General features: G+C 45.2%; 1 protein-coding gene across 1 annotated transcript; it reads left to right on the top strand.

Moving 5' to 3' along the window:
* Positions 1–35,614: 35,614 nt before the first annotated feature.
* Positions 35,615–38,066, top strand: LOC134206056 (uncharacterized). The gene is made up of 3 exons (XM_062681735.1): positions 35,615–36,157; positions 36,223–37,167; positions 37,287–38,066. Exons 1-3 carry the CDS (start codon positions 35,615–35,617, stop codon positions 38,064–38,066), a joined length of 2,268 nt encoding a protein of 755 aa, XP_062537719.1.
* Positions 38,067–58,706: the final 20,640 nt, after the last annotated feature.

Here is a 58,706-nt window from a genome sequence, read left to right as displayed (position 1 = left end):
GCAGGCCTCCGGTAACGCTCAAAACCTGTCACCTATACCAGTGGGTAGTAGGTTCAGATGCACCATTCCTGATTTACGCCGATCCGGCTCTAAACACGGTGTTATAAGGCACCGGAGTCAACCCTTGCATGGACCTCACTGTTTACAAAGGCACCCATGGGATCATAAGAGGCGACTATCTACAACAGGTAGAGATAACGGCCCGGAGGGGGGACCCTTTTAACATGGAAACAAATTCTACAAACAATGAAGGAGCAGGCGGGGCGAATGTTTTCGCAAAGAGTGGGAAGCTGCAGCGATCTCCAGTGATGTCGCAGGCAGCAGTAGCGAGTACCAGTAGTACGGCCAAGACTGCTGAGTACCAGGCAGGCCAACAGGAGCTAGGATCCGGGAATAGGGTGTCCACCCAACAATCGGAAAGTAGTGCTACTCAGGAGGAGCTACAATTCGGGAGGTCCAACCTGATGGAGGTGCGGAAGCGAGTCAACGAGCTTTATGACTTCGTGAAGGACAAGCACAATGTTCACACGAAGATCAAGCTTTTAGTGACAAGCATTAAGTCCGCCGTAAAAGCAGCCGAACACGAACAGATCGCGCTGAAAAAGAAAGCCGAAGCAGCTGAAAAGGTGCTGAAAGATGCGGCGGAGCATACAGCAGTTGAGACGCAGCAGGCACCCAAAAGTCCCCGAACCACTCGCACTGAAAAGCGAGGAAGGGATTCGCCTGGAGAGCAGGAAGGCACGAAAAAGCAACGGAACGTGCAAGACTTTGCCAGCGTGCTGAAGGAACGTGTCAAGGATGGTGAGTGGCAGACCGTGGAAAACCAGCGGGAGAAGAGGAAGCAGCAGAAGGAGAATGTAGAAAGAGGAAGGAACAGAAGAAACAAGAAAACGTCGTTCTCCTCGGGAGAGAGTTAAAGGTGATGCCCTGATCGTAGAAGCGAGCGATAAAACGTCGTACGCAGCGATCCTGAAGAAAGTGAGAGAGGACCCGGAGCTAAAAGACTTGGGTGAGAAAGTGGTGAGAACTAGGAGTACCCAGAAGGGGGAGTTGCTGTTCGAGCTGAAGAAGGATCCCACGATCAAGAGCTCGGCCTTCCGGGAGCTCATTGCCAATTCATTGGGCAGTGACGGTAACGTAAGAGCTCTAACGCAGGAAGCAGTGGAAGAGTGCAGAGACCTGAACGAGATCACGACGGAAGACGAACTGAGAGATGCACTGATCTCACAATGCAAGCTGGGGGAAGTGCAAATGACAGTTCGACTGAGGAGAGCGTACGGTTGCACACAAGTAGCAGCGATACGACTACCAGCAGAGGCTGCCAACCAAATGGTGGAGGCGGGCAAGGTAAAAGTAGGATGGTCGGTGTGCCCGTTGAGATTCGCCCCACGAGTCACCAAGCAGATGGAGCGATGCTTCAAATGCATGGCGTTTGGCCACCAGGCGCGAAACTGCAAAGGCCCGGATAGATCCGGTCTATGTAGGAAATGTGGTGAAGAAGGACACGTTGCTAGGGACTGCACGAAGCAACCAAGATGCCTGCTCTGCAAACCGGAGGACGGAAACGACCATACGACGGGTGGCTTTCAATGCCCTGCATACAAGAAGGCGATGGCGGGCCGGGATTAATGGAGATCATCCAGTTGAATCTCAATCATTGCGACACCGCACAGCAAATGTTGTGGCAGTCGACAACAGAAGCAATGTGTGACGTGGCAATTATTGCTGAGCCGTACCGGATTCCTTCTGACAACGGCAACTGGGTGGCGGATGCTACGGGGATTGCGGCTATCCAAGTGATGGGCAGATTTCCTATCCAAGAGGTGGTAGACAGTTCAAGCGAGGGTTTCGTAATCGCCAAAATTAACGGGATCTTTGTGTGTAGCTGTTACGCACCCCAAGGTGGACTTTGGAGCAGTATAACCGGATGCTGGACTCACTCACGGAGAAGCTGATCGGCCGAAATCCAGTGATCATCGGAGGCGATTTCAATGCTTGGGCAGTGGATTGGGGAAGCAGACTGACTAACGCCAGAGGTTACAGTTTGCTGGAGGCGCTGGCTAAGCTGGAAGTAAGATTGTGCAACGAAGGTATCGTTAGTACATTCCGCAGAGATGGCAGGAGTCCATCATCGATGTCACGTTCTGCAGTCCGTCGATGGCGAGGAACATGAACTGGAGAGTTTGTGAAGAATATACCCATAGCGATCACCAGGCGATCCGATATAGTGTTGGAACGCGAACGCCGACGGTACGACGGGAGACAAGGTCTAGTTGGCGAAGATGGAAGACGAAGGACTTCGATAAGGATCTTTTTATCGAAGCACTTCGAGTGAACAGCGACGCTACAAACCTTGACGCAGACCAACTAGCGACGGAAACGCTAGCGAGGGCTTGCGATGCGACGATGCCGAGGAAATTGGAGCCAAGGAATAGCCGACGGCCAAGTTACTGGTGGAAAGAAAATCTTGCTAACCTTCGCGCTGCCTGTCTCAGAGCTAGGAGACGCGTTCAGAGGGCACGGTCTGAAATGGTCAGAGAGGAGCGAAAGATAGTTTTCCGTGAAGCTAGAGCGGCATTCAAACGGGCGATCCAAATCAGCAAGTCTAACTGCTTCAAGGAGTTGTGCCAGGAAGCTGACGCTGATCCTTGGGGTAACGCTTATCGAGTTGTGACAAAGAAGATCAGGGGTCCAGCGACGCCAGCCGAAATGTGTCCAGACAAGCTGAAGATCATCGTGGACGGTCTTTTCCCGCAGCATGGTTCTACGACGTGGCCGCGTACGCCGTACGAAGATGAAGACCGAGTAATCGCTGCAGGTATGCAAGTCACCAATGACGAGCTATTATCAGTGGCGAAAGGTTTGAAGTTGAAAAAAGCTCCGGGTCCGGATGGAATTCCAAATGTGGCTCTAAAATCCGCGATTTTGGCGTTCCCGGATCTGTTCAGGATACAATGGGGAAATCCGATTTCAAAGGTGGAAAAAATTGATAACTTTCTTCACGAACAACTTACAGAAGAGATCAAGAGCTTATTCGAAAGGGAATTTTGCAAAGAATTCAGTGAGTGCTGTTTCATGGACGTGGAACGCTTCGGTATGTAGTTATTGAGCTCGTTTTGCCCTAATTCCCCGTATATCGCGAGTTTTCAAACTATTAGTCATTTTATCTTTAAGACATTGTTCTAAAATTGTGTTTATCTCTGCACTGTGGATCCATAGAAGGGCACTAAATATATTTTGTTGGTAAAAGTTGGTGATTTAAGGGATTTTGGGGTCAAATAAGCATCAAAATGCGTTTTATGTGCAATTTTCATGTATTCTGTAAAAAATAGTAATATTTACAGATAAGTGTTGATATTATTGTCCCAAAGTGTTGAACAGATATTGACAAATGTTTGCTGAACGAAAATTTATGAAATAAATCGTTTCACAAATGTTTTATTTGGTTATTTGTTGAGTAAAAAACGATTTTTAAAAACTTTTGAATATCACCGATGCCAAACATTTCCAAACCATACCCGATAGCACTACTAGACAAGAATAGTCATCTGTTATGAGTCTTGATGTGATCATAGATAGGAGATGATGGGAGATACTCTTTTTTCTTACCTTTTTGCCCAAATTCCCCTATAAAATAATATAGCTCAATGATTTCGAGCAAGGAAATGATGTAGTAATGTTAATTTAGTCGATATTTTCCAATGATATAATGAAAATAACAAATAATCATATAATTCATTAAAAATATTGAATTATAGGGGACTTAGGGGTCATACAGCTCATTTAATGTAATTTTTTATTCAAAATAGGATAACATTTTTCACAGACGATGCACATATTTGATTAAGGGCTTATTCGAAAGGGAGTTTTCCAAAAAATTCAGTTTGAGGTGTTCTTTAGACGTGAGACACTGTAGTATGTAGTTATTAAGCTCGTTTTGCCCCAATGTCGCATACATCAAAGTTTATCATATTTTTCGTGCTTTTATCTTCCAAGTATTATACTAAAGATGTGTTATCTTCTTCATTATAGCTTCATACATAGCACTATTCATATTTTGTTGGAAAAAGTTGGAAATTTAAGAGATTTTGGGGTCAAATAATCATCAAAGTGCATCTATGTGAATTTTTCATGTATTCTGTAAAAAATAATAATACCCAAGAAATCATTTGCACTATATTACGTCAAATAAACATTTAGGGTTAATATACGGTGGTTTAAAAACATGTAAGTATTGAAGTAGCTCCAAAAATGGTCAATTTTGGCAAAATCTACAGCATCAACGTTACTCCATCATTTCTTAACCCAGAATCATTGAGCTATATTATTTTTTAAGGGGAATTTGGGTGAAACGTCATGAGAATAGAATATTTCCTATTTACTCCTATCTATTGTCACATCGACTAATATATTTACTCTTATCTAGTTGTGCAAACGGGTATGGTTTGTTAATGATTGGCATCGGCGCTTTTCAGAAGCATTTAAAAAATCGTGTTTTACCCAATAAATCTCAAAACAAAACACTTGCGACACTAACTTCATTAGTTATTGTTTCGCAAACATTTAACAATGTCTGTAGAACATTTTGGGAGAATAATAATAATTTTATTATTTTTACAGAATACATGGAAGGTTCACGTAAAGTGCAATTTAGTACTTATTTGACCCCAAAATCCCTTAAATTTCCAACTTTTTCCAACAAAATATGTATAGTGCTATGTATGGATCTATAATAAAGAGGAGAACACATCTTTAGTACAATACTTGGAAGATAAAAGCACGAAAAATATGATAAACTGTGATGTATGCGACATTGGGGCAAAACGAGCTTAATAACTACATACAGAAGTGTATCACGTCTATAAAACATTTCTCACTGAATTTCTTGGAAAACTCCCTTTCGAATAAGCCCTTAATCTTCTATGTGTGTCATCTGTGAAAAATGTTATGCTATTTTGAATAAAAAATTACATTAAATGAGCTGTATGACCCCTAAATCCCCTATAATTCAATATTTTTAATGAATTATATGATTATTTGTTATTTTCATTATATCACTGGAAAATATCGACTAAATTAACATTACTACATCATTTCTTTGCTCGAAATCATTGAGCTATATTATTTCATAGGGGAATTTGGGCGAAAAGGTAAGAAAAATGAGTATCTCCCATCATCTCCTATCTATGATCACATCAAGACTCATAACATATGACTATTCTTGTCTAGTAGTGCTATCGGGTATGGTTTGGAAATGTTTGGCATCGGTGCTATTCAAAAGTTTTAAAAAATCGTTTTTTACTCAACAAATAACTAAATAAAACATTTGTGAAACGATTTATTTCATAAATTTTCCTTCAGCAAACATTTGTCAATATCTGTTCAACACTTTGGGACAATCATATCAACACTTATCTGTAAATATTACAATTTTTTTAGAATACATGAAAATTGCTCATAAAATGCACTTTGATGCTTATTTGACCCCAAAATCCCTTAAATTTCCAACTTTTACCAACAAAATATATTTAGTGCCCTTCTATAGATCCACAGTGAAAAGATAAACACAATTTTAGAACAATGTCTTAAAGATAAAATGACTAATAGTTTGGAAACTCGCGATATATGGGGCATTAGGGCAAAACGAGCTCAATAACTACATACAGAAGCGTTACACGTCCATGAAACAGCACTCACTGAATTCTTTGCAAAATTCCCTTTCGAATAAGCTCTTGATCTCTTCTGTAAGTTGTTCGTGAAGAAAGTTATCAATTTTTTCCACCTTTGAAATCGGATTTCCCCATTGTGGGATGGTGCTGCAGAAGTGTTTAGTAGACGGTAATTTTCCGGACACGTGGAAGATCCAGAAACTGGTGCTGCTGCCGAAACCAGGAAAACCGCCGGGGAACCCAGCATCGTATAGGCCCATATGTCTGCTGGATACACTGGGGAAGCTTCTGGAAAGGGTTATCCTTAATAGGCTTACACAGTTCACGGAGGGTGAGACTGGCTTATCGGAAAACCAGTTCGGATTCCGCAAAGGCAGATCGACTGTGGATGCAATCAGGACAGTCATTGAAGATGCAGAGAGGGCGTCCAAGAAGAAGAGGAGCGGCAATCGGTTCTGCGCGGTAGTGACGATTGACGTCAAAAACGCGTTCAATAGTGCCAGCTGGGAGGCCAACGCCACAGCGCTTCATGGAATGCGAATCCCCGACTTCCTGTGTAAGATCCTTAGGAGCTACTTCCTGAACCGGATTCTGGTTTACGACACGAACCCGGGGCAGAAGTCGATCCGGGTTAGGGCGGGCGTTCCACAACGGTCCATTCTAGGCCCGACGTTATGGAATCTGATGTACAACGGTGTGCCGATGCCGAAGGTGCCCATAGGTGTAAAGACTTACGGATTCGCGGATGATGTCGTCCTAACGATAACCGGTAAGTCACTGGAGGAGGTGGATATGCTGGTGGCGGAAGCGACCGACGCAGTAGAAACCTGGATGAATGGAGTCAAGCTGCAGCTGGCTCATCACAAAACGGAAGTGATGCTGGTCAGCAACTGCAAAGTAATCCAGCGGATGCAGATTACCATCGAAGGGCACGACATCCCGTCGGTGCGGACTCTGAGACATCTAGGTGTGATGATCAGGCTTGTAAAATGTCATCTGCATGTCATTTGACTAATTTGTTCATAACTTACTTCGGAAGCCAAATTTACTTCAAAATTTTAGATGCACGCATAACGCTTGAGAAGTGCTATATTTTTGTCCAAAGGTACATTGCTCTAAATATAACATCTGAGGCTAGAGAGTGAATTCTCTCCAAAATGTCACGTGTCATTTGACATAATGTCATTTGAATGACATTTTGCCTCCCACGCCCCAGATTACATATTTACAGCAATGTCTTGTAAGGCAAAGTTGTAGCCACATTTAAGCGCTATAAGTTTGCCATACTTGATAGTTGATAGCAAACTACTGAAAAAAGTTCTGGGAAAATTATGAAAAAGAATGCAAATGACATTTTACAACACTGGTGATGATTGATGACCGGTTGAACTTCAACACCCACGTGGACTATTCCTGTGAAAAGGCGGCTCAAATGATCAGTGCGTTAGCAAGGATCATGCCGAACGTCGGCGGTCCGAAAGGCAGCAGTAGGCGTCTTCTTGCGTCAGTATCATCCTCGATACTAAGGTACGGAGTTCCAGCCTGGGGAGCTGCGCTCAAGACGAAACGTAACCGGAGGAAGCTGAATAGCGTGTTTCGTCTAATGGCCATTCGAGTCGCGAGTGCGTACCGAACTATTTCGTCGGAGGCAGTTTGCGTTATCGCAGGGATGATTCCAGTCTGCATAACCCTAGCAGAGGACATCGAGTGCTACCAACGGAGAGATACCAGAAATGTGAGGAAGGCGGTGAGACTGGACTCTATGGTAAAGTGGCAGCAGGAGTGGGACAATGCGGATAATGGAAGGTGGACCCATCGGCTCATCCCCAATTTGTCGACGTGGGTGAACAGGGAGCATGGTGAGGTGAACTTTTACCTCACACAGTTCCTGTCCGGACACGGTTGTTTCCGCCAATATTTGCACCGGTGTGGCCATGCGTCATCGCCATTCTGCCCGGCGTGTATCAACGTAGAGGAGACTCCAGAGCACGTGATATTCGACTGCCCGAGGTTTGCGGAGGCACGTAGGAGAATGCCTGCCATAAGGGCGGACAACATCGCAGAGCGAATGTGTCGCGATGAAGGTACGTGGCATGCGGTAACCAGAGTCGTGACACAAATAATGTCAGAGCTGCAGCGTCGATGGAGAAGGGACCAGCAAGCAAGCGTCGCCTATGAGCCAAATCCCGCCCAGTGAGCAGCGTTGGGCCTCGAGTCGTCGGGGGGCCTGCGGACGGGAAGTCGTCTGCGTACCGGAATCGTCGGACCGACCTCGGCACTCGAACCGTCAACCTGCTGAAGAAAGAAGAAAGAAGAAGTAAGTGCTTCGGGTATGTAGGGCACCGCCAGTGCGGACGTTATCCACCACCGGAACTGTCGGACCACCTCTACAACCCGAAGACGAAGTCGGCGCAATGCGCGAAAGCGTCCCCTGCGATAGCCGCCGGTAGTCGGGGCACCATCAGTGCGGAAGTTTCCTTCACCGGAACTGGTGGACCACCCTCGACGCCGGGGGAAGTCAGGAGGATTCGAGTGAGGAAGTTTGCGGCACAACCGCCGAGGGATCGAGACGTAGCAGTGGATCTCAGCAAACCAGTCGGCGAACTAGCCTAAGCTAGGGGCCGGAATTTTAGAAGAAGTGCATAAGCACAGCCCCCCCCCCCCCGAAGTAGTCGCAGCATCCAGTGGTCCCGGGGGGATCGAGGCAAGGAGGATAAGGGACCCGGTTTATCCGGGAGGCACATTTTTAGCAGGAGGAGCCCATCCCTGTTCGCATAGTGTGGATGCTCGAGGTGTCTGTCGCGCAGATTTTTGATGGCCTTAACCCTTGCAAAAAAAAAAAAACACACACACACACACACACACATACATACATGTGCTCAGTTCGTCGAGCTGAGTTGATTGGTATATACGACTTGGGTCTCCGAGCTTCGGATAAAAAGTCGGTTTTCAAGCGATCTTTATACCCTTCTTAGGGTGTAAGAAGGGTAAAAAGGGATATTTCTGAAAATTTAACAATTTTTAAAAAATACAAAAAGGCCGCAGATTTGATTTGCCGCCTTAAATGGCAATATTACAGCTTCTGTTTAAGCCCAAAAGAGTTCAAATCGGGTCATAGACGGCTGAGATATTGGTGTGACAATTTTTCATTAGTAGTCTGAAAATATGTCTCATATTCGTATTTCACAGATATCTCTGAAACCGAATTTCCGATTGCAGAAAAAAATTAATAGGTCCAATGACAAAAACATAGCTTTCGTTTGAAGATAAAATCGCACAAATCGGTCCAAGGACGACTGAGATCTTGATGGGACATATTTCACCAATGTGTGAAGTTGATACGTCTAATGCTTTATGTTCGTATTTCAAAGATATCTCCGGAACCCAATGTCTAATTGCAAAATCAAAATACAATGGGTTCAATGGCAAAGTCATAGCTTTCGTTTAAAGATAAAATCATGCAAATTGGTTTACAGACGGCTGAGATATTTATGTGACATTATTTTGTTAGTTTTCTGAAAATATACTTCATGTTCGTATTTCTCACATATCTCTGGAACCAAATGTTCGATCGCAGAAAAAATTAAACTCGTACAATGACAAAGTCAAAGCTTTCGTTTAGTGTTAAAATCGTGCAAATCGGTCCACGGACGGCTGAGATCTTGATGTGACATTTTTGTAACGCACACACATACGCACACACGAACACACGCACACACGCACACATACACACACACACACACACACACACACACACACACACACACACACACACACACACACACACACACACACACACACACACACACACACACACACACACACACACACACACACACACACACACACACACACACACACACACACACACACAGGTGGGAGCTCGGGACTTGTTCCTGGGCGCCAATGAAAAACCACCAGTTGCCGTTTCCTTCGGAAGACGACCGGGCCCTGGTACCAGTTCACTGGTTTCCAGCCAGCCCAAGCGGATTCTGCCTAGGGGACGTGGCGGAGGTTTGACAGTGGGCTCTGTTGAATCTCTACAAAAAACCACAAGTCTATAAGCAGCTCTGTACAAGCGACCCGTGCCGCTTCCAAAGCACTTCAGCCCATCAACAGGAGTGCCAACCGGCACATTAGGATCGATACCAGTAAGGTCCTAATTACGATATACTGGTTACGGCTTACGACAACGGACAGAATTTGGATAGTGGATTGGAAACGACGACATTGGGCTGACGGTCGTGCTGTTCTACTCCCTGAGTAAGGAAGGGTGACACCGGCTTGAAATGGCGAGTGGGCTAACAGTACGGCCGCCTCCGTCCCGGTAAAAAACTAGCAGTCCTCCGAATACGTTCAATACTCGTCCACCAATTTTATTGGTGAGTACTGGAAACTCGGTTGAGATTCTCCTGATTGCGCGATCGGCTCTGAACACGGCCATATAAGTGCGCCCGTGTCAACCCTAGCATGGACCTCACTGCTTGCAAAGACAATCCATGGATCATAAGCGACTACGTACGACGGGTGGAGATAACGGTTTGGAGGGGGACCCTATAGAATGAGTAATTCGACATACAACACAGAAGCAGATGCAGGAGCGGCGAACCCGTTCGCCAGTAGTGGGTTGGTGAGATCACCGCCACCAGCGACAGTAGTGCTACAGCAACAACAGCAGCAGCGGCCTGGGCAAAGTGAGTTATACAAGCCCTCACAAAAGCCGAAAATAGTGGCAGCGAAGAAATTGGTAGAAGAGCTCCACACTTTCGTGGATGGGAGGAACAACGTCCATAAGGAGATTAAGGACATGGTTCACAAGATCCGGAAGGCGCTAGTATCGGCAGCGATTGAATTCGATGCAGCAGCGCTGAGGGCCGACGAAGCGGAGTGCGCATTAGCGCTGACTAAGGCTCCTGCTGTCTTAGCTCCGCCAGAACAGGGCCATATCGGCACAGTTCCGTTGTACTCCAAAAAGCAAGGGAAAGAGAAACTGGCAGGAGTGGGGAGTACATCAGCCTCCATGACTCCCAAAAGGGCCAGAACCTCGCCTGGAGACGGGAGGCCAGGTGGACTCAAGCGGCAAACGCGGGAGGACGCAGTCGAAGGAACAGACGCTACTTCACAGGGAGAAGGGTGGAGTACCGTAGTAGGCCAGAAGGAGAAAAGAAGTAGACAGTTGAAGCGAAAAGAGGCGAGAAAAATAGAGCAGTACAAGAAAGGAAAGCCTCCGTTGCGTCAGAAACCGTCTAAGGGACAAGCGGTACTCGTCAAGGCCAAAGACGCTACGACGTATGCAGCGCTCCTGAAGAAGGTTAGAGAGGATCCGGAGCTGAGGGACTTAGGCGAGAACGTAGTAAGGACCAGGCGCACTCAAACCGGAGAGATGCTCTTCGAGCTAAAGAAGGACCCTACGGTTGATAGCTCGGTTATGCAAGAGCGTATTGCAAAATCGCTGGGCGCAGAGGCGGAAGTTAAATCCCTGACTCCAGAGATGGTAATAATGTGCAGGGATCTAGATGAGATCACGTCGGAAGAGGAGCTCAAGGATGCACTAAAGTCACAGTGTAATCTGGGTGAGGTGCAAATGACTATCCGAATAAGGAAAGCATACGGAGGCACACAAACAGCGATGATTAATCTGCCAGTAACCGCTGCTAAAAAGTTCTGGAGGTAGGCAAACTGACTGTTGGATGGTCAAAATGCCCATTGAAAGCCGCCCCGGCAGTGAACAAACAAATGGAGAGATGCTTCAAATGTTTGGGCTATGGACACCGGGCAGGAGCTTGCAAAGGTCCGGACAGATCCAACAAGTGTTGGAAATGCGGAGAAGCAGGTCATTTTGCGAAAGACTGCACGCAAAGACCCAAGTGCATGCTTTGCACACCAGAGGACGGAAATGACCATCAGACGGGTGGCTACAAATGCCCTGTATATCAGAAGGCGATCGATTAATCTGAATCACTGCGATACCGCACAGCAACTGTTATGGCAGTCAACAACAGAAACGATGTGTGACGTAGCGATAATTGCAGAGCCGTATCGAGTTCCTCCTGATAACGGAAACTGGGTGGCTGATAGAACGGGAATGGCTGCAATACAAGTTATGGGCAGATTTCCTATCCAAGAAGTGGTAGAGAGTTCATGTGAGGGATTCGTGATCGTCAAAATCAGCGGCGTTTACGTATGCAGTTGCTATGCGCCTCCAAGATGGACAGTGGAGCAGTTTAGCCAGATGCTAGAGCGGTTAACCGACAACCTGATCGGACGAAGGCCGGTAATTATGGGGGGTGATTTCAATGCCTGGGCTGTGGAGTGGGGCAGCAGAGTCACCAATACGAGAGGATATATTCTCCTGGAAGCGCTGGCGAAGCTAGATGTACGACTGTGCAATGAAGGCTCCGTAAGCACATTTCGGAGAGACGGGAGGGAGTCTATTATCGATGTCACGTTCTGCAGTCCTTCGTTGATGGCGAACATGAACTGGAGAGTTAGCGAAGAGTACACCCATAGCGATCACCAGGCGATTCGCTATTGTATTGGGCGACGAAACCATGCGACAACACAGAGAAGAGTGACCGCTGAGCAGAAGTGGAAGACGAAAGCCTTCGACAAGGACCTCTTTATAGAGGCACTTCGACCGGACAACAGTTTCGAGAACGACGATGCGGCCGAACTGATAAGAAGGATGGTAGCGGCTTGTGATGCCGCAATGCCGCGAAAACTGGAGCCTAGGAGCAATCGGCGTCCAGCCTACTGGTGGAACGAGAGGCTCAGTGCACTACGCGCTGCTTGTCTTAGATCCAGAAGGCGGGCACAGAGAGCGAGGACGGAACCAGAGAGAGAGGAGCGCAAGGCGGCGTTCCGGGAAGCTAGAACCGCATTGAAACGGGCAATCAAGATTAGCAAGTCAGATTGCTACAAAGAGCTATGCCGAGAAGCAGACGCCAATCCCTGGGGCGACGCGTACCGCGTTGTAATGGCGAAGATTAAAGGCCCGTCGACGCCAGCTGAAACGTGCCCATACATGCTGAAGGAAATCGTGGAGGGTCTCTTCCCGAAACACAATCCGACTACGTGGCCACCGATACCGTACGGAGAAGAAGAAGCAATTTCCGAGGGTCGGCAAGTGTCCAATGATGAGCTGGCAGATGTTGCGAAGCACCTGAAAATGAAGAAAGCACCCGGTCCAGATGGAATACCAAACGTGGCCGTGAAAGCTGCAATTTTGGCATATCCGGATATGTTCAGAACGGTACTCCAGAAGTGCCTAGACGAGGGTAACTTTCCAGAAATGTGGAAGACCCAGAAGCTGGTACTGCTGCCAAAACCAGGAAAGCCGCCGGGACATACGGCCTCGTACAGGCCTATTTGCCTGATAGACACAGCTGGGAAACTTCTGGAGAGGATCATCCTAAACAGACTGACGAAGTGTATGGAGGGTGAGCGTGGACTGTCAAACATGAAGTTTGATTCCGCAAAGGAGTATCGACAGTGGATGCAATTCGCACTGTGCTCGAGAGTGCTGACAAAGCATCTAAACAGAAGCGAAGAGGAGATCGATACTGCGCAGTGGTTACGATAGACGTAAAGAACGCGTTTAACAGTGCCAGCTTTGAAGCCATTGCCGCTGCGCTGCATAGAATGCGGGTTCCTGAATATCTTTGCCGCATCCTGAAGAGCTACTTTGAGAGCAGAGTCCTGGTGTACGACACGAACGAAGGGAAAAAGTCGATGCGTGTTACAGCGGGTGTTCCTCAGGGCTCCATACGCGGCCCAACCCTCTGGAACGGAATGTATGATGGAGTTCTGACATTGCGGCTGCCCAGGAAAGTGAAAATCGTGGGTTTTGCGGACGACGTATCATTAACAGTGATGGGCGAGACACTCGAAGAAGTGGAGGCGTCTGTGACAGAGGCAATAGCCACGATCGAGAGCTGGATGAATGGAGTTAAGCTACAAATAGCTCACCACAAAACGGAGGTGCTATTAGTCAGCAACTGCAAGGCTATCCAGCGGATGGAAATCGTCGTCGGAGGACATGCGATTGCATCGAAGCGATCACTGAAGCACCTGGGAGTGATGATCGACGACCGGCTAAATTTCAACAGCCACGTTGACTACGCCTGTGAAAAGTCGGCGAAGGCAATGAACGCAATAGCGAAGATCATGCCAAACGTTGGCGGCCCACGAAGCAGCACGAGGCGTCTGCTAGTTAGTGTCTCGTCATCGATACTGCGGTATGGGGTTCCTGCCTGGGGCAAAGCACTGCAAACCAAGCGGAACCGGGAAAAGCTGAAAAGTGTGTTCCGGCTGATGGCCATACGAGTTGCAAGTGCGTATAGAACGATATCGTCGGAGGCAGTATGCGTTATCGCCGGGATGGTACCCATTTGCATCACCCTGGCGGAAGACATCGAGTGCTACCAGTGCAGAGACACCGGAAACATGAGAAAGGTGGCGAAAATTCGCTCGATGGCGATGTGGCAGCAGAAGTGGGACAGTACTGAGAAAGGAAGGTGGACCCACCGGCTCATTCCAAATCTGTCGACGTGGATGAATAGAAAGCATGGCGAAGTAAACTTCTACATGACGCAGTTCCTGTCGGGCCACGGATGCTTTCGGAAGTATTTACATCGGTTCGGACACACCAACTCCCGTTATGTGCAGAATGTGAGAATGTTGAAGAGACGCCGGAGCACGTGGTGTTCTATTGTCCGCGGTTTGCGGAAATTCGTAGAGAAATGCCTGTCTCAAGGGCGGATAATATCGCAGAGCAAATGTGTCACGAGGAAAACACGTGGAATTCGGTAAGCAGAGTCGTGACGCACATACTGTCGGAGCTGCAGCGTAGATGGAGGCGAGATCAGCGAATAAGTGCCAATTCTGGGGAGTATTCAGCGCAGTGAGCAGTGTTTGGCTTCGGGTCGTCGCGGCGCCGGTGAACCGGAAGTTTTCTGCCAACCGGAATCCTCGGACCGACTTCGGCACTCGAACAGCCAACCTGCAGAAGAAGGAAGAAGAAAGCGATTGGGGTACGTAGGGCACCCGAGGACAATGTCGAGAAAATGCGTGAAAGCGTCCCCTGCGATAGCCGCCGGTAGTCGGGGCACCACCAGTGCGGAAGTTTCCTTCACCGGAACTGGTGGACCACCCTCGACGCCGGGGGGAGTCAGGAGGATTCGAGTCAGGAAGTTCGGTGCATGACCGTCGAGGGATCGAGACTACGTTGCAGTGGAGCAGTGGATTAGCCAGCCAGTCGGCGAACTAGCCTAAGCTAGGGGCCGGAATTTTAGAAGAAGTGCATGAGCACAGCCCCCCCGAAGTAGTCGCAGCATCCCGTGGTCCCGGGGGGATCGAGGCAAGGAGGATAAGGGACCCGGTTTATCCGGGAGGCACATTTTTAGCAGGTCGGGAGGAGCCCATCCCTGTTCGCCTTCGAGCATAGTGTGGATGCTCGAGGTGTCTGTTGCGCAGATTTTTGATGGCCTTTAACCCTTGTAAAAAAAAAAAAAACGCACACACACACACACATACATACATGTGCTCAGTTCGTCGAGCTGAGTTGATTGGTATATACGACTTGGGTCTCCGAGCCACGGATAAAAAGTCGGTTTTTCAAGCGATCTTTATACCCTTCTTAGGGTGTAAGAAGGGTAAAGAGGGATATTTCTGGAAATTTAACAATTTTTAAAAAATACAAAAAGACTGCAGCATTCCGTGCCGATAGTTCGAACGAGCCAGACGTGTGTGCTGTGTCGCATCGCGGATTGTGTTCGGTAGTGCGAGTCTATTGTGTGGTGCCTACCTACGGATCCAAGGCGATCGCTTTCGGCGAGTGAAGTAGCTGCTTCTGGCGACGCCAGTGAAGCAGGCTATTGTTACTACTGCTACCTACAGCAGCAGGGGCAGATAAGTAGAAACGTTTTATTGTTCTCCCATCTGCTTTATTCGGAGAGGGATTGATAGAATAAATAAAATTAGTTTTTTTTTTCTGATTGGCTATTAGTCTTAAGTTAACATAAGCAAAATCATCCTCCCACCTTGCGGGGTGAGAATGGAGACAGAGACTGTGGAAGGCAATGGGCCTCCAAAAGATGCAGGGCGCACACGATTGTACCATGCGGCTTCGCCTGGGCCTTGGGTTGTTTACTTTCGGCAGAAAGTGAAGAGCCTAGATTTTCTGGGCATAAAACGAGATTTGACGCGTCGTTTTACGAAGCTTGAATTCAGCCAAATCAACAGGAACAAACTACGCATCACCGCACCTACATACCAGGTGGCGAATGAAATTGCTGGCGACAGGGCGTACAATGTTGAATATTTAGTTTATGTGCCCTCGCGGGAGGTCGAGATAGAAGGCGTAATCAACGCAGCGAGCTTGACTTGCAAGGATGTGCTTGCAGGGAAAGGTCGCCTAAAGAACGCCCTGCAATCTACCGTGGATATTCTGGACTGCAAGGAATTGCATTCAGCAGCCACGGTAGATGGCAAAAGGTTTATTCCAAGTCAGGCTCGCTTCGGGTGACATTCGCCGGTTCGATGCTTCCAAAGTATGTCGATATAGAAAATATGTTGTTTCCGGTGCGTCTTTTTGTGCCAAGGGTATTTAATTGTACCAACTGCAAACAACTTGGTCACACTGCCGAGTTTTGTGACAACAAACCACGTTGTGGCAAATGCTTAGAAAGACATCGGGAGGAGTTCTGCCAGCAACAAGCAACAAAATGTGCTTATTGTGGTTTGAACCCTCTCTATGGTTTGCAAGAATGCCCGGTGTACAAAAAGCGCACCCAAAAAGTGAAGCGCTCGTTGGTACAGCGCTCCAAGCAGTCGTATGCGGAAATGGTTAGGTTGCAAGACACATCCGCCACAGCCACTGCATCGACTGCTATTTCAGCCACCGTTCGTGTAAGTGATTACTATGATTCCATATCAATTGACGAATTGGACTCTGACGCAGCCGACATGGATGATTCTGCGGAGGTACACGTGCCCGAAAGAGGAAGCAACCGTCTTCCCGGATCGCGCCGTAAGAGAACAAAAGTCATCCATAAAAGCTTGCCAAAATCTGAAGGTAATGGGGTTTATTTAAAATCCTGAAGCAATCTGTCCCTACTGCTTCTTTTGATCCTAGTTGCAGTAAGACATTCCCGCCATTGTTTAAATCCGATGTTTCGAAGAAACATCCGGCTAGAGAATCAACGAAAGAAAAAATAAATTCGCACTTCTAGAAAAAGTATTCCGTCCAAGCGAGGATTGATCTCCTTTAAGGACCTTGTGGACCGTTTTGAACTTGTTCAATATTCCGAATTCATTGAGGCCAATCATTGACCTCTTTATTCCAACAGTTGAAAGTTATCTGAAGCAATTGACTGTTTCATGGCACCTTCTTGCAGAAATTGTATCTTTCGATGGATAATACGGCCAACACCGAAGATACAATCACTGTGCTGCAGTGGAACTGTCACAGTCTGAAAAATAAATTAGACGTGTTCAAGTTTTTGATTCGCAATTCCGATTGCGATATATTTGCACTCTGTGAAACATGGCTTTCTTCTGAAGATGAAATCTAAAGACACTATATACAAAGACGCGAAATCTGATTCCTGAGCAAATAATTCGACAGGCAACCCTGAATGCGCAACACTGCTCATATTGCATAAAGTTTTCAAATTGGTGTAAGTGATTTTCCTAATTTCAAAAAAAAAAATGATTAGTAACGCTTATACCCACGCAAATCAGATAGCAAATACAATATAAACAAGTTGAGAGTCATTTTCTACCATTTGTAGGGGTTTATTAGGCTACATTGATCCAAAAACATTACAACAATAATTTAAACATGTTTATTTGCGGAAGTTAAATTAGCCTTTACCAAAAGTTCCGCGAGATTTTTGGAATGACAGGTCTTCTGCTCGATTGGAATAGCACTGACAGTAAATTTGGAATTCCAATTGGAACATTTCCCGTCTTTGTTTATAGTGTCTTTAATGAAATCAACTTCCACGATTTTAACATTATTCGCCAAGATCGGGATGATCATTATGGTGGCGTTCTTTTGGGGATCAAAACATGCTACTCCTTCTACAGAATTCCCATTCCGACTGTTTCCGGCTTAGAAATCGTCGCATGCCAAGTAAATGTGAAGAATAAAGATCTTTGCATAGCTTCAGTGTAGCAGAAAAACAGCACTTGAAGTTCTGATTCCACCGTGATCATAAACTGATTGTCGCCGCCATTCTCACAATCACATTACTCGCTTGACGTTCGCCTTCACCGAAGCAGCTAACGAACTATTTTTCGCTTTGCAACGATCGTCGGCTTTCATCAGCAGCACCTACACCAGTCATCCGGACAATTGAACGACACAACCGTCGTTTCAAATAATATCAGTGCTCTACATCAGAAAGCTGTAGCCGTTCTGTTGTGGTGTATGATATTCTGGATTTTATCTCCCACTGTTTGGACTAAACGCATTAATTAATGATGGACCATTGCGGCAAATGTAATAAGGAATTTTGTCCAGAAGATATCGTTGTATCATGCGATGGTTTCTGTGAAGATCGTCACCAGTTTCACGCAAAATGTGTGGGATTGAATTATGATGAAGGATGCGCTTGCCTGCACTCTAACATTTTCTGGATGTGTGACAGCTGTAGGCACATAATTGAAACCGGCCGCTTTCGCTTTAAACAGCCCTCAACGGTGGAAAGCAATGAATCAACAATGAAAGATGAGGTAGTTCATTTGAGAATGGAAGTGGAACGTATTGGCAAGATAGTTACTACTTTAGTTCCGAATTCGAGTAAAATTGTATCGAATCACACAATGTTTAATCAGCCTTTATCTTCAAACAAGAATGATGGATATCGATAATCCTTCTGAAGTGATAAACAACCAGACTGTCCAACTTTTCATTTCAAATATCGTGAATGATGTAACTGAAGATGAAATTAGGCTCATGGTGTGCGAATCAATAGGAGCCGAACAAGTTTCACACATAAAATGCCTGGTGTCCCCACGGAAAGATCTTTCTTCTCTCGATTATGTGTCTTTCATAGTCGTTGTCGACGCCCGTCATCGTGATTCCGCGCTGAATGCAGCTAGTTTACCACCAGGTGTGCGATGTCGAGAATTCATACATTGCTCGAATCCCGTATGGAGACCTATCAACCGGATAATTCAACCCAATTTTATACGCTGATCTTCAATATCCATGTATTTTCATTGTCTATTTAATAGTTTCCATTTTGTTGTGTTGAATATTACTGTCACTTAATTGTTTATTCAGTTCGAAATAAGTTAAATTTTAATTAGTAGTCTGTGCGACCCAGTCGAAGGCGAATCATTAAATAAATCTGTTCAGCTATTTTCGTCTCTAGGTTAAACATTAGAATATAATCATACAGTCTGTACAGCTTGTCTGAAGGCGGTGTAAATAAATAAATAAATAAAATAAATAAAATAAATAGCTTCAGTGTACACTCCTCCAAATGCCTCTATTAATCGTCGACATTTTTGGAGCGCAGTCTCCCTCCTATCATCTCCAGTATTGATATTGGGTGATATGAACGCACATGGTATTGGATGGGGCGAAACGTATGACGATTATAGAGCGCCTATTTTCTATGATTTGTGTGACGATTTCAATTTGAATATTTTGAACACTGGTGAAGTAACTCGAATAGGACCAAATGGTCAACAAAGCCGTATTGATCTGTCTTTATGTTCAAATTCACTATCATTAGATTGCACGTGGAAGGTAATTCAAGATCCCGATCATATGCCGATAGTTACCACAATTAAAAGTAGCTATCAACAATCTGAGCCAGTTAATGTTCCTTTCGACCTCACGAAAAACATTGACTGGCCAAAATTTGCATCGGCGGTAAAAATTGGTATTGAATCAACTGATACTCTTCCACCTTTGGATGAATATCGATTCCTAACTGAGTTGATTCAAAAAAGCGCACTAGAAGCTCAGAAACGACGCGTTCCAAGTACATCTGTCATAAGAAGACCAGCCACTCCTGGATGGGATGATGAATGTACTAAGTTGTATTCTGAGAAATCTGATGCCTTCACGGCCTTCCGTAAACACGGAAGGTCCGAGCCTTTTGAAGAGTATTTGAGACTTGAAAGAAAGCTCAAAAATCTTCTCAAGGCAAAAAAACGTAGCTACTGGCGACGTTTTGTCGAGGGACTATCACGAGAAACCTCAATGACAACACTTTGGAAAACGGCCCGCAACATGCGGAACCGCATTTCCACCAACGAGAGTGAAGAATACTCCAATCGATGGATATTCAACTTCGCAAAAAAGGTCTGTCCAGATTCCGTACCAGCAGAACCGCTATTTCGAGAATCAGTTACTGATCCCGGTTCTTTGGGTGGACCATTCTCAATGCTGGAACTTTCTATGTCTCTTCTTTCATCGAATAACTCTGCTCCGGGATGCGATAACATCAAATTCAATCTTCTGAAAAACCTCCCAGATATCGCAAAAAGGCGATTACTTGACCTGTACAACTGTTTCATGGAGTACAACATTGTGCCACCTGAATGGCGACAGGTGAAAGTAATAGCTATTCAAAAGCCTGGAAAACCAGCGTCTAATCACAATTCATACCGACCGATTGCCATGCTATCATGCATGAGAAAATTATTGGAGAAAATGATCCTTTCAAGAGTCGACCATTGGGTCGAAGAAAATGCATTGCTTTCAAATACTCAGTTTGGATTTAGAAAAGGGAAAGGGACAAACGATTGTCTAGCGTTGCTTTCTTCAGATATACAACTGGCCTTCGCGCACAAGGAGCAATTGGCTTCAGTATTCTTGGACATTAAGGGCGCTTTTGATTCAGTTTCCATAGAAGTACTGTCAGGCAATCTGCACAGTAGTGGATTACCCGTTATTTTGAATAATTTCTTGTACAATTTGTTGTCAGAAAAACAAATGAACTTCACACTCGGCACTCTGACAACTTCCAGAAATAGCTACATGGGCCCAAGGTTCGTGTTTAAGTCCCTTGCTTTATAATTTCTATGTTAAAGATATTGACAATTGTTTGGTAGGACAATGCACGCTCAGACAACTTGCAGATGATGCCGTGGTCTCTCTAAGAGGTCCATGTGCAGCTGTCTTGCAAGGACCATTGCAAAGTACCCTAGATAATCTGACTGTTTGGGCCAGACATTTAGGGATTGAGTTTTCACCGCAAAAAACTCAGTTGGTTGTGTTTACTAGGAAGCGGTACCTAGCTCAACTGAAACTAAAACTGTTGAATGATGACATCAACCAATCTTTATCTTCTAAATACCTTGGGGTCGTGTTTGATTCCAAATGCACCTGGAAACTCCACATTGAGTATTTGATACAAAAATGCCGGAAAAGGATCCATTTTCTACGTTCTATCTCCGGAACATGGTGGGGTGCTCACCCGGAAGACCTCATCAAACTCTATAGAACGACTATTCTCTCTGTTTTAGAGTATGGCTCCTTCTGCTTCCTCTCAGCAGCTGATTGCCACCTGATCAAATTGGAACGAATTCAGTATCGTTGTTTGCGTATTGCCCTTGGCTGCATGCATTCAACGCATAACATGAGCCTGGAGGTGCTTGCTGGAGTCACTCCTTTAAAGCACCGTTACTGGGAGCTCTCACTTAGAATACTCATCAAATGTGGAACAAGTAACACACTTGTTCTAGATAACTTCGATAATATGCTTGAACTAACTTGTCGTTCAAGATTCCTGAGAGTTTATCTCAACTACATATCGTCAGATCTTTGTCTTCCGTGTTATAATCCCCTCGAGTTCACTTCACCAACGACAGTTCCTCAATTGTATACGATCTGTCCATGAAACATGCTATTCAAGGAATACCAGATCATCTTCGACAAATATCTATTCCCTCACTTTTTTCTGAAAAATATGAACATGTCAATTGCAACAACAGATATTTCACTGATGGTTCTCGCATCAACGGATCCACTGGCTTCGGTGTTTTCAATGTAACTTCAACCACCTTCCAAAAACATCAGGAACCGTGTTCGGTTTATGTTGCTGAGCTGGCAGCAATTAACTTCGCTTTGGGGATAATTTCCTATCAGCCCGTAGACCATTATTTCATCTTCTCGGATAGTCTTAGTTCTATCGAGGCACTCCGGTCGATGAAACCTGTTAAGCACGCATCTTACTTTCTTTCAAACATAAGAGAGCAGATGCGTGTTTGGTCGAAAAGATCATTCAAGATTACCTTTGTTTGGGTCCCATCTCACTGCTCAATCTACGGCAATGAGAAGGCAGACACGCTGGCAAAGGTGGGCGCACAGGAAGGTGAGGTTTATGATAGACAATTCTCGAGCAACGAGTTTTTCCCATTAGTCCGTCAGAGTACTCTCCAAAGTTGGCAAAGGAATTGGACACACAATGAACTTGGACGGTGGCTATTTTCCATAGTTCCAAAAGTTTCTGGGCGAGCGTGGTTCAGAGGTGAGGACTTAAGTCGAGGCTTCATTCGCGTGATGTCGAGACTTATGTCCAATCACTATTCACTAAACGCACATCTGTACAGAATAAACCTTGTCGATAGCAACTTATGTAGGTGCGGAGCCGGTTATGAGGACATCGATCACGTAGTTTGGTCCTGCTCGGAAAATGACGCCTCCAGAGAGCAATTATTGGATACCCTTGTGGCCCGAGGTAAACAACCCTTCAGGGAAGTTCGAGGTGTTTTGGGAGAACGTGATGTTGTCTATATGCAGGCCATTTATAGTTTTCTTTGTGCTTCTGACATCAAAATCTAATATTTTGTTTTTTTTTTCTTTCTTTAAAGTTTTTTTTTGTTCTGTCTCTGTCTTTTTGTTCCGTAAAGCTCCATAGCTTTTGCCATCCGGGAGATGCTCCCAGTCGAACCATTCCTCGAGCATGACGACACGCCACATCGTCACTGACGCCAAATGCCCGGATGAGAAGCTGAAATTTCCTTATCCCAAATCCTAAGCCCCGTCCATCCTTAAACATTGTAAACTAACCTCGAGTCACCACGAGTACGCTGGCTCCTTCCCCTCTCTTATTAACTGTATAATAAAATGATATTGATTGTATATATCACAAAGAACCAAAGTACATGCTTGTGGGTGGAACCGAGCGCGACAGGGTCCGCCTGGGAAGCAGTGTTACGATAGACGGGGATACCTTCGAGGTGGTCGAGGAATTCGTCTACCTCGGATCCTTGCTAACGGCTGACAACAACGTTAGTCGTGAAATACGAAGGCGCATCATCTGTGGAAGTCGGGCCTACTACGGGCTCCAGAAGAAACTGCGGTCGAAAAAGATTCGCCACCGCACCAAATGTGTCATGTACAAGACGTTAATAAGACCGGTAGTCCTCTACGGACATGAAACATGGACAATGCTCGAGGAGGACTTGCAAGCACTCGGAGTATTCGAGAGACGGGTGCTTAGGACCATCTTTGGCGGTGTACAAGAAGACGGTGTGTGGCGGCGAAGAATGAACCATGAGCGCGCCCAGCTCTACGGCGAACCCAGTATCCAGAAGGTAGCTAAAGCCGGAAGGGTACGATGGGCAGGGCATGTTGCAAGAATGCCGGACAGCAACCCTGCAAAGATGGTGTTCGCTTCCGATCCGGCAGGTACGAGACGACGTGGAGCGCAGCGAGCGAGATGGGCAGACCAGGTGCAGAACGACTTGGCGAGCGTGGGGCGTATTCGAGGATGGAGAGATGCGGCCTCGAACCGTGTATTGTGGCGTCAAATTGTTGATTCAGTGTTATCTGTATAGATGTAGACTAAATAAATGAATGAAATGAATCACAAAGAACCATGGCTCCGTAAAGTGTTATACACGCCTGAGCCTACCAAATAAACGAACTTGAAAAAAAAAAAGACTGCAGATTTAATTTGCCTCCTTAAATGGCAATATTACAGCTTCTATTTAAGCCCAAAAAAGTTCAAATCGGGTCATAGACGGCTGAGATATTGGTGTGACATTAGTAGTCTGTAAATATGTCTCATATTCGTATTTCACAGATATCTCTGAAACCGAATTTCCGATTGCAGAAAAAAAATTAATGGGTCCAATGACAAAAACATAGCTTTCGTTTGAAGATAAAATCGCACAAATCGGACGACTGAGATCTTGATGGGACATATTTTACCAATGTGTGAAGTTGATACGTCTAATGCTTTATGTTCGTATTTCAGAGATATCTCCGGAACCCAATGTCTAATTGCGAAAAACAAAATACAATGGGTTCAATGGCAAAGTCATAGCTTTCGTTTAAAGATAAAATCATGCAAATTGGTTTACAGACGGCTGAGATATTTATGTGACATTATTTTGTTAGTTTTCTGAAAATACACTTCATGTTCGTATTTCTCACATATCTCTGGAACCAAATGTCCGATTGCAAATTGAACTTGTACAATGACAAAGTCATAGCTTTCGTTTAGTGTTAAAATCGTGCAAATCGGTCCACGGACGGCTGAGATCTTGATGTGAGATTTTTGTAACGCACACACATACGCACACACGCACACACACATACATACATGTGCTCAGTTCGTCGAGCTGAGTTGATTGGTATATACGACTTGGGTCTCCGAGCCTCGGATAAAAAGTCGGTTTTTCAAGCGATCTTTATTCCCTTCTTAGGGTGTAAGAAGGGTAAAAAGGGATATTTCTGGAAATTTAACAATTTTAAAAATACAAAAGACTGCAGATTTGATTTGCCGCCTTAAATGGCAATATTACAGCTTCTGTTTAAGCCCAAAAGAGTTCAAATCGGGTCATAGACGGCTGAGATATTGGTGTGACAATTCTTCATTAGTAGTCTGAAAATATTTCTCATATTCGTATTTCACAGATAGCTCTGAAACCGAATTTCCGAATGCAGAAAAAAAAATTAATGGGTCCAATGACAAAAACATAGCTTTCGTTTAAAGATAAAATCGCACGAATCGGTCCAAGGACGACTGAGATCTTGATGGGACATATTTTACCAATGTGTGAAATTGATACGTCTAATGCTTTATGTTCGTATTTCAGAGATATCTCCGGAACCCAATGTCTAATTGCAAAAACAAAATACAATGGGTTCAATGGCAAAGTCATAGCTTTCGTTTAAAGATAAAATCATGCAAATTGGTTTACATACGGCTGAGATATTTATGTGACATTATTTTGTTAGTTTTTTGAAAATACACTTCATGTTCGTATTTCTCACATATCTCTGGAACCAAATGTCCGATTGCAAAAAAAATGAACTTGTACAATGACAAAGTCATAGCTTTCGTTTAGTGTTAAAATCGTGCAAATCGGTCCACGGACGGCTGAGATCTTGATGTGAGATTTTTGTAACGCACACACATACGCACACACGCACACACGCACACACACACACACACATACATACACATGCTCAGTTCGTCGAGCTGAGTTGATTGGTATATACGACTTGGGTCTCCGAGCCTCAGATAAAAAGTCGGTTTTTCAAGCGATCTTTATACCCTTCTTAGGATGTAAGAAGGGTAACAAGTTTATTTTTGACATTGTTAATGCTATTTTCATCCATCCACGCAATAAAATTACAATTTTAAAATATCCTTATGTTTTATTATGTCAATTACGATGTCTGCTTATTACATACAGATGAAACCAAGCCTGTTTTGAAGACGCTTGTTTATTTTCATTAATCAATAGGCCATCATCAAATATATATCTGTAATTACCTTTTGAGCTTTTCGGAAAATCTCAATTCAACTATATTTTGAAAATATATAATATTCTCTAGTTGAAATCAGCATGACAATTCTGGTCGAAATAACAATATTCAAGGTAAACTCAAAAATAAATCTATATTTGAAAGTAACAAGCGGTATTTTTGTTTCAATATAAATGAATTTGTTTCCGTGTTAAGCTTTTCAAGCTTCAATAAAAACAACAATATTGGATTGTTGAAACCACAATAATTCTTATTACCGCCAAACAATGCGAAAATCTTTTTAATTAAAGTGAACAATTCAAGACAAAATTTTCAAAACAACTTATCAGCTTTTGTAAACAAAGATTCAAACGTCGATTTGACGATTTTGACAACACCCCCACGCAAACCAACACCACCAACAGGTGACAGAGACCTTCAGCTACCTATTGATGGTGTTGGTTTGCGTGGGAGTGCTTTCAGATTCGTCAAATCTACGTTTGAACCTTTGTTTACAAAAGCAGATAAGTCGTTTTGAAAATTTTGTCTTGAATTGTTGTTTTTAAAAAAGTTTTTTCTGCGTGATTAATGCAATCATAATGCTGCATCTTGAATTTCTAATTCGAGTGTAATGAAAATTTTCTTCAATTATGAACATGTGCGTAACGTCAAAAAGTAATTAATTATTTCAAATTCGCTTTTTGGTTGCATCATGTACATCGAGCAGTGTGTGGTGTCAAACGCGTTCCAAAATGATTTCGAGTCGTTGATTTCATTTACTTGTCACTATTCATATTTTTGTATTATAGCTTTTTTGTACATGTTATGGTACAGTTATCATTTATATTCAGTTTACACTTTATATTTCACCGTTGACACTTGAGAACACTTCAACTTTATCTTTGCTTCAGACCACCTCGATGTATAACGCAACCGCACGACTTGAAATGCTTTACAATATGAGAGAGTGGTTCTCTTGACTGGAACGCGTTCCCTCCGATTAAGATATATATATATATATATATATATAGCAATCATATAGCAAAAAATAAAATCACGAACCTGACATTTTCGACAGACTTCGAACTAGACGGAAGAGCGAAGCTACTACTGCTGCCAGCAGCGTCCAGATCCCTCAAGGGCTGCGGATTACCAATCTTTTTTCCGATTGCAGCACCCGGTTTGATCACTGTTAAGTCCAAGATCTGCAGAATATTGCGATTCAAACTCGAAGTGATGTTATAACGATCAATTTGAATCACAGTGAAATCTGCTAACTGACCGGCTTCGTACAGTCCGTTCAGATTTTTGGCCAAAATAGTTAAACTATACTGGTGCAACTCATCAGAGATCGACAGTTTGACACGTTCGGACTGATTGCTGATTCGTTTCGATCCCAGAATTTGTACGAACGGTTTTTCCAACATATGTCCTCGTATCATATCCTGAATCGAGAAAAAAAATCAACTTATTTACTAGCTTCTTAAAATGAATGATTAAATTACTCACGGCGAGACATCCGATGGTCAACAGTCTGTTGGCGCTCATTCTTTCATGCGACATTTAGCAAATCGTACTGAACGCAAATCATCTTGAACGTATATTTTATCGATATTACTGTTACACTTATTTCCGCTCTAATCTAATCTCATATGTACTAGCGCAGCAAGGAGCTAGACCTAAGGTGACGCAGTTCAGGAAGATGGTGTGCGTGAATTTGACGAACGGTGGAGAAATGTCAAAATAACAATAATATCAGCCATGTTGCCTACGTCACTATTTGTGTTTATATCTAAACGGCAATGGAAAATCGCACTGTCATGAACTTTTTTAAAGTTCTATCGTGTTTCGCGTGTGATTTATTTTTATTGACACCATTACCCGGTCGACTTGAAAGTGATGCCCCAGTGCGCAGTGAGTATTTGAGAAAATATGTCCAGAGAGATGGAAAATAACACTGTTTCAGTCAGCTACTTCTCGTTCCGGAAGGATCCCACGAAGCGAAATTGTTTTTGAACAGGTAGATCCTGGAAGCGCATCTTGCATTTGCTCTAGGCATTTCGGTAATTGGATGAAGGTAATTGGTTGCCATAATGAAATAATTTTACAATTAAACCCGTGCTGATCAATTTCTGGTCGCAATATTTCGGTCAATAATGGTAAGGTACAATACTTCATTTTTCGATAATGTGATTAAAATGAGTGTTGAATTTGTTTAATCTCCGCGGTACGATTGATAACCCAGATGTGGGAAGTACCTCAGATTGGTCAATCACATAAGGATTTGATTGTGAGATAATTTATTACGATACGAGTCGCGCTGAATAGTTCCCTGGTACTAGTTGTGCTTCCACAAATGTTGCTTTCAATTGGCAAGTAGATTCAGACAGTGACAAAATTGATAGGAATGGCAATGGAAGTTGAATTGCATCCTAGTACATATCATTTCACATCATGCATAAGCCCAAGAAATAGCATTCTAATAATTAGTACGTTTAGGATATCATTTACTTCAATTGTATAAATTGTGTTCATTGATTGTTGTACTGAAAGTGTTAGAACATTGACGAAATAGTAACAAAAAGATGGATCAATTTTATTAGTTTCATGGCATGAATGTGCACTAATTCAAAGAAATATCATATTTCATTAAATTCTCCATACAAGCTACTTGCCGAACGCAATTAGTGACGTCACTACATTTTTGATTACCAATACATCTGCATATGCTGGTCTGAGTCACCTTAGTAAGTCTAGCTCATTGCTAGCGCAGCCTATACTTGAAAGCATTCTGGAAAGCTGGTGGTATCTTTTGTTCATCTTTAGTTTATATCTGTATGTATGTACCGTGCTGTGCCCTTATTCCAATCAGCGCCTAATTCCGTTCACGCAAGACAAAATGATAAATAATAAAGCGTTTTTGTCTACAAACAGCAGAAAAATATCCTTATACTTTTCTATGGTTATGTATGCATGAAATGAAATGAAAACCAGCGTCATTTTTAGCGATTAATAGTGAAAATTTAAACAAAATTTGTTGGTCGTCACTACGAGCGCCATTTTGACTGTTTTCATTAACCCACTTGCTAAGAACGTCTGTCATAATATTTCAAGACAAAATTTTCAAAACGACTTATCTGCTTTTGTAAACAAAGATTCAAACGACGATTTGACGAATGTGATAGTTCTCCCACGCAAACCAACACCATCAACAGGTGGCGGGAACCTTCACCTACCTATTGATGGTGTTGGTTTGCGTGGGAGAACTATCACATTCGTCAAATCGTCGTTTGAATCTTTGTTTACAAAAGCAGATAAGTCGTTTTGAAAATTTTGTCTTGATTTAAGCATTTTTAAGTGAAAATTTGTCCTGGATTTCAAACACAGCAGCATAACAAGACAAAACAGGTAACATTATAGTGTATTACCAAATTGTTGCCTGTATTTTCCCGATAGAAAATGCTGAAAAATGAAAAATATCTTGACCGGAATAAGAGTACATCTAAATCTACTCGTTCCTTATTCCGTTCATTGGGTTTGGAGGATGGATTCCGAAAGTTTTGTGTTTGAGAATCTAATCTATGAGCAAGAAAAGGTACATCGTACATGAAGCCATATGAGTGGTGAATGGTGAACATTTGAAATTCTATCCCGCAAGCAGGCAGACCGAAAGGAATTCCGTTAACGACAGGTTATGGGACCTTTTTCAACTCGTGCCGGGAAAATACAGTTTTTTCAGTTAATGATTTAATGATGATTTATAAAGTGAATGCTGGACAATGTTAAGAAAGGTCCAAGGACAAGGACAAATCGGTCCAAGGACGACTGAGATCTTGTTGGGACATATTTTACCAATGTGTGAAGTTGATACGTCTAATGCTTTATGTTCGTATTTCAGAGATATCTCCGGAACCCAATGTCTAATTGCAAAAACAAAATACAATGGGTTCAATGGCAAAGTCATAGCTTTCGTTTAAAGATAACATCATGCAAATTGGTCTACAGATGGCTGAGATATTTATGTGACATTATTTTGTTAGTTTTTTGAAAATACACTCCATGTTCGTATTTCTCACATATCTCTAGAACCAAATGTCTGATTGCAAAAAAAAATTGAACTTGTACAATGACAAAGTCATAGCTTTCGTTTATTGTTAAAATCGTGCAAATCGGTCCACGGACGGCTGAGATCTTGATGTGAGATTTTTGTAACGCACACACACACACACACACACACACACACACACACACACACACACACACACACACACACACACACACACACACACACACACACACACACACACACACACACACACACACACACACACACACACACACACACACAATGGGGCACCCCCCACAGTAATTGTCCCTTATCGCGTCATGCTGGGCTCTGGCGTGGTGGACCTCTTTTCCCGAGCAACTCGTGGGATCAAAATGGAAAACCAAGACAATTCTTCAACTAGTGGTAGTAGTGTAGGCGACAACCCCTTCGCAAGAGGTGGGTTGTTCAGGTCTCCGCCTAGGAGGCCAGAGGCAATAGTCGGCAGCTCAGTGCGCAGCGCCAGCGTGGGTCACTTAACCTTCCTCTCGGCTAAAAAAACGCCGGTAGAGGTTATTGACGGCCCATGGCTTGTGGAGGCGATGAACCGCAAACGCGATGGGCTCTCGGCCTTCGAGGTGGCGACGGAAGAGCTGGACGCCATCATCGACTTTGCGTCATCGAAGCATAACATCAGTAAGGACCTCAAGAGGAGCTTGCAGAAACTTCGAAAGTCGATGTTGGACGCCAAGCTGGAAACGGCGGTCGGGACGGCCAAGTTCGAACCCGTGAAATCCATGGAGTCGAGGTCTACCCAGACTGAAGCCCAAGAATTCGCGGATTTGGGCAAGGTCGAATCGACCGAGGGCGTGCCAGCGAAGACGGTGGTGCCAAAGTCCACCAAGACTGAGGCTCAAGTATTTGCAGGCACGTCGGGGGTGGCTGCTCCAAAGGAGCAGACACAAAAACGGGGGAGACAGTCTCCAGGGGATGAGCTCCCTGGGGGCCGCCCCAAAACGCGGAGGGTTACTACCCCGAACAAGGGTAGTGGGGCTGGGAAGCTGAACCCCGGCCAGGTACCTCCAAAACCCGGGGAGGAAGGACCTGGAAAGGTCCGTCCACCCAGGAAAGACGGTGGTAAGGGGTTACGGCAGGCTGAGAGCTCTCAGCCGCCCCAGACCAGGGAAATAGAGGGGGATGACGCCTCCTGGACCTGGAGAACAAGAGGAAACCGAAGACGTCAAGGGCCGAAAAGAAGGCCCAGGCGAATGAGGGTAGCAATAAGTCTAGGGTAGGCGCCAATCGCTCCAGGGGCGATGCCCTAGTCATCAAAACGGACGAGGCTAAGTACTCGGACGTCTTGAAGGCGATGAGGAGTGACGTCAAGCTCGGTGAACTCGGCGCCGACGTATGTCGAATAAGACGTACTCGGATGGGCGAGATGATCCTCGAGCTAAAGCGGGGCGTCTCGCAAAAGGGCGCCGCCTACAAGAAGTTGGCGGAGGAAGTCCTAGGCGAGACGGTCAAGGTGAGGGCACTCACGACGGAGGTGAATCTAAGGGTTAAAGACCTGGACGAGATCACCGAAGTCGAAGAGCTCGTCACGGCACTGCGGCGACAGTGCGAAGTGGAGGCGTCCACCGCAGCCGTTCGGCTACGGAAAGGTCCGGCAGGGACACAGGTAGCATTGGTTCGGCTACCTGCAGCGGACGCCTCCAAGGTAGTCAAGTTAGGGAGCGTCAAGGTGGGGTGGTCGGTATGCCCTGTGGGCATATATGAGCAACCAGAAGTTTGCTTCAAGTGCCTGGAACCGGGGCACAAGCAATGGGACTGCAAAGGCCCTGACAGAAGCAAGCTCTGTCGACGCTGCGGATTGGAGGGACATAAGGCACAATGTTGCACGAACCCTCCCAACTGTTTGATCTGTTCCAGCAAAGCTGCGAACAGCAAGCACCCCATGGGGGGTTCGAAGTGCCCGGCGTTTAAGCGTGCTGCAAAATCACAGTGCAGGTAACGCAGCTAAACCTGAACCACTGTGATGCAGCCCAGCAACTGCTGTGTCAGACAGTTGCTGAATGGGGACGGATATCGCCATCATAGCAGATCCTTACCGGGTACCCGCCAGGAACGGTAATTGGGTCACCGATGGGTCTAAAATGGCGGCGATATGGACAACGGGGAAATACCCAGTCCAAGAGTTGGTGTCTTCGACACACGAGGGCTTCGTCATTGCCAAAATCAACGGGGTCTTCTTCTGCAGCTGCTATGCGCCTCCTCGATGGTCGATCGAGCAGTTCGGTCGAATGCTAGATTGTTTGACGGCTAACTTGATGGGGCGTAGGCCGGTGGTGATAGCGGGGACTTCAACGCTTGGGCCGTGGAATGGGGAAGCCGATCCACGAATCAACGGGGGCAGATCCTGCTGGAATCACTGGCCATGTTGGATGTGGACTTGGCTAATGTCGGTACCAAAAGTACCTACAGCTGGAACGGTGCCCAGTCAATTATCGACGTTACGTTCTGGAGCCCTGGCCAAATGAGTAGTTCGAACTGGAGGGTAGATGATGGCTACACTCACAGCGACCACCTGGCGGTTCGCTACAGTATCGACTATACGACCAGCATTCAGCGGACGGAAGAAGGGGCGAGGCCTAGTCCTCGTATGTGGAAGACATCATACTTCGACGACGAGGTGTTTAAGGAAGCGCTCCGCCGCGAGCACAATACTCTCGGTCTGAGCGGCGAGCAGCTGGTAACAGTACTCTCGCGTGCATGCGATGCCACCATGCCTAGGAAAGTCCACCCTAGGAATGGGAGGCCACCGGCTTACTGGTGGACTCAAGCAATTGCGAACCTGCGCCGCGCCTGCCTACGGGCAAGGAGGCGGATGCAGCGAGCACGCACAGAAGAGGAGCGTGTTGAACGACGGGTGGCGTTCGTGGCTGCTAGAGCCGCTCTGAAGACTGAGATTAGATCAAGCAAAAAGCCTGCTTCGAGGGCCTGTGTCAAAGTGCCAACGCGAATCCATGGGGTGACGCCTATAGGGTCGTAATGGCCAAGACACGTGGGGCGATGGCCCCTACAGAGCGGTCTCCAGAGATGCTGGAGAGGATCATCGCGGGGCTCTTCCCACGTCACGACCCAAGTCCCTGGCCTCCCTTTGTGGAGCTGCCACGGGCCAGGGTGGCCGACGAGGGAAGAGTAACGGTGGCGGAACTTGCGGGGATTGCACAGTCCCTTAGTGTAGGTAAGGCGCCAGGACCGGATGGTATTCCGAACCTGGCCATCAAAGCGACCATTGCCGAGGCTCCCGAGATGTTCAGATCTGTTATGCAGAGATGCCTGGACGAGGGAGTCTTCCCTGAAGCATGGAAAAGGCAGAGCTTGGTCCTATTGCCAAAAGCGGGAAAACCACCGGGGGATCCGTCGGCATATAGACCAATATGCCTGCTTGACACGGCGGGGAAGGTGCTCGAGAAGATCATCCTCAACAGGTTGTTGATACGCACGGAGGGTGCGGATGGTCTATTGAGTAACCAGTTTGGCTTCCGAAAGGGTAAGTCGACCGTAGACGCTATCTTGTCGGTTACCAAATCCGCGGAGATAGCTATCCAGCGTAAGAGGAGGGGAGTTCGCTATTGTGCAGTAGTGACTCTCGACGTGAGGAATGCTTTCAATAGTGCCAGTTGGGCTGCTATTGCAGATGCGCTCCTGCGTCTTGGAATTCCCGAGTACCTGTACAAGATTCTCGGCAGCTACTTCCAGAATCGAGTACTGGTATACGACACGGAGGCGGGTCGGAAGTGTGTTGACATAACCTCAGGGGTTCCGCAAGGTTCCATACTGGGTCCGGTGTTATGGAACGTCATGTACGACGGTGTCTTGAGGTTGAAGTTCCCGGTGGGCGTGGCAATCGTCGGCTTTGCTGACGATATTACGCTGGAGGTCTACGGCGAATCGATCGAAGAGGTGGAATTGACTGCAGCCCACTCGATCGCAATTGTGGAGGAGTGGATGAGTTCCAGGAAATTAGAACTGGCTCACCACAAGACTGAGGTGGTTGTTGTTAACAACCGAAAGTCGGAGCAACAAGCGGTGATAAGGGCAGGCAACTGCACGGTCACCTCTGAACGCTCCATCAAACTCTTGAGGGTAATGATCGACGATAAGCTCACCTTTGGTAGCCACGTCAATTACGCCTGCAAGCGTGCCTCCACAGCTATAGTGGCATTGTCCCGGATGATGTCCAATAGCTCTGCGGTTTATGCCAGCAAGCGCAAGCTTCTGGCTAGCGTTGCTCTGTCCATACTGAGGTATGGGGGGCCAGCTTGGGGCACGGCCCTGCGTATTAACTGCTACAGAACGAAGTTAGAAAGTACGTATAGGCTCATGTGCCTAAGAGTTGCGAGTGCGTACCGTACCGTGTCGCACGATGCACTTTGCGTCATCACCGGTATGATGCCTATCGACATAGTTATCGGTGAAGACATAGAGTGCTTCGAAATGCGCGGCACGAGAGGCATCCGTAGGACTGTCAGGTTGGCCTCAATGGTCAAATGGCAGCGTGCGTGGGACAGTTCCACTAAGGGTAGATGGACACATAGGTTGATACCGGAGATAGGTACGTGGGTCAAGAGGCGCCATGGGGAAATCACTTTCCACCTGACCCAGGTCCTTACAGGCCATGGTTGCTTCAGACAGTACCTACACCGGTTCGGACACTCGGCCTCGCCCGAGTGTCCGGTGTGCGTAGGATTAGAGGAAACGGCGGAACACGTGTTGTTCGTGTGCCCGCGTTTTCGCACAATGCGTGACCACATGCTTGCCACATGTGGTCTGGACACTACCCCGGACAACCTAGTCCGGAGGATGTGTAAAGATGAAGTTGGCTGGAACGCCGTTTTATCGGCTATCGTCCAAATCGTCTCGGAGCTACACAGAAGGTGGCGCGTGGACTCGAGGAACGGCTAGTTCAGGCGCAAATAAGAGGTGGTCCAAGGGTTCGGAGTCGGCTTCATGGGTCATACCGGTGCCCTGTGGTCGAACTCGATCCTTTTATCGAACAAGTGGCCGCGTGAAGAACAACATGGTATCGTCGCTTTCGCGGCGTCAGTCATCCGGGCGGGTTCCGAGCCCGAGAACGAAAAGGGGTCCTCGTCAAGGCTGGGGCAGGCGTAGGCACCGCGTCGGCAAGTCCCTCTGTGTGCTGGCGAATAGGCCCTATCGCAGAGAGGTGAATTTGGGGTGCACGCGGCATCATCATTCTTGATACCAGTCGTGCAGAGGGAAGCAGGCGCGAAGTCAGCCCTTCCCACCTTCCGAGGACATAGGGCGTGGTAAGGCCACCTGGAAAGCCATGGTGTTCTTCTAAAAAGCGAGTCACGATGTTCGGTGCTCCAAGGACACGCAGCTAACCTCGAGGGTGCGTTATGCACTGGCCCCCTTTGAAGCATTACTTTCTGGTTGTACCGAAGGGACGATGGGCTTGGCGGCAATGGAAACGGTTTAGCTGGTCGGGGATGCAGTCCTGCCTCCCTCATTGGAGGTGACCCCTAACCCAGCACTTCCTGGTCAACCCAGGATGTCTGTTGAGCAGATTCCCCCTCCATTGTTTAGGAAGAAAAAAAAACGCACACACACACACACACACACACACACACACACACACACACACACACACACACACACACACACACACACACACACACACACACACACACACACACACACACACACACACACACACACACACACACACACACACACACAACGGGCAGCAGGGACTATGTCCAAGGGCTTTACGACCCCTCCCCACTGCGAGTTAGGGGACCTGCCTAGGATGTGGTGGGGTTTGACAGTGGGCTCTCTTAAACTCCTACTAAAAGCTGCATGTATCCGTAAGCAGGTCCTATCAAAGCGACCGTGCGCCGCTCAAAGCACACTAGCCCAACCCAGTGGCATCGACAACGGCAACGTCAACGGACACGAGCGGAAATCGAGATATACAACGAATCTAGGGCTGACAGTTGTGTCATTCCACTCCTTGAGTAAAGCCGGGTGACACCGTCTTGAAATGGCGGGTGGGCTAATGCCACAGCTGCCTTCCGTCCCGTAAAACCGTGGCAGGCCTTGGGGCACGCCGTCCCAATCCAGCCGTCTGGCTTAACCAACCAGATGGGAGTAGGACCAGTTGATTCCTTCCTGGCTTACGCCGATCCGGCTCTGAACACCGAGGTGTCAACCCCGCATGGCCTCACTGCATCTGCAAAGATAACCATGGGATCAAGAAGGCGACTATTCCAGTTGGGTTCGAGGGCAGCCCTAAGGGGACCCAAAAACATGAATAAAGCTAAAGTAAACAAACAAGCATCGGAAGTGAACCCCTTCGCAAGGAGAGGTTTTGAGAGATCTCCACCCAACGCATCGGGTGCGAGAGAAATGGAGACGAAGGACACGAGTAGCGAAGTAGTCGTCGTGGAGAGCGATAACGATACGCCAATAGTCGATAAGCAGCAGCACAATGCAGTGGAGATAGGGTCGAGTGGCATCCTGCCGAGCTTGACCGTCGTCATGGTGCAACTCGATGACATTATCGACTTCACCAATGAACGGGGCAATATGTCGAGGGAGCTGAAGCTGAAATTGCTTAAGCTTCGCAATTTGGTTCTTGCTGCCAAGCAAGAACAGGAAGTGCTGCGGCCAGACTGGAAGGCTGTGGTAAAGCGGAGAAGAGTGCACAGACTGCTCCCTTCTCCTTCCATAGTACCACAACCATGGCACAGGAGGCGTTAGATTTTGCCCTCAGAGACAGAGCGGTAGAGAGGAGAACAGATAAGCGAGCCAGGGACTCGCCTGGCATTAAGCGCTTTAAACAGAACGCAAAAAGGCGTCGGGAGAGCGCAAATCAGAAGAGCGGGCCCACGGAAGTTGCAAACATGGGAGAACGGCGTACGAAGAAAGCGAGGACGAAACGAGCCAGTCGGCCACCGGAGGAGGGAAGCCAACCCGACCAAGACAACCTGCGGTCGGACGGTCCCTGGCAAACGGTAGTAAATAAACCGAAGGTGAAAGCGGCAATCACGCGCCCGGCGAGAGCCAGACAGAAGGGTGAAGCACTTCTCATTAAAACAGAGAAAGAGCGCTACGCCGACGTGCTCAAGGCGATGCGCAGCGCCGAGAAACTGGCGGACCTTGGTAAAGAGGTTTGTAGCGTAAGGCGGACGAGAGCGGGCGAGATGATCCTTGTCTTAAGGAAGGGCTCACAGGCGAACGGTACCTCATATGGAGCGCCAGCCCAGGAAGTCCAAGGCGAGAGTGTAGAAGTGAGGGCTCCACACGACGAAATTACTCTCCAATGTAAGCAGCTGGACGAGGTCACGACTTCGGAAGAGATCGCCTCGGCCATCAAGGACCAAGGTGGAGTGGTGGTAGCAAATGCGTCCATCCGTCTGCGAAGAGGACCGCAGGGGACGCAGATTGCCACGGTGAAGTTACCGGCCATCGACGCTAACAAGGTGATCAAAGTTGGTAAGCTGAAAATTGGCTGGTCAGTATGTCCAGTCAGCCTCTACCAACCACCGGTAGTCGACAAGTGCTTCCGCTGCCTCGAACCGGGACACAAATCGTGGGCGTGCAAAGGGCCGGATAGGAGTAACCTATGTAGGCGATGCGGCGAAGAGGGTCATAAGGCGCACACGTGCGAGAAAGCACCATCGTGTACGCTATGCGCGAGCAGGAAGCAGGAACATAACCACGCTATGGGTGGACCTGCGTGCCCGTTGAGTGGTTATACGAGGAAGCCGTGCAAGTAACGCAGCTCAACCTCAACCATTGTGCGGCCGCCCAGCAGTTGCTGTGGCAGTCGGTAGTAGAAGCGAGAACGGACGTCGCTATCTTGTCGGACCCGTACCGCATCCCCGCGGATAATGGGAACTGGGTAGCGGATAGATCCAAATCAGCGGCGATTTGTACGACGGGAAGATACCCGATCCAGGAAGTGCTGAACACAAGAGCGGAGGGTACTGTTATAGCGAAAATAAATGGAGTGTACTACTGCAGCTGCTACGCCCCACCAAGGTGGCCGATAGAACAATTCACCGAGATGGTCGATCGGCTAACATCAGACCTAGTGGGTAGCAAGCCAGTAGTAATTGCAGGAGACTTCAATGCGTGGGCGATAGAGTGGGGAAGTCGCTTTACTAACCGGAGAGGGCAAACGCTGCTAGAGGCTTTCGCCAAGCTGGATGTCGTGCTGTGCAACGAAGGCTCCAAAAGTACCTTCCAGCGAAACGGAGTGGAATCGATAATAGACGTAACGTTCTGCAGTCCAAGTTTGGTCGGTGATATGCAGTGGATGGTCGACGACGGTTACACCCACAGTGACCATCTAGCTATCCGGTACAGGATAGGCAGCGAGGCAAGAAGAGAAAGCCGGAGAGCTACTCCCACAACCCGGTCGTGGAAGGTCGCCCACTTCGACGGTGGGACCTTCAGTGAAGCTATGGGTCTGGAAGAAAACACGGGAAGTTTAAGCGGCGACGAACTGATTGCGGTCCTGTCTCGAGCTTGTGACGAGGAAGGTGCGACCACGGAACTGCAGGCCACAGGTATACTGGTGGAGCGATGAAATTGCAGCCCTTCGAGCAGCCTGTCTCCGGGCTAGAGGAAAAACGCAAAGGCGCATAGAGCAGCAGCAGGCAGCCGTTACGGATAGCGGACCATGAGTCGTGGAAGTCGTGAATATATATGTCGATAATGGATGGGAACGACAGCGTCGCAACTGTATTCAGCTTGCGGCGAGCGCGTAGCCGCAGAACGTGGCGAAACGGCCGGGTTCGGAGGAGCTCCCGCTTTCGGGGAACTTCTCGTCGGAGTAGGTTAGATCCGCCGTCGGGGACTATCCGAGTCGTTCGCGATCGCGACCGAGGCGGGAGCTAAATGGCTCAATGAATAAGGTGAGAGCTGAATGGCTCAAGGCAAATGAAACTCGGTTATCGGAGTAGGCTAGGTCCACCGCCGGGGATCAGCTGAGTAGACCGTGGCGTGCGAATGTACCGGCTTCGGGTCGTCAGGGCACCATTGAACTGGAAGTTATCTCCACCCGGAATCTTTGGATTGACCTCGGCACTCGCCCGGGCACCCGGTGAGAGGGGACGTCGGCTACGGGGAGCTTCCGACGTCGGGGAACTCCCTGTCGGAGTAGGATTGATCCACCGCCGGGGACTATCCGAGTAGTCCGCGACCAAGGTGAGAGCTGAATGGCTCATCGGTTAAGCAAGAAGCTGAAAGGCGCAGTTCATGGGAAATCGGTTAATCGGAGTAGGCTAGGTCCACCACCGGGGACCAGTTGAGTAGATCGTGCCGCGTGAATGCACCTGCTTCGGGTCGTCGGGGCACCACTGAACCGGAAGCTATCTCCACCCGGAATCTTTGGCCTGACCTCGGCACTCGTCCGGTCACCCGTTGAAGTGAGAATGTGCGTAGGACTTGAGCGGATCTATGAACATGCATACCAGGCGAATGTGTAGTGTTGGTAATGTAACAGCCATCCACGAATGCGGGTCGTCGGTATCTAAACCCACCCTAAAACCCTAAAAAAAAAAAAAAAATACGACGGGTGGCTTCCAATGCCCTGCATACAAGAAGGCGATGGCGGGCCGAGATTAATGGAGATCATCCAGTTGAATCTCAATCATTGCGACACCGCACAGCAGCTGTTGTGGCAGTCGACAACAGAAGCAATGTGCGACGTGGCAATTATTGCTGAGCCGTACCGGATCCCTTCTGACAACGGCAACTGGGTGGCGGATGCTACGGGGATTGCGGCTATCCAAGTGATGGGCAGATTCCCTATCCAAGAGGTGGTAGACAGCTCTAACGAAGGTTTTGTTGTCGCCAAAATCAACGGGATCTTCGTGTGTAGCTGCTACGCACCCCACGGTGGACTTTAGAGCAGTATAACAGGATGCTGGATGCACTCACGGAGAAGCTGATCGGCCTTAAACCCGCAATCATCGGAGGCGACTTCAATGCTTGGGCAGTGGATTGGGGGAGCAGGCTGACCAACGCCAGAGGTTACAGTTTGCTGGAGGCGCTTGCAAAGCTGGAAGTCAGACTGTGCAACGAAGGTACCGTTAGTACATTTCGCAGAGACAGCAGGGAGTCCATCATTGACGTGACGTTTTGCAGCCCGTCGCTGGTGAGAAACATGAACTGGAGAGTTTGTGAGGACTACACTCATAGTGATCACCAAGCTATCCGGTATAGTGTTGGAACACGGCTACCGACGACGCGGAGAGGGATAAGGACTACCGGGCGAAGATGGAAATCGAAGGACTTTGACAAGGAGCTTTTCATCGAAGCACTTCGAGTTGACAGCGGCGCAATAAATCTGGAAGCAGATGAACTGACGGAAACGTTAGCGAGGGCTTGCGATGCGTCGATGCCAAGAAAACTGGAGCCATTAGACAGCCGACGCCCAAATTACTGGTGGAACGAATCTCTTGCCAATCTTCGTGCTGCCTGTCTCAGGGCCAGGAGACGTTTTCAGAGGGCAAGGTCTGAAACAGTAAGAGAAGAACGTAAGATAGTTTTCCGGGAAGCTAGAGCGGCTTTCAAACGGGAGATCAAAGTCAGCAAGTCCAACTGCTTCAAGCAGTTGTGCCAAGAAGCTGACGCTGATCCTTGGGGCAATGCTTATCGGGTGGCAATAACGAAAATCAAGGGTCCAGCGACGCCAGCGGAGATGTGTCCGGACAAGCTGAAGATCATCGTGGACGGTCTTTTCCCGCAACATGATTCTACGATGTGGCCGCCTGCACCGTACGAAGATGAAGACCGTGTCACCATTGCAGGTATGCAAGTCTCCAACGACGAGCTGTCATCAGTGGCGAAAGGTCTGAAGAAGAAGAAAGCTCCGGGTCCGGATGGAATTCCAAACGTGGCTTTAAAATCTGCGATACTGGCGTTTCCAGATTTGTTCAGGATGGTGCTGCAGAAATGCCTAGCAGATGGTTACTTTCCGAATAAGTGGAAGATTCAGAAACTGGTGTTACTGCCGAAACCAGGAAAACCGTTGGGGAGTCCAGCTTCGTATAGGCCCATATGCCTGCTGGATACACTGGGGAAGCTTCTGGAAAGGATTATCCTTAACAGGCTGACGCAGTTCACGGAGGGTGAGATCGGCTTGTCGGAGGAGCAGTTTGGATTCGGAAAGGCAGATCGACGGTGGATGCAATTAAGCCGGTCGTTGAAGTTGCAGAGAAAGCATCCAAAAAAAGAGGTGCGGCAATCGGTTCTGCGCCGTAGTAACAATTGACGTCAAAAACGCGTTCAACAGTGCCAGCTGGGAGGCCATCGCCGTAGCGCTGCATGGAATGCGGGTTCCTGGCTATTTGTGTAGAATCCTTAAGAGCTACTTCGAAAACCGGATTCTGGTCTACGATACGAACTCGGGGCAGAAGTCGATTAGGGTTACGGCGGGTGTTCCGCAAGGCTCCATACTTGGCCCAATGCTGTGGAACGTTATGTACAACGGAGTGCTAAAGCTGAAGTTGCCCAAAGGCGTGCAGATCTTCGGATTCGCGGATGATGTCGTTCTAACGATAACCGGAGAGTCGCTGGAAGAGGTAGATATGCTGGTGGCGGAGACGACCGACGCAGTTGAAAACTGGATGAATGGGGTCAAGCTGCAGCTTGCTCACCACAAAACGGAAGTGATGCTGGTCAGCAACTGCCGAATCATACAGCGAATGCAGATTATCGTCGGAGAGCACGACATACCGTCCGTGCGGGCTTTGAGACATCTAGGAGTGATGATCGACGACCGTTTGAATTTCAACACCCATGTCGACTATTCCTGCGAGAAGGCGGCAAAGATGGTCAGTGCGCTTGCTAGGATCATGCCGAACGTTGGCGGACCGAGAGGCAGCTGTAGGCGTCTTCTGGAGACCGTATCATCCTCAATACTTAGGTACGGCGTTCCAGCCTGGGGAGCTGCGCTCAAGACGAAACGTAATCGCAGGAAGTGAATAGCGTGTTTCGTCTAATGGCCATTCGAGTGGCGAGTGCGTACCGAACAATTTCGTCAGAGGCAGTTTGCGTTATCGCAGGGATGATTCCAATCTGCATAACCTTAGCAGAGGATATCGAGTGCTACCAACGGAGAGGTACCAGAAATGTGAGGGAGACGATGAGACTGGACTCAATGGTGAAGTGGCAGCAGGAGTGGGACAATGCAGACAATGGAAGGTGGACCCACCGGCTCATCCCCAATGTGTCGACGTGGGTGAACAGGGAGCATGGAGAGGTGAACTTTCACCTCACTCCAGTTCCTATCCGGACACGGTTGTTTCCGCCAATATCTGCACCGATGTGGCCATGCGTCATCGCCATTCTGCCCGGCGTGTATCAACGTAGAGGAGACTCCAGAGCACGTGTTATTCGATTGTCTGAGGTTTGCGGAAGCACGTAGAGGAATGCCTGCCCTAAGCGTGGACAACATCGCAGAGTGAATGTGTCACGATGAAGATACGTGGAATGTGGTAAGCAGAGTCGTGAGGCAAATATTGTCAGAGCTGCAGCGTAGATGGAGAAGGGACCAGCAAACAAGCGTCGGCTCGGAGGAAAATCCAGCATAGTGAGCAGTGTTGGCCTCGGGTCGTCGGGGCGCCGGTGAACCGGAAGTTTTCTGCCAACCGGAATCGTCGGACCGACTTCGGCACTCGATCAGTCAACCTGCTGAAGAAAGAAGAAAGAGAAAGGAAGTGCTTCGGGTATGTAGGGCACCGCCAGTGCGGACGTTATCCACCACCGGAACTGTCGGACCACCTCTGCAACCCGAAGACGAAGTCGGCGCAATGCGCGAAAGCGTCCCCTGCGATAGCCGCCGGTAGTCGGGGCACCATCAGTGCGGAAGTTTCCTTCACCGGAACTGGTGGACCACCCTCGACGCCGGGGAAGTCAGGAGGATTCGAGTGAGGAAGTTTGCGGCACGACCGCCGAGGATCGAGACAATGTAGCAGTGGATCTCAGCAAACGAGTCGGCGAACTAGCCTAAGCTAGGGGCCAGAATTTTAGAAGAAGTGCATGAGCACAGCCCCCGAAGTAGTCGCAGCATCCAGTGGTCCTGGGGGATCGAGGCAAGGAGGATAAGGGACCCGGTTTATCCGGGGGGCACATTTTTAGCAGGTCGGGAGGAGCCCATCCCTGTTCGCCTTGGAGGATAGTGTGGATGCGCGAGGTGTCTGTCGCGCAGATTTTTAATGGCCTTTAACCCTTGTAAAAAAAAAAAAAACACACACACACAAATGTGCCCGGACAAGTTGAAGGCAATTGTGGAGGGTCTTTTCCCGAAACATGAGCCGACCATGTGGCCGCCAACACCGTACGACGAAGAAGGAGAAGCAAACCCCTTAGATCGACAAGTGTCCAATAGTGAGCTTGCGGAAGCGACTAAACGCCTGAAAGCGAAGAAAGCCCCGGGTCCGGATGGAATACCGAACGTTGCGTTAAAAGCTGCGATCCTGGCATATCCGGACATGTTCAGGAAGGCGCTGCAAAAGTGCCTGGACGAAGGCAATTTTCCAGAAATGTGGAAGATCCAGAAGCTGGTGTTGCTGCCTAAGCCAGGAAAGTCACCCGGCAATCCGGCCGCGTACAGGCCTATATGCCTATTAGACACGCTCAGGAAGCTCCTTGAGAGAATCATCCTCAATAGGCTGACGAAATGTACAGAGGGAGAACGCGGGTTGTCGAATATGCAGTTCGGATTCCGTAGAGCAGTTTCGACGGTGGATGCCATTCGAACAGTGCTCGAGAGTGCTGAGAAGGCGTCCAAGCAGAAGAGACGAGGAGATCGGTACTGCGCAGTGGTCACGATAGACGTGAAGAACGCGTTCAACAGCGCCAGCTTTGAAGCCATCGCGACGGCGCTGCACAGAATGCGGGTCCCCAACTATCTGTGCAATATCCTGAAAAGTTATTTTCAGGGTAGAGTTCTGACGTACGATACGAACGAAGGACATAAATCGATGCGCGTTACAGCGGGTGTTCCTCAGGGCTCCATACTTGGTCCAACTCTTTGGAACGGGATGTACGACGGAGTGTTGACTTTGCAGCTACCCAGGAAAGTGAAAATCGTGGGTTTTGCGGACGACGTGTCACTAGCGGTGATGGGCGAGACTCTTGAAGAAGTGGAGGTGTTGGTGATGGAGACGATAGCCATGATCGAGCGCTGGATGAGCGGTGTTAAGCTGCAGATAGCTCACCACAAAACGGAGGTGCTATTAGTCAGCAACTGCAAAGCGATCCAGCGGATGGAGATCGTCGTCGGAGGCCATGCGATTACTTCGAAGCGATCACTGAAGCATTTGGGAGTGATGATCGACGATCGGCTAAATTTCAACAGCCACGTTGACTACGCCTGTGAAAAGTCGGCGAAGGCAATGAACGCAATAGCGAGGATCATGCCAAACGTAGGCGGTCCAAGAAGCAGCACGAGGCGTCTGCTAGCTAGTGTCTCGTCATCGATACTGCGATATGGGGTTCCTGCTTGGGGTAATGCACTGCAAACCAAGCGGAACCGGGAAAAGCTGAAAAGTGTGTTCTGGCTGATGGCCATTCGAGTCGCGAGCGCATATAGAACGATATCGTCAGAGGCTGTATGCGTTATTGCTGGGATGCAACCCATCTGCATCACCCTGGAGGAAGACATCGAGTGTTATCGGCGAAGAGACACCAGAAACGTAAGGAAGGAGGTGAGAATCCGATCGATGGCGAGATGGCAACAAGAGGGGGACAGTACGGAGAAAGGGAGGTGGACCCACCGGCTCATCCCAAACCTGTCGGTGTGGATGAACAGAAAGCATGGTGAAGTGAACTTTCACCTGACGCAGTTTCTGTCGGGTCACGGATGCTTCCGGAAGTACTTACATCGGTTTGGACATACTAATTCACCGTTATGTCCAGAGTGCGAGAATGTCGAAGAGCCTCCAGAACACGTGGTATTCGATTGCCCAAGGTTTGCGGAAGTACGTAGAGGAATGCCTGCACTAAGGGCGGACAACATCGCAGAGCGAATGTGTCACGAAGAAGGCACGTGGAATGTGGTCAGCAGAGTCGTGACGCAAATACTGTCAGAACTGCAGCGTAGATGGAGAAGTGACCAGCGAATAAGCGTAGTCTCGGGGGGAAATCCAGTGTGAGTCCAGTGAGCAGTGTTTGGCCTCGGGTCGTCGGGGCGCCAGCGAACCGGAAGTCTTCTGCCAACCGGAATCGTTGGACCGACCTCGGCATTCGAATTGCCAACCTGCTGAAGAAAGAAGAAGGAAGTGCTTCGGGTATGTAGGGCACCGCCAGTGCGGACGTCACCCACCATCGGAACTGTCGGACCACCTCTACAACCCGAAGACGAAGACGGCGCAATGCACGAAAGCGTCCCCTGCGATAGCCGTCGGTAGTCGGGGCACCATCAGTGCGGAAGTTTTCTTCACCGGAACTGGTGGACCACCCTCGACGCCGGGGGAAGTCAGGAGGATTCGAGTCAGGAAGTTCGGTGCATGACCGTCGAGGGATCGAGACTACGTTGCAGTGGAGCAGTGGATTAGCCAGCCAGTCGGCGAACTAGCCTAAGCTAGGGGCCAGAATTTTAGAAGAAGTGCATGAGCACAGCCCCCCCCGAAGTAGTCGCAGCATCCCGTGGTCCCGGGGGGATCGAGGCAAGAAAGATAAGGGACCCGGTTTATCCGGGAGGCACATTTTTAGCAGGTCGGGAGGAGCCCATCCCTGTTCGCCTTCGAGCATAGTGTGGATGCTCGAGGTGTCTGTCGCGCAGATTTTTGATGGCCTTTAACACTTGTAAAAAAAAAAAAAAAAAAAACACACACACACACACACACATACATACATGTGCTCAGTTCGTCGAGCTGAGTTGATTGGTATATACGACTTGGGTCTCCGAGCCTCGGATAAAAAGTCGGTTTTTCAAGCGATCTTTATACCATTCTTAGGGTGTAAGAAGGGTAAAAAGGGATATTTCTGAAAATTTAACAATTTTTAAAAAATACAAAAAGACTACAGATTTGATTTGCCGCCTTAAATGGCAATATTACAGCTTCTATTTAAGCCCAAAAGAGTTCAAATCGGGTCATAGACGGCTGAGATATTGGTGTGACAATTCTTCATTAGTAGTCTGAAAATATGTCTCATATTCGTATTTCACAGATATCTCTGAAACCGAATTTCCGATTGCAGAAAAAAATTAATGAGTCCAATGACAAAATCATAGCTTTCGTTTAAAGATAAAATCATGCAAATTGGTTTACAAACGGCTGAGATATTCATGTGACATTATTTTGTTAGTTTTCTGAAAATACACTTCATGTTCGTATTTCTCACATATCTCTGGAACCAAATGTCCGATTGCAAAAAAAATAAACTCGTACAATGACAAAGTCATAAGCTGTGTTGTTAAATTCAACAATCACCTTTGATGACTGATTTTGATGGGTAGATCTGTCATTTTTTTGTTTCGTACGGTTCATCCGTGACAAACTTGTTTCACGCATATGTAGCACAGCTCTTGTTGCATAAGAACTCGGTTTGTTGACGTCTTAGATGTCAAAAAGAAATTTTCAATTTCAATAGGATATTCAAAACTGTTCCAAGCGTTGATACCTATTTATTTTCAAAGATGTTTTTTCAGTAATTAACCTAATAATTTATTCATTGATTGTTTCTCTAGGTTGGTTGATGATGGTGCTTCGTGATTGAAAATTCTGTTGGTGTTGGTGTTGATCTCGAAACTTTAGCGAAACAACGTGTTGACGCCACCGTTCGCCTAAAGCCTTGGATTCTGTTCCTCCGTGGATGACAAAGGCCTATCGAAGCTCCTGGGCCAACGTTTTGCCGCCGATGATCTTGAGTAGTTACTTGGTTTCCAAAGGAGAACACTTTCGCTACTGGACGGCCTTTGAATTGCTTTTAGCTACTTTTTTCTCCAGTCAAGGAGAGAAGTTTTCACTAAAGCAATTATCACTGAACTATATTTACCTTCACGATGTCGGGAGTTGTTCGGATTCAATTACGAGAACCCTGGAGTGAGTTTTGAACTTGATTTATTTCCAGGCAGTATGTACAATATGGGTCTTAATCCTACATGGTGTAACATCGATATGTATTTTAAATAATGGTTTTATTTCAGCTGGTAATTTTCCGAATCCCTTTCAATACCAGCTTTTTAGTCTAATTCCCTACTGTAATCTAAAAATAACACTACGGCCTCATAAGGGCTAAATTCTTATTACCATTTTCCTATTTGCTTATGGCGTTTCCAGATCAGGAGAAGATTGTGTGGGGAATAAAGTGAGTCTGAAAAATGCATTTTTCAGACTCACTTTATTCCCCACAGATTGCAACACATTTGTAGAGCTTAACGTATCCTTGCTAAAGGATAAAGAGAGATGGATAATTTATGCACGCGTGTGTATGGCGTGGGCGTGTTTTTCTTAGCTCATGCGCTGTCTTAAGCCAGTATCTGCTAAGCATAGAAAATGTTATGCAAAGGAGAAGGTTCGTTTTTCCTCTACCTTTCATTTCATGTTCTTAATAACTGTATCTGCATCTAGTCCGGACTAGAACGTGCCAATTCGTTCTGATTTTCGTTTCTAAATTAATTATCTCGCGTCTACATCCCGGAGCCCGTAAACACCTGTTTTATTCAAACTTTTTCGTCAGTACGCGAGTATAAATGTGGATATAACGGTGCTAAAGGTTCCACTACTTGCGAAAGTTCTTCATCCTGATTCGGAGATTGTATATTATTTTCGTGTTGTGTTGATCTTTGCATATTATTTATATGCGAAAGAAAATTAGTTATTGAGTCCCAAAACGACGCTAGTAATTGCCAACCCAAACCATATATATCGTACAAAATTCGTCCATGTATTATTGTGTCGATCGCGAATTTTATAATCCGACCAATCATATAGATACCTATGAATGTTGACGTTATGTTTCCCAAACGAGCCGACCACGACATAAATTTATCCCAATATTTGTCTATGACGTCTTCGACTAATTTATTGGATACAAGTGCGTCGAAACGGTAGCCTTGAAATTCTCGTTGTTGTCCAATTAAGATTTTATGCAAGACATTGGACGCAACGCGTCTGTCTCCTTGCTCGTATATCATATTCCTCATTTTTACGACACTATCTGCGTCGTATACCCCACTTTGCATTAAATTAGGTAAATGTGTATATGTCCAGGAAGTTAGTATATCTGTCGAAAGTTTTAATGGTGAAGTGGTTTCCCTGATACGACTATCTGTTGTATACCATCTTCCACCTATTTGGAATTTTGCAGGTAACAGAGGTGTACAGTCAATTTGCGTACCTCTTGTCTGTAATATATGAGTTAGACGATCCCCACCGATGTGTATCCAAATGAGTGTCTAGTATAGGAACGAAATGCGTTCATATTTTATTTATGCACTTGTTCTCGCACCGGTTGTTTCTATCAAGGTTGTTGAAGTGCAATCATGCTTCGCACCGGTGGTGAATATCCGGTTGCTATTGAGGCAAACACGGAAATAAATAAAATCAGGAAAAAAATATTATTTATTTTCAAATCTTTCAGAACGCGCTCCATCTTTTGTAATATAAATATGTGCGTAATGCGTGATTATCAGATTAGCTAGACACACATCTGGCGCTAGCTTATATGCAATAATTTAGTGAGGTGGAGATCTATATATCTCGAGATCTATAAGACTTAGAAAGATTTTGTCTTCTACAAAGTTGTTCGGGTAGCCATAACATTTATGATGGAGACTAGTTTAGTTTGGAATTCATACGCATAGCGGCGCTAGTGTATAAGAAATAACCTGTTAGGTTAAATATTTCTCAATCCGTTAGAGTTAGAAAGTGGCCATCTTCTACAAAGTTATCCGAATTATCTGTTAGCACAGACAAACAGACATAACACTCGTCAAATTTCCATCGTTCACTGATTTACTGGTCAATTCAAATAATCATTAGTTGGCCAATCGGTCACTAGTGGGGCGCGCATCGGATTTGCTCGAGTTTGACATATGCTCATTACCGCCATCTGGTTTGTGATTTGCCCAACTAACTGAAATCAACAGATGTCGTTAATGTTTAAATGACGATTAATTTTATGATTGAATGTTCAATGTGTTATGTCTGTTTGTCTGTGCTGTTAGGTTGGTTATTATGTAAGATTTAAAAGGGTAGTCAAAACCAGAAGTTTAGTTTGAAACCGCAATACTCGTTGGCGCTCGAGTTGAGTCGAATCGAGTCAAGTGCGAGACACTGAATGTGACGCCGGTGACTTACGGATTTTTCGGATGTAGAAAACATACACTGTAGAACTGTGGTCTAGAACTAACTTTATTACTAATGCTAAGCCGTATATATAAATGAATGTACAATATATTCTACCTGATTTTGACTCATTATCTTTTGGGTCCCTTTCTTATTATCTCTACTTTGTTATCGCCGCCACTATCGGTGCGTCACTATTTTTGTTACAATTTATGGGTCTCTTTCTTGGTCCTTCGTAGAAGATTAGTTTATGACATAATTGTCTCAGGTAGCAGAGAATTATCAACTATGCGCATATTGCAACTAACAATATGCCATGCGGTGCGCTGTATAGCTTAACGAAAATGACAACTTGAGTTTGAAATGCAAATTGATTGATTCGCGTTCGTTACATTCCGGACCCCGTAAATCTACTAGATTTACAATAATAACTGTCGATAAGCGATTTATTACTTATTATGAAATGATATTGATATTGTCTTTTTACTTAGGACTAGACATTTGTGTTGATTTTTGGATACACATTTCCTCTATACAGGTTCATTTCTGTTTCATTGTTTGGTTGTTGATTCTCTTCTGAACATCTATTATTTTCCATTTTGTTTACCGTCTCCCTTCTAATGTTTTTATGCGACAAAAAATTAGTTAATGAGTCCCAGAATGATGCTATTAGTTTCCAACTGAAACCATAGATGTCATATAATATCTGACTATGTATGATTGTATCAACAATAAATTTTAAACCTCGAGCGAATAGGTAAATACCGATGAATGTTGACGTAGTGTTTCCCAACCATGTGCTCCAAGACAACACTTTGTTCCAGTACTTATGTATTGCACCATCAATTATTTTCTCAGATAATAAAGCATCAAATCTAAAGCCTTGAGTATTAGGATTTTGTCCAGCTAAAATTTTATAAACTACAGAAGATGCTACACGTCTTTCGCCTTGTTCATATATCATGTTCCTCATTTTGACCAAACTGTTGGAATCATAAACCCCACTCTCCATTAAGTTTGGCAATGGCGTGTATGACCAGCTGGTAACAATATCAGTTGATAGTTTACTTGGCGCAGTGGTTTCTCGTAATCTTCCATCTGTAGTATACCATCTGCTCCCAAATTTGAATTTGGCAGGAAGTAGAGGAGTACACTCTATTTCTGTTCCTAATGTTTGTAAAACGCGTGTAACTGGAGCTAAAAACATTGACACATTATTGTAAAGAACGGGAATTTCTTGATAACATTGCTCAGTAAATCTTGGTGTAATGTAAACAGGTTTACACTCCAAAACGTGCAAAACTTCGCCAGCGACTACTGCTGTGTAACCAATTCGCTTCGTTATGCTGCGGACGAATTCATTCTGGTTAAGCCTAGCCAGTGTAAGCTTAGTTTCTAAAAGAACTTTATCTAATTTACACATTTCAGCCATAACCATATTGTAAATATCATTTAAAGATTGACCAATGTAACTTTCTACGAGAGTAATTTTGGAATTAAAATAAGTAAACAAATCCAAATTTTTTCCACTGTTTGCTTTTCTTGTAAATGGAGATCTAATACTCTGTGTTTCAATTATTAAAATTCTAGGATGATCAGTAGTAAATCCGTTGTAACCACAAATGCGAGTATCTTCTCGTATTTTGATCGAAAATACTTGCGTTTCTGAAATAGTGCTGTAAACTACTGAATGAGTTTTCTTTATATTACCCTCTAAACTTGTAGTTTTATTGACAAGTCCTTCATAAATTACTTCAAATTCAGTTGTTTCACAGGACTGATTCAAGTCTACATTCCAGGTCAAATAACCTTCTTCGGAATCTAGACATGTTCCAATCGAATACGTACACATTAAACCATTTTTCAAAAATATCTGATCATTTTCAAGGTCAATATTTGCAATATAATCGTATAGAGCAATCTCGTACTCATAATAAACTAGTGCCCCAGTCCATGTATAGAATGGTGTACTATATGTGCCTCCGTTGCATGAATTTCCAGTCACGCTACCTACAATAAGCGTTTCACCCCTTGTAGTGGAATTTAACTTCAGCTCATTAATTTGTCTGTCATGAGTCAGCGATACCATTCCTAAAGCGTGTACCTTTGTACATTCCTCTGAATTGAATTCTTTGACGATGTAAGAATATCCATACTGATACTCTGAAGTATGCGAAAATGAGCCACAATGTCTTATGGACCTTCGAATTATTACCTTACATTGAAGAACTTTAGTTAAACTTTTTACATTCCTTTGTAAAACCTGTATTGTTATTTCTGTTGAACTCAAATTACTTTTCTGAGGAATACAAGAAGCTACATCAAGAAGCGAGTAACTTGTCATGTTTACCTCTGGGTTGGCACAGTCAAATGCTATCAATCCTCTAGTTTCGAAACCAAAGATTAGTGTAAACATGTATACGAGCAACATAAACGTTATGAGGTTACTAGGATTTTTTGTTCTTATGGTTTTATTCGAACGTAGATCGCAATTTCTTCATGATCATTTTGATTCGGGATTAAATCTGGTGAATCTAGTTTCTAGTTTCTTCGGTTCTGAAAGTGGAATTGTGTCATGCCTTCCTTGAAAGTTTTGAGTTTGTTGAAATAAATCATCATTTGTTTCTAAAGATGGCTTTGGCTTTTGAATTTTCCGAACATCTAAAACTGCCACTTTGACGGCTGGCCTTTTATAAATACCTTTAGATGTTTTAATTTCAGCAGATCTTACTTGTCCATCTTTAGCCATTCTAACACTGATTACTCGACCTTTCAACCATGTTCCAGGAGGTGCCTTATCATCAGTTATTACAACAATATCGTCAACTTTAATAGGTTCAATTTGATTAGTCCATTTATTTCGTTTCAACAACAATGGAAGGTACTCTTTCGTCCACCGATCCCAAAAATATTTCCCATAGTTTTGAACCTGTTGGATCATAAGGTGGTACATATTCTCCAGCACGACCAATTAGAATATGAAATGGTGTCATTATTTCGTCGTCGATATCTTCTACTGGTATGTGTGTTAAAGGACGAGAGTTTAAAATAAATTCTACTTGGATCAGAGCAGATCTTAAAATTGCTGGTCGTGGTAAACGACTACCATACTGCTTCAGCATTTTGTATAGTGATAACTTTATGATTCTAATAAGCCTCTCCCATACTCCGCCAAAATGCGATGCCGCGGGAGGATTGAATGTCCATTTTAAGGCTAATGCTGCCGCATCACCGTTTCTCATTCTTTTATCAATATTCACAATTAGTTCTTTTAATTCATTGTCAGCTCCAACAAAGTTCGTGCCATTATCGCTGTAAAGGTGCTTAACTTTTCCTCTTCTGTTTTGAAAATTACGCAAACAGACAAAAAAAGAATCTGTATCTAACTTCTCAGCCATTTCGATGTGAACTGCTCTACTAGACATACATGTAAAAATCACACCCCAACGTTTTTCTCTTGATCGTTTTACTGCAACTTCAAATGGACCAAAGTAATCCACTCCAGTATGCGTAAATGGATACAAGAAAGATTCGGTCCGATAATCTGGTAAGGGTGCCATCATGGGTGGTACTGGTTTTGCGTTAGCAATAATGCATTCTTGGCAATATTTCTTGACCTTTCTCAAAAGTGACCTTTGTTTAATAATCCAAAACTTTTGAAGAATAGCTGCAATTACGACATTGTCATTCTGATGCAAATACCGTTCATGATATGTCTTTACAATTAAAAAGAAATATTATGTTCATATGGTAATATAATAGGCTTTCTTGCTGATTCGGGTATGCTTCTTGCGTGTTCCAATCTTCCTCTTGCTCTGAGTACTCCATGATTATCAAGCATTGGACTCAATTTTCGTAAGTTGCTGGATTTTTCTATTTCTTTACCTTCTTTCAGTAATGTTACTTCCTCCGCGAAACAATCCCATTGAGCTTTTTTGAATATCGCGTTTTCAACCAATTTTACATCATCATAATTAGTGCTACGATCAAAATCTGTTTTATTTTTAACCCAATCGGTAAACTTTTTTATTATTAGAGTTCGCTTAACCAAACGCCACCAGTCCGAAAAATAATCGTCTTGAATAAAAGAGTAAGGATGTATTCTTTGATGAATGTTTACATAGTTTCTCAGCTCTTCATCAGTTTCCATACTTACTGTCCAGTTTGGCCAATAACTTTCTGATTTTCTTAAAAATGATGGTCCATTGAGCCATAATGATGCTCCCTTTTAATTTTTGTACCTTCATCAGCAGGGTTTAATGATGATTTTATATATCTCCATTGATCCATTGAAGTTGTTTCTAAGATTTCAGCAACTCGATGAGCTACGAATTGCTTATACCGCCTATGCTGACTATTAATCCATGCTAGGACAGTTTGGCTATCTGACCACATGACGCATTTTGAAATCGAAATTCTTAATTCTTTCCTTACGGTATTCAACAATCTTGTCCCTAATATTGCTGCTTGCAACTCTAAACGTGGTATAGATAACATTTTATTCGGTGAAACTCTTGCCTTTGCTGACACTATATTCACATCAGTGCCATTTTCAGTAACACTTTTCAGATACACAACGGCAGCAAAAGCATTTTCCGAAGCATCTCCGAACATATGCAATTCATAAAATAATGCATTTTTCAAGGTCATACATCTTGGAATCTTAAAATGGGTGACAAGTTTAAGCATATCTATCCAAGAGTTCCAAAATTTGATAAACTATCTGGTAACTGGCTATCCCAATCAGAAGATTCTTTATGCCATTTTGTAAAAGAATTCTACCATGAATTGTGAAGTTCGAAATTAACCCTAATGGATCGTAAATACTCATTACAAACGAGAGAGTTTCTCTTTGTAATCAACCTTGTGAATTCCAATCGATCAAGTTTTAATTGAAATTCGATCAAATCAGTTGATGTATTCCAATAGATACCCAATACTTTATCAGTTGGTATTTCTTTATTCTCGAACCATTTTATTTCTGAAACATGAAGTCTTTCTGGAGGAATAACGTTGGCAAGCTGTTGCGAATTTGTAATAAAACTTCTTAGATGAAATCCAGCATACTGTTGAATATTTATAACACCCTGAACAACTTCAGATGCTTCTTTAATTTCATCAAAGCTATCCAAATAATCATCAACATAAAAGTTATTTTCAGAAGCCTCAGAAGCCTTTGAAAAATCATCCTTAAAAGCTGTGCATTATAATTTTCACTGCTTGAGCACAAGCAGGAGAACACGTTGATCCAAAATCATTGATTCCATCACATATACGCTCGGATCCCTATCGGCCTCACATTGTCTCCAAAGGTATCTTTGTGCAGGCTGATCTTCCATAACAATTTTTATTTGCTGAAACATTTCTTGTATATCCCCTGTAACAGCGATTTTGAACTCTCTGAATCTTAGCAAAACACCGAACAAAGATTTTACTGTGTCAGGACCTGAAAGCAGTGCTGAGTTAAAAGATACTCCTTCTACTGCTGCAGCTGCATCAAAAACAATTCTTGATTTAGGTGGGACTTTGTTTTTATTTGTCACAATAAAATGAGGTAAATAATAGGTGTTTGGATGTTCCTGTAGTAGCTCACGTGGGCTAAGCTTACGGGCATAACTCTTTTAACAAATCCTTCAAATGACTCAATTGCCCATTTTCTTAGCTCTGGTTTCCTAGCTAATGTCTTCTCCAACATTTCCAAACGTTTGAAAGCATTATTAAAACTTGGAGGAAACTCATACTTTCAGTTTTCCACAATAATCCTATTGAGTAATGTCCGTTTTCATATTTAATTGTATTTTTAATAATTGATTCAGCTCTTTCTACTTCTGCTGATTTTAGTAATTTATTAACGACGTTGACTCCAAAGTTTTCAGTAGAACAATAATTTTCAAAATTGCTCTCAAATCTGTACTTTCATGCTCTCTAATGCAAAAAGAATATGAAGGCTCACCTCTATATACCTTACCGAAAATCAACCATCCTAGTTTGGTACGCGCTGCCATCGGCGAGTTCTCGTCACTTACCCTTCTGTCGGTCGTCAACAACAAATGAGCGTGCTCCATGCCAATTAAAATCATGGGCTTGGCGTTGACGTATCCCTGAACTGGAACATCAGCTAAATAAGTGAACTCCTTCTTCATGTGTCTAATATCCAATGTTTGCGTTGGAAGTTCAATGTTCTCGATGGTCCTGACATCCTTCATTGAATAAGTTTTTCTCCATGTCCGCGTATCCACAGCTGTACTCTTCGGCTAGGTGATTCCTTTGAAACGTTCTGCGTCCAGGTTAATTCCAGTGGGTCTGACCGTCCATGGAGCCCAAGTTTATCCGCTACCGATTGATCCAAAAGGCTTAATGACGAGCCGGGATCAAGGAAAGCGAATGTTTCCAAAGAGAGTTTTCCATTCTGCAACGTTACTGGTACTATTTGATAATATACCGTTGATTTCCGATTTCCATGATGATTATTGTTAGTTTTGTCCTTCTCCAGATTTTGATTTTCCTTGGGTTTCTCGACGGCTGATTTATGCAATAAACGATTGTGCATTCCCTTGCAACCGTCTATTTTGCATTCTCGCTTGCTTCTGCAAAACTTACTACCGTGTCCTTTGTTCAGGCAAGAAAAACACAGTTTCAATTGTTGAATTCGTTGTTGCCTTTGCTCAACATTGAGGTTTTTCAATATGTTGCACTTGAACGTTTGATGCTCATGCTTACAAACGTTGCACTGCATTTTTGAAGGATTGTTATGAATATTGATTCTGGGCTTTTGTTCCTTTCTTGTAGGTGGTGCTAATCTCCGTAATGTCGTTGCGTGAGTTTGCAGCCACTTATTCAAATCATGGAGAGTTGGCTGACTGACATTTCTTCTGTCCATGTTATCTGCATACTAAATGGTAGCTTTGATACTATGTCAGTAATTAACCGATAATCATGAAGGAATTCTGGCTTGGCCAATGTTTCCATTGTCACAACCAAATCGTCCAATGCGTTAGCAATATCGATTGTATGGAGTTTGGGTTGATTCAATGTTTTTGTCAGCTCGTTCAATAATTGCTGATAAATAGCCTCCGGTCTCCCATAAATTTCTTCAAGCCGTTGCATTATTTTAGGAACATTAGCTGCCCCTATCATCAAATTTGACACGCTCTTGGCAGCTTGGCCATACAGAGCTTCTTCCAATCTTGATAAATTTTCGAGATTGGTAAATCTACCTTCGGCAGATGTGTCATTAAAAATGCTTTTGAATTTCGGCCATTCACGAGCCTCTCCACTAAATTTTGGAAGCTTGATTAAGGCTTGCCTCGTCACATTTAAAGGACCTTCAGACTGACGTCTGTTTGCCACATCTTGTTGAATTTTCAGCGATTCATTTAGCTGGTTCGCTAAATCAAATTTCATTTTTACGTCCAATAATTTCGCTCGTTCGTTTTCCAGATATTCGCATTTTGCGCAAAGGAATCGCTCTTCTTTTGTCGGCGTATGCTTAAGTTGCACACAACTAAGGTGGAACCACCTATCACAATCGTCACAAGACACCATATTATCCTTGGTGTCAGCTTCCTTGCATAAACGGCAGTTTCCGTTCTTATTTTCCACGAATTGGAACATAGCTTTTGATTTTGCCATCGCAAATGTTCACTTTACTATCACCTGGTTGTTTGCTGCTACTTTGCTTCTCTGTTTCCTTTTGCCGGATCTGCGCGTTCACTTCTGATGACAGCTTACAAAGGTATTTCCAACCTTTTGTTAATTCACACACTGCAGTTTCACTATTTTCAAAATGTCCAATGTCCTAGTTTCACTTGAATTACCACTCTGGGTTTTAATATTCAACACACAAGGTATTTTAGACACGATTCGTGAATATCTATTCACAACTTTCGAATGTTTGCCACTATTGGCTCAAGATTTGTAACAGTTAAATTTTGTGACAATGCACAACACTCAGACTGCACTCCTGGCGACAGTATACCACGTTACAAAATCAATCACTCTAGCTATTTATTACGACAATTTTTTTATTTTTGTCGGAGTCCTTTCCACTTATTCTAGTTGATCTCCGCGCGCCGGTATCACTGCATAATTTCAACACAACGTCGCGAGTACTTTCCTCTCTGGTAGTTCACCAAAATGTGACGCCGGTGACTTACGGATTTTTCGGATGTAGAAAACATACACTGTAGAACTGTGGTCTAGAACTAACTTTATTACTAATGCTAAGCCGTATATATAAATGAATGTACAATATATTCTACCTGATTTTGACTCATTATCTTTTGGGTCCCTTTCTTATTATCTCTACTTTGTTATCGCCGCCACTATCGGTGCGTCACTATTTTGTTACAATTTATGGGTCTCTTTCTTGGTCCTTCGTAGAAGATTAGTTTATGACATAATTGTCTCGGTAGCAGAGAATTATCAACTATGCGCATATTGCAACTAACAATATGCCATGCGGTGCGCTGTATAGCTTAACGAAAATGACAACTTGAGTTTGAAATGCAAATTGATTGATTCGCGTTCGTTACACTGAAGATGGCCTTACTGTAGAAGTAGAAATAAGTATCTGTCAAAAGTACAACCAAGTGGTGGAATTAAATGGAATTGTACGAACTCGTCTTATGGCAAGTTACTTTGTAGAATACGGCAATATTCTGAAAATTCCAGATTTTGAGATATTTTTAGTTTATTTCTTATACACTAGCGCCACTAAGCGATTGTGTTTAAAACTAAAATTGCTTGCATCATGACGGTTTTCACCACCCGAACAACTTTGTGGAATACGGCAATATTCTAAAAATTTCAATATTCTAAAAATATCTAACCTAGCAGGTTATTTCTTATACACTAGCGCCACCAAGCGGCTATATCTTAATCTAAACCTGCGTTGGTCATAATGGTTTTGACCACCCGAACAACTTTGTTGAAGGCGACAACACAGAGAAACAGACGTCTCACTTAGAACAAAATGCAATCAAAATCATCGTCACGAAAACAGTACCGCCCAATTCTAAATGCACTGTAGGTGGACAAGCGGCAACCAGGTGGCGGTAGTGAGCAAACGTCAAACACAAGTAAAACCGATGGAAGCGCCATCGGTGGCCGATCGACCACCTACAAAAAATTGAATCCACCGTTAAAAAGATGAACGATGGAACATGTGTAGAGTGAGACGTCTGTTTCTCTGTGGCGACAATATTCTAAAAATTACATTTTTTGAGATACCTGACCTATCAGGTCATTTCCAATACATTAGCGCCGCCAAGCGGTTGTATTATTAACTAAACTTGCTTTCGTCATGATGGTTTTAATCATCCGAAAAACTTTGTAGAAGACGGCAATATTCTTAAGATTTCAACTATCGAAATATCTAACCTTTTAGGTTATTTCCAATTCACTAGCGCCGCCAAGCAGTTGTATTTCAAATTAAACTTGCTTTCGTCATAATGGTTTTGACCTTCCGAACAACTTTGTAGAAGACGCCAATATTCTAAAAATTCCAGATTTCGTGATATCTAACCTATCAGGTTATTTCATATGCACTAGCGCCGCCAATCAGTTGAAATCCAAACTAAACAGACCTCCATCACAAAGGTTTTGATGATGAATAACCGAACAATTTTTCAGAAGGCGGCACATTTTTTATTTATGCGTTACTCTTTATTTCCGTGTGATGGTTTGGCAACGGTTGGAGCGAGTCGCCAAATTTGCCAACTCGCTATTCACCGAAGGTTGCGTTTACATTTCCCAAACCCGTTTACCAACGACCGGTGCGAGTTCGCGTCATGATAGAGGTTGCTATTTTGGCTTTATTTACGCACTGGTGGGGATCGTCTAAGACTGGGGCAATATACACGGATTGATTATTATAGTTAACAGGTATCTCTTGGTAACAATGATCATCGGATCTCGGTGTC

Source organism: Armigeres subalbatus, chromosome 1 (genome assembly GCF_024139115.2).
Source record: "Armigeres subalbatus isolate Guangzhou_Male chromosome 1, GZ_Asu_2, whole genome shotgun sequence".
Taxonomy (NCBI): Eukaryota; Metazoa; Arthropoda; class Insecta; order Diptera; family Culicidae; genus Armigeres; species Armigeres subalbatus.
This window is presented reverse-complemented; position numbering and strand designations above follow the sequence as displayed.

Excerpts from the sequence above, each read along its gene's own strand:
- LOC134206056 (XM_062681735.1), top strand. The coding sequence starts at position 35,615 with ATGGGAGTAGGACCAGTTGATTCCTTCCTGGCTTACGCCGATCCGGCT. Across the intron at positions 36,158-36,222 it reads GGCCAGACTGGAAGGCTGTG|GAGGCGTTAGATTTTGCCCT; the intron begins GTAAAGCGGAGA and ends ACCATGGCACAG. Across the intron at positions 37,168-37,286 it reads CACCATCGTGTACGCTATGC|CAGTTGCTGTGGCAGTCGGT; the intron begins GCGAGCAGGAAG and ends GCGGCCGCCCAG.